At 47.2% G+C, this 60,948-nt stretch overlaps 1 long non-coding RNA gene across 1 annotated transcript; it reads right to left on the reverse strand.

Annotated features, from left to right (window-relative positions):
* Positions 1 to 8,301: 8,301 nt before the first annotated feature.
* Positions 8,302 to 57,107, reverse strand: LOC117068339. The gene is made up of 9 exons (XR_004431072.1): positions 56,373 to 57,107; positions 55,439 to 55,657; positions 52,066 to 52,271; positions 49,377 to 49,520; positions 48,200 to 48,415; positions 23,013 to 23,291; positions 9,785 to 11,342; positions 9,357 to 9,614; positions 8,302 to 8,496 (listed from the first exon to the last, which is right to left on the reverse strand). It is a non-coding gene; the product is annotated as an uncharacterized LOC117068339 (long non-coding RNA).
* Between the last annotated feature and the right edge of the window lie 3,841 nt (positions 57,108 to 60,948).

The following is a 60,948-nucleotide window of genomic DNA, read 5'->3' on the forward strand; positions in this document are numbered from 1 at the left end:
CCAACCTCCTGACACTGCCTACCCCCACCCCACCCTTCTGACACTGTCTACCCCATACCCCAACCTCCTGACACTGTCTACCCAATACCCCACCCTCCTGACACTGCCTATCACTACCCCACCCTCCTGACACTGCCTACCCCTACCCCACCCTTCTGACACTGTCTACCTAACACCCCACCCTCCCAACACTGTCTGCCCCATACCCTACCCTCCTGACACTGCCTACCCCTACCCCACCCTTCTGACACTGTCTACCCCATACCCCAACCTCCTGACACTGTCTACCTAATACCCCACCCTTCTGACACTGTCTACCCCATACCCCACCCTCCTGACATTGTCTGTCCCATGCCCACACCCACCTGACACTGTCTGCCTCATACCCCACCCTCCTGACACTGTTTGCCCCATAACTCACCCTCCTGATGCTGCCTGCCCCATACCCCAGGCTGGGGTGCTCAAACCATCCCCTTCCTAGAACCCCCAGCGCGCAAGGCTAGGGAGGTGGGTGGGGCTCTCTGCCTTTTGCCCCCAGGCTGATTTCTCAAGAAGGCTCATTAGAGGGTGGTCAGGAGGGACACTTAAGCCAGAGCTATTTGGGAGGGGTCCATGCCCTCTTAGGTGCCCACCTCCCCACCCAGCAGCTCCCATGCCACCCCACTCTCTTGCCTGGGTCACAGTGACCTTTGTTTGGAGCAGAGATCAAGCCTCCACCCTCCGCCACCGGGCAGAGCATCAGGGATGAGTGCGCCCCAGCCAGCCCGGATCTCAGCTTTCCCAGGGAAGGACAGCTCTCAGCGAAGCTTCGTCCACTCCCCTCCCTGCTGCGATGAGTTTTGTTTTACAAAGTTTATAAACAAGTAACTCCTGTATTTGTTTGGTAGACTTAGGTTTCTGTGTTTGGATTTTGCTTAAAGTGAGACATGCCTATCATTCAGCATATCCAAACCACATAGTTGTAAGACAAGATTTACATTTGTTCCTTAAGTAATCAGCTCCTGTCGGTGGATGAGGCATGAAAATGTGACAAGTCATGGACTTCAACAGTCAGAAACATCTCTAAACTGTGTGTCCAGATATCGTTGTAATATGTGGCCTGTCTACATCAGAACTACTGGCTTACTTACTAAAAATGCAAATTCTAGGCTTGCCGGTGGACTCAAAAGGTGTGTAACAGAATCCAAGAATCTCCTTTTAGAGGGGCAAGGGACTAGGGGGCCAGGGGTGTCTGACCAAGAATGAGAAACCATGATGAAGGCAGTAATGTTCATAGGAGTTGTGTGTGTGTGCGTGTGTGTGTGCATGTGTGTGTGTGAGAGAGAGAGAGAGAGACAGAGATAGAGACAGAGGTGAGGTGGGTCCCTGAATATCTGATTTCAAAGAGGTAGTGGGTGCTGCTGTTCTGGTGCCACACACTACACTTTTATCTCTTTGATCCATAACAACAAAGCAGAAATGAAAACTTCCTTCTCTTCTTTGTTAAAATAAGCTTTCTTCTTAGCCCAACAGAAGAGACCCCAGCCATACCAGGGCTAGGCAGCCTTCCAGAGGAGCCTGTCCCCTACTGTCCTGGGGACCCCAGCACCAGCTGAAGCCTCCAGAGCGGCTCATGGCTCTCTGTCCATCACTGCAGCTGTGGAGGAGTAACCTCGGCACCCATGCCCTTCTATGGGACACCCGCAAATACTTTTCGATAAGTTTGAGTCCATTTCATCACCCACACAAACACAAACAGAAAGACCCTCCACGAGGTCTGTCACCAGCTTGACATAAATTTGTTTTTCATATTCCTCATGGAAAATAGAGCTACGCTCGATCAGAAAGGTGAAAATGGAATGGGTGAGGGTATTTTAATTCTCTCTTCTCTCTCTTCCCTCCTTGCTATGTGTACTTGGAATATGTGCACACACTCAGCTGTAAGAGCTGTTTGGGACTTGGGAACCAGCTTGCCTGGACATCAGAGGCCACAGGGTCCGTCCCTGTCTCTTTGCAGTCTGTGCAGTTGTCCCGGTTGGTGGAGCCATGGTGGCTGTGCCCTGTGGGCTGGGAATGATTGCAGGGGGACTGCGGGTCAATACATGCTGCATAAACCAAAGAGCAATATGTTTCCCACTGATAAATGGGGCCGTTTTTCAAAAAGATGTGGATGGTGTGGTGGTCAGTAATTCACACTCAGGCTGAAGGGCACCTGCATCCCTGGGAGCTTCAGGTCACTGTTTCCCAGAAACTCAAGACACTCATGTTGTATTTGTGACTCTCTCTTAACGTTTAAAATCAATCCTCCAGAGGTAACATGACAACGACTGAGAACAAACCAGGGTTTGCTGGTGAAAACCAGGGAAGGGCTGACAGCAAGAGGCATAGAGTTTAGACGTTCAGCCCTGGGAGGGAGGAAGAAGAGGCTTGGGGGTTCGAGCCTAGGGCCTGCCTCCTCCTCTCCTCCTAGTGGAGTCCAGGCTGGCTGCTGAGTACCTCACACACAGGAAGATTATTGCCTCTTTGTGTCCAGATTAACTGTCCCCAAAAGTGACCGGGTTCTCTGATTCACCCCTGCCACCTTCACCCTGGCAGAGGGGAGCCTGGGCCCCTTGGCCGTGTGCACTGAGACCAGCTGACACCCTGCTCGACTCAGCCCCAGTTCAAGCTCCTCAGCCCCAGTTCAGCCCACCCAAGACCCAGAGTCCTGCCTGTCTCTGCCAAGTGATGGCTTAACTCCTATCTAGACCATACCAGGTTCCCAAAACGCTTCTCAGTGAGAAGGATACAAGTAGCCTTCTTTGGGCCTCCACGTGCTCCCAGCTGATGCCTCGTGCTGCTCTCTCCGGGGTCCTCCTCTCCTTCTCCTTCCTCCACTCGGCAGGTGGTTCTCCTGGTGCCTCCAGGAGGGAGCGCATGGCAGGGCGGAGAGCCAGCGTCACCATGGTCACCTCTTGGCTCTTGTTTCCCAAAATCCCAAACCAAGAGAAGAGGGAAGAGGCAGAAAGTTCAGCAGGTGCAGAACGTGGGGGCTTCCTGCGGACTAGATAGACCACCTGGTGGGCCTGAAGGAGCTGCGAGGCTGCAGACCTCAAAGCTGAGAGACCGCAGGCTCTCCTGGGTCACTTGTCCTGGGAAGTGATTCCATGAGATTCTTGGTATCCTCAAAGCACAGCACAAAGGGACATCAGGTGGCCCAACCCAGTGGGGACCACCTGCGGCCAGAGGGCTTTTCTGTGCCTCAGCCTTGCCTGAGTCTTTGAAATAACCCTGGTGAGGTGGGGAGGAAGTGGCTAGGAATCAGAACTCGCCTTACAAACCGCAAGTGGGATTTTCCACAGAGGGGAGGCCAGGTGTAAAACCGAAGGAGGGTGATTTATGAAAAGCAAGGAAATGCAAAGTCCCTGCAGACTGAGGTTCACAGCTTGCCCACGCTCTGCCTGCACCTCCGGCCATCCCGTGTTTCACACTGGCAGCCTCGCCCCCTGGGCCTGCTCAGCGGAGGCTCCTGTCTGAGGGAAGCCTACGTTCGGCCACCAGAGGAACCCAGCAAAGTGGGCAGGCACCTTCCCTTCTCCACCTGCCTCTGTTGTCAGGATGAATGGCCCAGACTCCCTGAGAAGCTCTCGTGCTCACCAGACACCTTTCCAGTTTCAAGATGTTTCCTCAGCCCCTGAAGTCCCACAGACCCCACAGAGCCCCTCCTGGCTCTTGCCTGGTCTCCTAGGAAGGTCACATGTTCTTTAGCGCAGTCATTACCCACATTCTCCCCAGGGTGGGGAGTCACTCAGTGCCTCCAAGGGAAAACAAGTTCCCTCCAACTTAAAGGGGCTAAAAGTGGCTGTGATTTCAATGCTCTCATTCCCTCTGCCCAGGGAGGGGGCTGAGGAGAAATGGATTGAGACTGACTGAAGGTCGTTGGAACCTGCGTGGCCCCATGCTGAGCGCCGTGTGGTCACCAACCTGTTCCACCCACATGTACGGCCTAGCGGCTTGGGAGGGACATGGAGACATGGAGCGGTAGGGAGGCCGGGTTGCCAGTACCCCAGCCATGCCTCCTGAAGAGCAGGAGCATGGACACGTCACCCCCCTGGGCCTCATCCCCTCGGTCCCCTCCTCCAGCAGGTGAACGTGACACTGTGGGCAGATGCAGGGGCATTGCAGGGGGGCACTGGAGAGAATCCACTGGAACTGAGCTGCATCCATGGTGGAGGCCTGGAAGCAGAGGCAGAATGTGGGTGGCCTGGAGCTTCTCCTAAGGGTGGCCAGAAGTAGGAAAACAATAATGGACATTTGGGCTCATTCCTCATCACACACAAAAAAGGTGCCAAGATGGAGCAGAGCACAGGACGTTGCAAGGACAGTGATCTCAGCCCAGGACCAGGGCAGGGTCATGTCAGACCATCCCTGACAGCCGAGGCATGGCAGGTTCCCAATGCCACACTGACCTGGTGGTTTTCAGAGCTCTTCCTTGCATCACCCACAACTGCCCACGGTGACCCAGCATTAAAGGAAACTGCCAGTCCTTGGATCTGCGATGCCCCTGTCTGGCCCCACACCATCCCACCATGTGCCCACACGTCCTCTGAGTCATGCAGTGGGTTCACTGCACATGGAAGCCAATATTATAGCTCTGACTTTTGAGAAAAGAAAAGGCTTTATTGCAAGGCCAACCAGCAAGGAGACAGGAGGCAGGGCTCAGATCTGAATCCCCAGTATTAGGTCGGGTGAGACTCTAATGGGCTGGGGAGGGCAGGTTGGTATGCAGATGCACTGGCGGGCGGATTTTCATGGGACAGCTTTAAACGTGGTTATTTACGGTAAGGTGCGGAATGGTGGACTTCAGCACTGGCTCTTTCTGGATAACAGACCGCTTATTTCTGAAAGGGTTCCAGTGTTCAGCTTCCAGTGATGCCCAGGCTTTTTGATTCCTCAGGGAGGAAACGTTGGTTCTAAGTGTTACTGAGGTGATGGTTTCCTGCTCTCCACATGCCCAGGTCATATGACTGCAGTTTCGGCTCTGCTACTTCTGCAAAACAGCTTGACATCCTGTGATCCACATGATAGGGACAGTTAGGACTGGTCCTGCAGTGACAGTCCTTCCCAAGTCTCCCAGGTGCTGACAGATAAAACAGTTTTAACTTGACCTAAAGTCTCAAACTAGGCTTGAGGACATTTAATACAAATGATTGGTAAAGTGGTGCCATCACATGCCATAATTAAACACATCCAAACAGCCTAATCTATGCATAGTTACATCTAAACAAAGTCACCCACTCACACCATGCTGGCATCTATTTTAGATAAATAATCCAATTTCTCGCCCACATACTCTTCCAGAAGGTCGTGCTGCCCTGAGCAGCCAGGTCTGTGACGAGGGTTTGAACTCCACACTGCTGCTCACTCCCCTCTCCAGAGCCCAGCACTGGCTTTCGCTGGACCACCCAGAGAACCCCACAGGTGCCCTGCTGGCTCCCCCCAGCCTCCGGCAGCTCCTGAGCCCCAGAGCCCAGGTTGCACCCCAGGTCCGTTCAGCCCCACCTCTGGGAGGGAGGGCCTGGCCTTGGAGTTTCCTGAAGCTCCCAGGTGACTCCAACCAGCAGCTAAGCCCAAGAGCCCCTAATTCAGGCAGTCAGCATGCGTGTAGGAGTCATATTTTGTCATGTAAACCCCACATTCTCCAAGTAAAAATTGAGGCCAGCACTGGGTACTTAATAAGATCATTAAAGTCCTATGATCATCCCTAACGTTCAACCGCAGAGGGCACGGAGGCACACCGACCACTGACGGCACAGTCAGGGAGGGCGGGGCCATAGAGACACAATGACGGGGAATCACGTGAACCCACCAGTGACCACCACGCCCTCACCCAGCAGACGGCCAAAAGCTCCCCAAGTGCAGAGGGGTAGATCTGCTGGCCCCGAGCTGCCTGCTCCCCCCGTTTCTCAAACCCAAGCACCTCCACTCCCCGCTGAGTGCTGGGACCCATGACTTCACACTCTGTGGCATCATTGCGCTCCGCTGGGAAACGCACAGTGCCCTCATGCAGTGCAGTGTGCATCGTGCAGAACCTACACCTGCCGTCACCCTGCACCCAGCCCCTCACTGGCTGTCCCCACCCACGTTCCCACATTGCTGTTCCCCCTTTAGAGGCCCTTGGGTTCAGAGGATGCCCTGAGCCGTGGGATTCCTGTGAGCATTTGAGTACTTGCCCAGAGCCAGGCTCCAACGTGGACACAAAACCAGAGAGCTAGGCATGACCACACTAAGTGGAGCATGCCGTTACCAAACTAAACATAACATGTTTCTGCTTAAAATAAAATAAATCCAAGAATTTCCAGGTCCCTGGAATTTATTCAGAACCCCTGTAAACTGCTAGATGGTTGCCCTCAAGTCGTGGAAGCACAGAGGAAAACCAATAACGTCCAACGCTGTGCTTTCGCAAAACACACAATCCTGTCCTCTCCCCATTTCGGTCCCAAGAAAATCACACCAGTGGAGCAGCAAGAATGGGGACTTGCTGTGGACCATCACAGCCCCACAACCGAGGGACGGAGGCGGAGGTGACCCGGGAATAAACCACAAAGTGCCTGGGCTCCAGGTGGCTCCATCGAGGGCCATGAGTCCCACTGGGGAGAGGTGACGCGCTTCTCTGCTTCTTAGTATTCAGAGCCCCCCGCCCTCCAGAAAATATTTTCACTCAAAATTAAGTTGTCGTTGAGATACCATTTTATTTTTATTACGAATAGATTTCACCTAAACTGAAAGCTGAATGGATGTCTTTGAGATTTTTTAAGTGTATAAAAAGGAAGTAACTCCCACCCTGGTACATGACCCTACTATTCCCAGCACCGTGTTTCTGAAATCTTCCTGAAGTCCATCTTTTTACCCCTCCCTTCCTCCGCTCCCTTCATTTTTGGCCCAGACCCTCTTGTAGGCACTGAATAGCAGGGAAGGAGACAGGCCCAGATCTGGCTCTGGTGGGGTTCATATCCTGGTCTAACAGAAACAGACAGGGGATGGAACATTTTCATTAGAGCTAGTGTCCTGAACAAAAGGAAACAAGGTGAGTGGGGGTCACCACAGCTCCTAGCAGGGGACAGGCAGAGACGGCTGCTCTGAGAAGGTGAATTTGTGAGACTTACAGAACAGGAGACAGACCCAGCGCAGACTCCCCAAGCAGAGGGAACGCGGTACTCGCCAAGTCCTGCAGGAAATGCCAGGCAGAGATGACCAAGACAGAGCTTCCCTGAAGGAATCCGCACTTTAGTCTGGGAAAGAAAGGTCAAGGCCGTTGATGGAGGACTCGCCTCGCACCAGGCTCGGCTCTGAAGTGCTTGCCATGAACATAGGGCAGCAGCCGAGGTTCCTACTGCACACAGCAGTATATTTCAGTCTGCGCCCGAGACCACACTCCTAACCATAACACTCCAGGACAGGTACACAGGAGGTTGTCACCAAGGGCAAAAACAGTAAGGGACCTTGAGGACCAGAGAAAGGTCTGGCAGAAAGGAAGTCAGGACCTCGCCAGGTATAGATGATTCAGTGTGGCAGAGACTGGGCCAGAAAAGGCTCTGTGGAATCCACCCTGTTGGCGGGAACCCTCGTGCTGGGAGCCCTGAGCAAGGCCCCGTGGCAGGCGGCTCAGGATGCCACGCTGCAAGGAAGCCCAGCCACACAGAAGCCACGTGCGCCACAGACATGGGAGTGAGCAAACCTACTGTTAACTCGAATCCTCCCACCTGACGCACCACACCCTGGGCTCCTTCCAAATTCCTTACCCACAGAATCCGCCAACACAGCAAAATGGCTGTTGCTGTACTAAGTTTGGGGTGGCTTGCTGTGTACCCATAATAACTGAAAACCAAGGATGTGCAAAAGCAAGCAAGAGTGCTGATGTCTCTGAAGCACTACAGTGACCTCAACGAGAGGACCTGTGCTCTAGCCCCAGTCCGAGTCTGAGAAGTCAAAATGGGAACATTAGAAACTGACTCACCATCCTTTGAAAGGAAAGGCTCAGGGACGTGGCTATCTCAAAGGCAGGTGTCCAGGGGGTCTGAACTGCAATGTGGACCTCCTCATCCCCTTCTCACCCTGGGGATGCTTTCTGCTGTGCCATCGCCCCCATGTAAAAGCCCTATGAACAGAAAGCCAGTGCACTGTAAACACAGATGCCACATGGAGAAATCCTCTCAAAAAGGGGTGCACAGACCTAAGAGCTTCTGCACCACTGAGTAATACATTTAACCTGTCTCATTAATATGTTAACGACGGTAAGCAGAAAACATTTAATTAGCCAGAGCTTTGCTTGTTTTCTTTGAATTTTAAAGGATTTCCAGGACATGCACTGGGATCTCTAAAATCTTGAGGGAAGGGTGAGCCAGCACCTTCTTGACCTGAGGTGGATCCCGTTAGCAGGCAGAGGTGCACGGAGCCCAAGCTGCAGCCTGGCCTCTACAAGGCGGTCTTCCCTGCTTTCCTCTTTCTTCTCCTCCTTTCCAACATCTTCAGAGGGGGCTGAAAGTAAATGAACAAACACACTTACATAGACAGATTGAGCACTTCTAATCTGAAAATCTGAAATCTGAAATGCTCCAAAATCCAAAATTTCGTAAATGTCAACACGACACTGAAAATTCCACACCTGACCTCATGTGATAGATTGCAGTCAAAATTTTGTTTCATGCACAAAATTATTTAAAACATTATATAAAATTACCTTCAGGGTGTGTTTTAAGGTATATCTGAAACATAAGTGAGTTTTGTGTTTAGGCGTGAGTGGGTCTCATCCCCTAAGACAGCTCATTATCTGTATGTGCATATTACAAAATCCGAAAACATTGGAAATCCAGACACCTCCTGATCCCAAGCACTTCAGATAAGGAACACTCAATCTGTGTGTACATACACATGCGCATATGAATGTACTTGTGTGTGTGTGTGTATTTAGAGAGAGATTTGCAAAGGTTATTTGGTTGCTCCCTGATCATAGCACCATCTTGATTCTAGGATCTCTTGAAGCTCTGTTAAAGGAACCAACAAATGAGCAGGGAAGTGTGTTGAGAAATAAAAGTAACCGTGCATGAGACTCTGCTGGATAAGACAAGCAAAAAATTGGGGTCAAAGGCCTTGAACTGCTAAAATAAGCAAGAGTGCAAGCTCCATGGCTCTCCGGAACTGCAGACACCCCACAGGGAGGTGGGGATGCCATCAGAGGCTCTATGCTGCCTCTTAAAAAGCTGACAAATTCCATTATATATACATTTTATGCACCTAAACTCAACAGTTTAGCAAGTCATGTTGGTCAACATTTTAAAGAGAAATGCCCAGAAAAAATAGCCATGAAAAAGGGCAGCCAGTGGTACCCAAAAACCCACCTAGTGGGCTCATGTGCCCAGAGAGCTGGAGACACACACTCTGCGGTTCTCTGGGTCGCGCCCAGCGGCCCCGCGCTTTCCATGGACGTCGAGAGGAGGTTTTGCTGAGCCGTATCACTCATGTTTGCAGATTGGCAACCCATGGGCACCATGGCACTGGCATCATGCAGGGTGTGACACGGGGAACAAAGCAGGGAGCCTTGAACAGCAAGCCGTCGTGAGTGACTGGGGGCGTCTGCGTGGGCTTCAGCCTCCACCCTGTAAGCCAACGGGAGGTCCCAGTTGTAATCCGGACCAACTCTGCTCTGCACGAGAGCAATGCGCTTCCTCAGCATCGTTCACACAGCTGCTTGCTAAGATCCCAGTGCCCCACTTGCTGTCTCTTCGTAGCCCTGGTTGCCCTTCTCAGGGAGACAGCTCACACTGACCTGGGGGCAGTGGTCCAGAGATGATGTATCCACAGCTTGGGTGGGGCAGGGGATCACCATCTTCCTCCAATCGCCACTCTTCCAACAATGCAGCTCACAATCACCTCAGCCCTAACAATCTTACTGAAAGCAAATGTCATCCATGCAAAAGATCAGATGTATACAGTATAAGGTGGCACAAAGCCGTGATTACTAAAACAGAGCATTATCAGGAAACGGGCCTGGCATCTTAATTCCTAAGGCGCTAATAGAGTTGATCTCATACTTCAAATACTTCTGGTCTCAAAGCTTTGGTAAATCTGAGAACAGAGTTGGGTCTTCGGGAAATAGAGACAGTAGCAGGAAAATCCAGAAATAGCATCAGAGGATCCTTCGAAAAACATAGTAGAGAGAGAGACAGACCCTACCTGTACATGGAAGGCAGTTCAACCAAGACAAGACTCAGGGAGATTCCAGGCCGTGGAAGGTGCATATTGCAGTATCATGCCCCTTCAAGACCCTTTAAGTAATCCATTGTATTTAGCAGAAAACACCAGTCTCATCTGAGGAAAACAAATCCCAGGATAGCCAATCAGTGAATTACAGTCTTAGCAGGTACTCACCAGAGGAGGCCGGGTCCAGTGAAACCCGAGAATCAGCCCACACCAAAATTCTGCAGGGAGTCAAAGAAAAACGTACACAAATGCTCTCATCAGTGTTAGTCATAATGCCCAGAAAGCAGTCACTGGTGGGCGTATGGAGAAGCCAAATGTGGTCCATCCATAAGGTAATGTGGTCCATCCATACGGCAGAACACTGTGGAACCCTGAAAGGGAAGGAAGCTGTGATCCCTCCTGCTGCCACACAACAGGCCTGAAAACACTGTGCTCGGTGAAAGAAGCCAGACACAAAAGACACACACTATTCGATATAGTTCTGTGAAATGCCCAGAACAGGCTAATCTGCAGAGACAGAAAGCAGATTCCTGATTGCCTGGTGGCAGGGGAGGCGGGACTGGGATGTCACCGCTAGTGGGGTGGGGATTCTTTCTGAAGTTAGACAGTGATGGTCACATAGCATTGTGGATGTACTAAAAGTCACTGTTTCCTACACTTCAAATTTGTTTAAATAGTGTTAAGTTATGTGAATTCTACCTCAACTTTATAAACTCTATTTGGTTAATCCATTTTTAAAAATTCTGCAATGGCAGCATCTGGCCAGGGCTCCTTTGTCAGCATGCCTTGGGTGAGGTGAGGAAAGCGGCCCCACAACCTGCTTACCGGGGGAGGATAAATGGCCCACGAGGTGTCAGGAAGCCAGTGGGATCCAGCCAGAATTTACGGATAAACCATAACCTGGTTTTTTAAATATTTCACACAAAGGATCTTAAATCCCAAGAAATAGAAACATGCTGCCAGTTTCTTTCATGGATCCCACCAGAAAGAGGGCATGGAGAGGACCTGAGATGGGCGAGGGCCTCTCTTGCTCTGTTTTCAGTCAACCTCAACCACGGTTGATGAGTCCTGTGGGGCTCCACACCACGGAATGGCCTTTCTGATGGCCTTTGTTCTTGAGGCTCCTGTAGGAGAAAAAAAAAGAAAAGGAAAATCCCGTTCAATCACCATAACCTGTCCCTGCAAGAGCATAAAAATAAGTGATTGCTTATTTGAAACACCTGAACTATCACTGCTGCAGCAACTCAGGAAATCTGATAAGGTAATAATGAAAACTGTGTCATGCATGAATATCCATTTTAAAAACACACTTATGTCAGTCTTTACGTAAAGGTCGAAATTAATGTTATGTTGAAAACATTTTTCAAACCACAATTATCTTGACTCATGAAGCGAACCGAATTCCTATTAGGTTTACAGTCTTGGGTTTAAGCCTCACACATTTCAACAGAAGGGCTTCACCAATCAAAGCAAAAGCTAAATTGAAGAGAGATCACAAGGACTTTCTATCCCTGGAGCTGGCTGCCTTTGTTCAGCCTTCTGGGTCACATCTTGCCCTCCAGGGAGAAGTGGCTGATGAGTCAGAAGGCGCTTGTGAAGCCGTCCTTCTCCCAGTGCATCCCACGGACCCCCAGATGCTCTTTCACATAGGCATGTCTCTTCCCACTGGGTGGCATGTGCGACCTGGAGTCCCTGGCCCAAGAGCCACCAGTCAGTGCATCACTGGAGCAGCAAGGGACACCCATTGTATTCCCTGCCCACAGGCAAGGAGCAGCCACCAATAGGCTCCAGAGGCTGATGGGGAGCCACTGTGTGGTGCATCCCCCCTGCCCAGCAGCCGTTTTGGTGTTTTGGTGGTGCCCGGAAGGGATACAGTATCATGTGGAAGTGGCTCGATGTATCAGCCATCTGTAGCTGCATAACGCCACACACTTAACAGCTTTAAACAATACCCATTTGCCACCGTGCAGCACGGCAGCTCAGAAGTCCTGACAGGCTTGGCTGGGCTCTCTGCCTTTGTTCTCACAAGCTGGAACCAGCGTCAGCTCTGCTGTACTGTAGGTGGAGGCTCCAGGGAAGATCAGCTTATGGTCTCATCCAGGTTGTGGCAAAATTCAGTTCCTTGTGGTTCCAGGACTGAAGTCCCCGTTTTCTCATGTCTATCAGCCAAGGACTAGTCTCAGCCCCTGAAGGCTGCTCTCAGGTCCTGACCCATGAGCCCCTCCACATCACCATCAGGAAAGGAGCAGCTCCCTGGACAGAGCAGCTCTGTCACCCCTGGGTCCCTCTGACTTCCCCTTCCATCACCAGTTCAAGAATATCCTCTGCTGTAAAGGGTGTGTGGTGAAGCTCAGCCCAGCTGGGTAATCTGCTATTTTAAAGTCAAAGGATTAGGAACTTTCTCCGTCCACCTGTGCTGCTGCAACACAATACCTGAGACTGGGGATTCATAAAGAAGAGAAATTCCTTTCTCACAGTTCTAGAGGCTGGGAAGTCCAAGTCAAGGTACTAGCAGGTTTGGCATCTGAGGAGGGCCTAGTGTCTGCTTCCAAGATGACACCTGTTGCTGTGTCGTCCAGGGGGAATGAATGCTGTGTCCTCACACGGCAGGAGACAAAGGGGTAAGAGCTTACGGTGCTCCCCTCAGCCTCTTTTATAAGGACGGGAATCCTATTCATGGGGGTTCTATACTCATGACTTCATTTCCCCACCTCTTAATACTCTCACTTGGGTGATTAAGTTTCGACATATGAATTTTGGTGGACACACTCAGACCATAGCAGTAACCCTAATTACACCTGCATCAGTGAATCCAGTCTTCAAAGTCTTGGAGATTAGAGTAGGAAATCTTGAAGGCCATATTAGAATTTTGCCTCCCACACCTGGTGAGTAAGAAATAGTTACCATAAGCTCAAAAGTCAAGCTCTGTTCAAGTATTCCCCACCCTCCATTTGCACACAATTTCCAGGCCTTCTGATTTTACTACTACTACTAATAATAGTGGTGGCTAGCCCTTGATGCCAGCCTCTCTGTTCCACACCTAAAAACTGGTCTGATTTAAAACACACAATCCTCTATGAAGCTAACTCTATTACTAGTTCCATTTTGCAGAGAAGAAGACTGAATCTCAAAGAGGTGAGGTGATGTGCCCAGGTGACTCAACCAGTGTGTGTGTGGAGCTGTGAAAAGGCAGGACCCAAAGTGACAGCAGGGGCTCCTACCCCAGACCCGAGCAGTCACCGCTGGTTTCAGCCTCTGTGTGCACTGAGTGCCTGGGTGCGGGTACCCAGCTCTTGAGTCCACACTATGACCCACCATCTCTCCAGCTGTGGGCCCCAAGCCTCACCTCTGTGTCTTCTTCCCTGCCCTCCACTGGCCTATAAGCAACCATCAAAGAGTTTTTAAATGTTCATCATTTGCTGTTGACTTGTTCCCCTGAGGGCTTGATAGAGCTGACTAGCACACATATGAAAAAGTGTTAATAAAAGATTAAAATGCAAGATCATGGAAGATCCAGATCAGCATAGAAAATCCAGTCTAAGGGTAAGGCTGAAGGCCACACTTTCATGTCTCACCCAGTTCCTAAAGCTGAAACATAAATTTTACTCTGAGCTCCCTAGCAGAAAAAGCAAAAACAAAAATACAGAAAATTAATTGTGCAGAGGTGGAGGTTGCAGTGAGCTGAGATTGCAACACTGCACTCCAGCCTGGGCAACAAAGTAACACTCTGTCTCAAAAAAATTTTAAATAAATAAAAAAGAAAAGAAAATTAACTGTGCAAAAGTAGAATAATCCACCTCCTTTAAAAAAGCAAATTTTTTTCCTAACTCACAGAGCAAGAAAGCAGTTTGCCTTGTTAACTTCACATAAGGGGCACTGATTATCATGGTAGAAAACCCTTGGCAGCATTTCTAAAGCAAATGCAGGCCTGGGCGGTCTCACGGAATTTCCCTTACGGACCTTACGAGCAATCAGGACCCGTCATGAGCACCAAGCACAATTTAGAGAGCATAGATTCACAGGTGTCTGGGAAGTGAGACAGATTCCAAATTCCAGAGACTCAGCCCAACACACCCCAAAGAAAGGAGGTTCTGCATGCCATCCAAAGACCCTGCACAAATGCCCTTCTTCTCAACGAGGGCAAACAACTGATTATTCAGGGTTCTCATCTCAGATCAGAACCTGGTGGGCAGATATTCCCTCTCTATTGTCAAAAATTAAATAATCTAATCAAACGAGCAAGGTTGAGTGGACAGACTTTTCATGAAAATTTATAAGACTAACCAAGGCCCTTAATAAGACGATCCAACACTGAAGAGAAGTTGGATGGAAGAACTTACATATGAGACAAAGTTTATGCTCACACGCCTACACACAGACACAAACATATAATGCATGCATATATATGCACATATATATGCAAATGTACACACATACACACAAGCCCATATATGCACACACATACACATCAACATATACATACACATATGCACACATGCAATCATATATATGAACACACAAATACATACATGCATACACATATACATAGGCATATACGCATAGGCACAAATAAACACTCATATATGCACATATATACACACCTAATAAACACACACTCACCCACACATGACAATTCTGATTTCAGCAAACACTCATGTTTATAATTCCTCCACTTTCTAACATAGCCAAAAAATTTTTAGTCTGGAAACTTTCCAAAGCAAATTGAACCATCACTAATCATGGTCATAGAAAACTCTCAGTGATGAAGCAACACCGATATGTGGTTTAGAGCAACATAGTTTCAGTGACACTATCAGAATAAACCGCTGAAAAAAATCTGATGCTCTCCAGGGGCCGGGTGAAGTGGCTTGCACCTGTAATCCCAGCTACTCAGGAGGCTGAGGCAGGAGGATCTGGACATCAGGAGTTTGAGGCCTGCCTAGACAGCATAGTGAGACCTGCATCTCAAAATAAAATAGAATAAAATAAAACATTTTTTAAAAAAAATTCAAGGATCCCAAAGAATTCTGGAGTCCAAGTGCACGGAAGAGGAAAGAGCAAGTGGTTCACCTGGGAGAGCTGGAGGGTGCAGGACGACCTCAGCGCCACCTCGAAGGCCTTGGCTTTGTCTTTCTTTTCCTGTACCTCCACATTTGCTTCCCCTCTGTGGAGCCAGAGGAGCACCTTCATCATCTTCCCTCAAAGTGCCTTTGAGTGACCAAGCACCACGTCCCTCCACCTGCACCCTGGTAGCCAATGAGCTTTGCATCACACCTGCCTCGGGCCAGCCACACCTTGGATGATTTCGCTGACACTGTTGACTCTCTACTGATTCACCTAAACATTCCCCAATGCTAAAGACATTTAATTTGCTTTCACAGTAAATAATCCACACTATTCCATACATGTATAACACTTTTCAGCTGTAACTCTAAACTGAGTAATTAAACTGAAGCGACCTTTTCTGTAGACATGTGGTTTTATTTGGTTTTACTCACTTGACAAGTGCTTCTGTGTTCTAAGCATGTGCCTGCATTCACTCTGTTTAACCCTTTAACAACCTTATGAGGTAGACACAGTGAAGTGATCATGCATATTTTACCAGTGGGGAAACTGAGCCACAGAGCAGTTAAATAGCTTGTTTGCCCACACGGTCACAAAGCTAGAACATTTTCTCTACAGGGGACCAACAAAATATTTTGAGGAACTGGTAAAATGTAGACTTAGATATACTATGGAAAGAATTGTGAAACCCAGATTCCACAGAAATGTTCTAAGAGAATTCAAAGAATGCTAAAGGTCATCCTTTAAAACACTCCTCATGCCCAGAAAGCCACCTCTGAACTCCACAGCCTTTCTGGTTCTCACCGCTCTCTGCACCCCTACCCTGGCCAGCACAGAAAACATGCTCTTCTCTCTCCACAGCCATTTCCCTCTGGCCTTCACAGCCAGGTTTCAAATTGTGTGGAGGGAAAGAGCCCAGCACTGGGAACTGAAATGGGATGAATTAGAGGACACAGACTGGCCAAGTGGGCAGAACTCTAATGTAACCCCCGACCCAGTGAGCTTCCCCTGGAGACATGAGATGCAGCACCTGTGACCCTGTTAGGTTATATGACAAATGAGAGAGTATCCCGCTGCACTTGACCTAGCCACAGGAACCCTTGACAAGCAGAGAATTTTCTCCAACTGGTGGAAGAAATGAAGTCAGCCAGATCGCACACCTTACGGAGCCAACATGGCCTCACCGGCTTTAAAGACAGCCTGGCTGAGAGCAGCCCCTGGCTAACACGGGGCCCCGAGTCACCAAGAACTGAGTCCTGCCCAGCACTTAAGTGTGCCTGGGAGGAGAGTCTTCCCCAGGACCCAACAAGAGCCCAGCCCAACTGACACCTTGACTTTCACCTTGTGAGATCAGAGAAGCCCACTGAAGCCACAACTTCTGTCCTACAGAGCTATGGGACAGTGAGCAGGTGCTGCTCCAAGCCGCTGTGTGTGTAGCCATTTGTCACGCAGCACAGATGACAGATGAATGCCTGAGGAGTGGGCTTGGGGCCCAGGCGACTCGGGGCCCCAGAGGGAGGAGCAGGGCAGCAGTCTGGCACAGCGAACCTACCTCTGGCAGACTGAGGGGCACGTGCTGTGGGGGTGGCTGGGAGGAGGGGCTGGAGCGTGCGGTTGAGCACCGACAGTTAAAACAGACCACGCTGCACCCGCTGAGTCCTGGCTTCACCCCTTGGAACCTGTGTAACCTTCGGGAGCTGACCTCCCTGAACCTCAGCTCCATTATCAGCGACCTTCAACCTCGAGGTTGAAGTGTGCCCACCGCGCGGGGTTGCCGTAAGGATTAAATCGAAGGCCCCACAGGGAGCCCTGGCCCAGTGCTGACACACGGGCAGCGTCTGCACACACTGAACATGGAAAGGGATACAGCCTGCCAGTTGGTAGTGACAAAACAGTGGCCCCCAAATATATCCACGTCCTAATCCCCAGAACCTGTGAGTATGTTGCCTTACATGGCAAAAAAGGCCTTGCAGATACTGTTAGGTTCAGGATTCTGAGATGGGGACGTGATTCAGGTGGGCTCAAGGTCACCACAATGGTCTTCACGAAAGGCAGAGACAGAGGTGGCAGCCTGACCACAGAGGATGCAGAGGGTGCAGACCACACTGCCGCGGCAAAGACGGAGGAAGGGGCCAGGAGCTCAGGCATGCAGGAGCCACAGGGGCTGGGACAGGCCAGGACACAGCTTCTCCCCAGAGCCTCCAGAAGGACCAGCCCTGCCAGCACCTTCAGCCCACTGAGGCTGATTTTGAACTGCCTTCCAGAATCGTACAAAAATAAATGTGTTATTTTAAGCCACTAAATTTGTGGTAATTTGTTACAGCAGCCCCAGGGAAGTAACATACCCTTCCTGAAACCACACCAGACTTAACCTGTGTGTAGGCCCAGGGCAGGGGCAGGGGACACTCGGAGGAACAAAACCTCCCAGCCAGCCTCCATCCGGCTTACTTGCAGGAGGTCACCCAGGGAACTATATTCCCTGCAGCTCCCATGAGGCACAGATTTATGCAAAAAATAAAATTATTAGAAGTAAAAGGAGTTCAGTTCTTGGGAATTCCACTTTGAGCATTGCACACAGGAGACTGCCAAGCTTCAAGACCAAAAACCAGTGCCAGACACATAAGTGGATATCACGGGTCAAAGACAGCACAGAACCAGAAAGGGGAGAAGAGAGGGAAGGGCCTAGACCACACAAAAACCTTAACCCTGCCCATCAGGATGATGGATGGAATCCTGACAAGCACTGCAAGACCCCCAGATGGTTACACTGTGGCGTGCTGTGTACAATGTGTGTAGGTGCCTGCATGCACACAGGCACACAGCACAGATGTGCTTAACTGCCAATAAACCATGTAGAGCCTATGGAAGTCATACAGGAGTGCTTGTTCCAGATAAGGCTTTTCGTTACAAGGTAACAGCTCAGAGAAGACTCTCCTGGTGTCCTGACTTCCAGCCTGTGAAGGGTTATGAGAGCCAGACTTCTTGTTTCCCTGAGGAAAGGAGAGGGGACAACACCAGCTTGGCTTGTAAGGTCTCAGGAAACTTCATAAGCCTGTGAAAGACTGTGGAAGTAGATATTACGGTTTAACAAATCCTCATTTGGCACTTACTATTTATTCCAAGGTAGGGATTTTTTTATCATGTCCATTTTACAGATAGGAAAACTGAGGCCTAGGGAGATCAAGGAACTTGTCTAAGACCCCACTGTCTGCAAGGGGCAGAGGCAGGCTTGAACTCAAGCAGTCTAGACCCAGAGGATGTAGAAAATGCATCTGCATCTGCATCAGCATCATGACTGCTATGAACAGAATGGAATGTTTGTGTCCCCCCAGAATTCATATGCTGAAGTCCTAGCCCCTAATGTGATGGTACTGTAGACGGGGCCTTGAGAGGTAATAAGGGTTAGACGAGGTTACGAGGGTGGGGCCCTCATGGTGGGATTAGTGCCCTCATAAGGAGAGACACCAGAGAGCTAACTCTCTCTCTCTCTCCCCTCTACCCCCATCAAGTTCATGTGCAGGTCATGTGAGCAAACTACAAACCAAAGGAAAATGCAGCAGGGACCCCTCTTAGGGACCTGCCAGGCCTCCCGAGCATTGAAATAAAGGAAAATCTTGAGTTCCTTCAAGGAAAATTCCAGGCACCCAGCTAGCCCTGAGAAGTAAATGAGCAACCTGATAAATAAGAAGGTAACAGTGGCTTAAAACAGTGGCTAGGGAAGTCAGGAGATGTTCAGTTCCCCAGAGAAGCTAAAGGTAGTATCTTAACAAATGTCTCTCAGCTGTCTTTCAGAAACCCAGACCCCCACCAAGTGGATCTGCTGGTGCTTAGACCTCAGACAAGGGGGATTTTGGACTGAACCTTGACCTCTGTTCTTTGTTCTAAATTTCTTCCTGAGCAACCTGGGCCCATGGGTCAGACTCCACATTCTTTTCTTCTAATCCCAAATTTCTAGACAAAGCTTTGCCTCTTTAACCAATTGCAAATCGGAAATTTTTTTAATCCACCTATGACCTGTGGGCCCACTCTTGGAGATGTCCTGCCTCTTTGGGTCAAACCAAAGTACAGCCTCCATGCTTTGATATATAACTTCAGCCATCACCTCTGCGTCCCCTCCTTTCAAAACCCTTACCTTAGGGTAAGCCATGAGAGAAGTCAGGTCTTAAGCATGAGCTGCCTGATTCTCCTTGCTTGGTGCCCTGCAATAAATGCCTCACTTTCTCGTGCTGCAATAATGATGTCAGTGTTTGGCCACACCCCCTGTTCAGTTTGATAATAAGAGAAGAGCCCTCAGCACAAAACCTACCTTGCTGGCACCTTGATCTTGGACTTCTCAGTGTCTAAAACTATGAGAAATAAACTTCTGTTGTTTAAGCCACAGTATTCTGTATTCTGTTATGGTGGCTTGAACTGACTAACAGAGATTTGGGGTTGCTGAAAACAGGGACCTGTTTTATAGAAGCGAATCTCCACACCGTGGTGCATTGTGACTTTCCAGCACACCCCTCTCTGTTCAAAATCGCCACCTGCAACGAGCAGGGAGGTTTCCAATGAGCTCTTACTGGGTCCTCCCACCTTCGCCACGGCAGGCTGGAGCCCTGGAGCCATGGCATCTGGTTCCTGCACATCAGCACCTGGGAAGCCGAGATGTTCCCGAAAGCTAGACACTGACCACCAGGATCTCCCCTTTTCCTCTCCTGCCCAGCATTCGGGGACAGTGCACCAGAGACAACCTGAACACGGATTGCAAGTAGAGCCTGTAAAATCCTCATCTTTGTTTAGATGAAGACAAAAGAGGTGAGGAATAAGGACTTGCAGCACAGAGGACATCTGTCATCGTCCACTCGCAATTCCCCATCATTCACACCCACTTCCTATTTGTACAGGTGTCAATGTTGCCCTCCGACATGGAATCTCAAGTCCTACACTTCCCAATCTCCCTTGTTTATGAAGAGTAGACAGGCTGCTGTGGGCTCGGTCACCGGTATGTACCCCTGTGGGACTGTGGCTTGGGACTGCCATGTGGGAAGAGGTTGTCATGGTAACCAGGCACCGTCCCAATGCCTTGGGGACCACAGAAGAGGAGGAGTCTGGTCCAAGGCCTGAGGCTCAGGGAGGTGTCCAGGGATGACCTCTCTCCCCTGAACATGAGGCTAACATTGTGATGGCTCCAAGGATGGCCTTGAAAACAGGGTGCCCACTTGTCCTTCGCATCCTCAGGGTGTGCTGGAAACTCTCCTTCAAATCAGTGAGAATGGTGTTGGAACAGGCTCTCCTAAAAGCACATGGCCCAGTCTCAAAAGACAAGTGTAATTTGGTCAAATGAGCCAAAGAACAATGAGAAAGCTACCCAGCACCTAAGATCTGGGAGCTGAAGATGCAAATCCCAGCTCTGTCTCTGATGCCATGATGCTTACGTGCGGGCACTGAACATTTCTGAGTCTCAGCTTCTCCTCCTTATCTGGGGATCCGCCTACTTGCTGGGTGGTTTAGAGGTTTCAATGAAATCATTCAATTCACTTCAGCAAACACCTCTTGAGTACACTGGAGCTCACTGTGTGGACATGAGAAGAAAGCAGAAGAATTGTGGCCGAACGCTGTGGTCAGCACCACCAGCAGGCAGAGACGGGGTGCTCTGAGGGGCCCAGAGGGAGTGCTGGCCTCAGCTGGAGGAGGGTGGAGCATGAATTCATTGCCAAGCAGGAGAGACAGTGGGAGGACATTCTCAAACTATTGCCGAATAAGTCTGATTCTAAGTTAAGGAAGCAGCAATGAAAAACAGAATAAACCCACCTAAGTGAATCAGGGAGAACTGGGAGACTGAAGAGCTCCTATGATCTTGGAGGCTGCTACACTGATGGCCCCAGGGAGACAAGATTCACCTGGAGATGCCCCAAACCTCATGGGAGACACACACGTGGCCCGGTTCACTGTGGCCTACTGTCAGGGACATTTCTTCACCATCCACTCAAGGAAAATGCCCTGCTCTGCAAAGAACCCAGTTACCTTTCAGCAAAAAGATAAGTGAGCTCAGGAAGAATGAGCCAAGGTTGTTCCTAATGGTGACGGGTGACTTAACAGTGGGGCGGCAAGGCAAAGCACGCAATAACATGTGACTGGGTCAGAGCCTGGCCTTCAATCAGATCAACGTGCAGGAAGCAGACAACGGTTCAAAATCCCGGTCTTCTGGCAGGCCTACCACATTTCTTCTGAATGCAGTGATCTAAGCTGTAAAAACGCAGAGTGTCTGCTACTTCTGTTCTGTGGATGTGTCTATTTGAGAATGTGAAAAGGGAAACATAGGCTGATTGCTCCTGTCACCCTCAGCCCGTGGCCCTGGACTCCAATCTTCCTAACGCAACAAAGGCACGTGGCAGCTGCCCTCTCAGATTCTAAAGTCACCATTGCAGACAGTAACATGGTTCAGTTTCACCTGGTCCTTGATGGATGGGAAAGGCGCTCTCAGTCCACATGAAGACCCCGCGTGGGCGCTGAACTGTGTCACAGTGCATTGGGTCTGCAATGGTGGAGATGGTTAAGAAAAAAAAAAAATCTGTTTTACCCTGCTAATTTCCAAAATTCAAGTAAAATACAAGAGTAGTGGTCCAAAAAACATTTTGGATGGTGAGATTCTCATCCTGAGAGAAGAGCAGCCAGACATAAATTAGGGAGGTGGAAGTGTAAGAGTCCAAATGTGCAGGCCTGGGGACCTTACAACAGAAGGCAAGTGGATTAGAAAAGATGATGCCCAGCACCCTTGGGAGCACTGAGCAATCCAGTCCCAGCTACTCCCCTCACAAGCTGTGTGTCCTTGGATGAGTCACTTAACCTCTCTGTGTGCCAGTTTCCCCATCATGGGGCTGTTGATAAGATTAGATGAGAACACTCAGGTAAATATTCAGTATAATACAAACCACTTAAATGTTAGTGATGACTGTTCAACAAAGCCCCACAGAGAGGCAGGGTTCTCACTTTTGAAGCAACGTTGTGTACATCAATGTATTCAATAAATATTCCTGAAATGGTGAATACCTGCGATATAGGAAACTATCACGTTTTACTTCAGCTGTTTAATTAAGGTGATTGCGATGAGTCTCTTTTTGAAATCATGAGGTGGCCTTTTGGTATGTGTTTGAAATATAAAATGCATATTTGTACCAGCATTTTATATATACAAAAATGCACCAGATGCATTTGTGTGTCCTTCAGCATTTTTCCAGCTAACACACCTGTTCTGTAGTGAATGTATGGAATTTTCTTCTTTTTGCGATTTCACTAAGATTTACAGGCAGTTCCCCATCCTGTGTCCAAGTGTTCTCATTGTTTAATTCCCACCTACGAGTGAGAACATGCGGTGTTTGGTTTTCTGTCCTTGTGATAGTTCACTCCTAATGTAAATGACGAGTTGATGGTTGCAGCACACCAACATGGCACATGTATACATATGTAACAAACCTGCACGTTGTGCACATGTACCATAGACCTTAAAGTATAGTAATAAATAAAAATAAAAATAAAATAAAATAAAAAATGTACAGGCAGTTACATTCTCATCTAGATGAAAATGTTAGCCTAGGAGACTTCTCATGGTAGCTCTAGTTTTAGATGCGTTTCCAGGAGACTCTTTTAAGGTAGCTTTTCACTCAGTTTGTGTTTTGGTAGCACCTTCAGAAATCTATGACCAGTGAAGCTTGTCCTTAAGGAAAGAAGAAGATGGAAAATTCATTTACCCTTCTGTTCTTGTTTGCCAGTCAGGATCAGATGCACCTGATCAGTATCAGAAATCTCACCAGTTCATTTGAGCAGAAAGGGTTTGATACAGGGAATTCAGCAATGGCCAAGTTTCTGGAAGGGCTGGAGGGGCTGACATAAGCTGGTCACTCCTCCCTCCAGGAACAGCCCAGGAAGATGCACAGAGCTGGCCCGGTGTGAACATCTGCCTCCGCCATGGCCAAGGAGTTGAGGAATCCAGAGGCCACTGTCCAAACTGCTGGCTCGGGGACCTGCTCCTTCATCACAATCCAGTGAGACAAGAGAGAGGTTGGGAGGGTTGAACAGAGGTAGGAAAAGGGGCAGGGAGGGCAGGAGATGGGGTTAGGAAGCCCTTTTTTGGAAGCAGTATTCCTCCTGGCTGGATTCATTGTAACACAAAACATTTTGAAATATTTAGCATTCATTTCCATTGGAGTTGTTCCTCTCTCCCCACTTCTTCACTAAATGTTAAGTTGAACCACGTAAAACTGCCACTTTTGTAAGTCTAAGATGGGATGGGACAATATTGGTGATTTTGCGTGGCTCACCTGAAACTATGATCACCTCTAGGCTGGGCAGGGAGGCAGGTAATCATGGCCACACCCAGGCCTCTCCACCTGGGACCTCTGCCTGCTCCCTGAGCGAGATCATGACGTCTCCTGGCTCAGCGGACACATGTTCTCCAGCATTATTCTCCAGAAACGTCCACTGAGCTCCCCTCCAATTAATCTATTCTAAGTTGTCTTAAGATATGGACAAAATGTCCCCTGAGCAATTTTCCAGGATGATAAATGATTGCATTAACTTTTCCCTGACAGGTGGCTTTCTCTGTGATTGGCCCTTTGTTTTTGTCCAGCTGGGCTCAAATGGCCAAGGGGTTAGAACAGGGGCATGTCTTGTCCAGCATAGTGCATGCCACGTGCCTATATGCCAGGTGTCTACCCTCTACACCTACATACCACATACCTACTCACCATGTGCCTACACACCGTGTGTCTAACCTCCACACGCCTACCCTCCGCATACCCACCCTCCATGTGTCCACCCTCCGGATACCCACCCTCCACGTGGCTACCCACCGCATACCCACCCTCCACGTGCCTAACCACCGCATACCCACCTGTCACATGACTACCCATCGCATACCCACCCTCCATGTGTCCACCCTCCGCATACCCACCCTCCACGTGCCTACCCACCCCATATCCACCCTCCACGTGCCTCACCACCGCATACCCACCTGTCACGTGACTACCCACCGCATACCCACCCTCCACGTGCCTACCCTCCACACACCCACCCTCCACGTGCCTACCCTCCACACACCAACCCTCCACGTGCCTACCCACCACACAACCACCCTCCACGTGCCTACCATCCACACACCCACCCTCCACGTCCTACCCACCACATATCCACCTATCACGTCCCTACCCACCACATACCCACCTATCACGTGACTACCCACCACACACCCACCCGCCACGTGCCTACCCGACACACACACACCCTTCACGTGCCTATCCTCCACACACCCACCCTCCACGTGCCTATCCTCCACACACCCACCCTCCACGTGCCTACCCTCCACACACCCACCCTCCACGTGCCTACTCTGCACACACCCACCCTCCACGTGTATACCCACCACACAACCACCCTCCACGTGCCTACCCACCACATACCCACCCGCTACATGCCTACCCGCCACACACTCACCCTCCACGTGCCTACCCTCCACGTGCCTACCCTCCACGTGGCTACCCGCCACACACCCACCCTCTACGTCCCTACCCACCACACACACCCACCCTCCATGTGCCTACCATCCACACACCCACCCTGCACGTCCCTACCCACCACATACCCACCCTCCACGTGCCTACCCTCCACATATCCACCTATCACGTCCCTACCCACCACATACCCACCTATCACGTGACTACCCACCACACACCCACCCGCCACGTGCCTACCCGCCACACACCCACCCTTCACGTGCCTACCCTCCACACACCCACCCTCCATGTGCCTACCCTCCACACACCCACCCTCCACGTGCCTATTGTCCACATACCCACCCTCCACGTGCCTACCCGCCACACACCCAACCTTCACGTGCCTACCCGCCACACACCCACCCTCCACGTGCCTACCCGCCACACACCCACCCTCCACGTGCCTACCCTCCACACACCCACCCTCCACGTGTCTACCCTCCACAAACCCACCCTCCACGTGCCTACCCACCACATACCCACCCGCTACGTGCCTACCCGCCACATACCCACCCTCCACGTGCCTACCCGCCACACACCCACCCTCCACGTGCCTACCCTCCACACACCCACCCTCCACGTGTCTACCCTCCACATACCCACCCTCCACGTGCCTACCCACCACATACCCACCAGCTACGTGCCTACCCTCCACACACCCACCCTCCATGTGCCTACCCTCCACATACCCACCCTCCACGTGCCTACCCTCCACACACCCACCCTCCACGTGCCTACCCACCACACACCCACCCTCCACGTCCCTACCCTCCAAATACCCACCCTCCACGTGCCTACCCTCCACATACCCACCCTCCACGTGCCTACCCTCCACACACCCACCCTCCACATGCCTACCCTCCACATATCCACCCTCCACGTGCCTACCCTCCACATACCCACCCTCCACGTGCCTACCTTCTACATACCCACCCAACATGTGACTGTTATGCCCAGACCGTTTGTTCCCCGAAGAAGACCACCAGAGTCCAGAGTCAAAGCCAAGCGGCAAGGATCTTTAATGCAAGTTCGAACTTGGTCCCTCCGTTCTACAACATACAAGAGGGCCTGGAACAATGAGTGCGCTTGCTTTTTATAGCTCGAGGTAAACAGGACTTGTCAGGTTACAGAGGAACAAGGCATTTCTCTAGGCTACAGCATTACAATTGGTTTACATGTTAATGTTAAGTTATGCTTTTAGCAGCCTTCTTATCGGTTCCTGCGCTTTTACAAACGGTTGTAACCTTATTGGAGCTTCCCCAGGTGTTGTTTTTCTTAATGTGTTTGTGTCGGGCAGGCATATGGGGCTCAGGAAGTTGGGACAAAATAGAGGATTGTTTGTACTGGGCCCAGGACTAAGATATGTGGCAGACACTGGTAATTAGAGCAGGACAGAGACTTTCACAACGTTTGTCCTTACAATGTCTGGAGTCTATAGATAACCTTAATCGGTTAGGTCCGGGGTCGATCTTTAACTAGGCTCAGGGCACCGCCCGGGCTGTCAGGGCACCGCCCGGGCTGTTTGCCTGTGGACTTCATTTCTGCCTCTTAGTCTCTTCATTTGATCTCTTTCAGTGACTACCCACCACATACCCAAACCCCACATGCCTACCAGCCACATACCTACCCACCACGTACCTACCCACCATGTGTCTACCCTCCATGTGCCTAAAACCACCTGTCTAAAACCAGGTGCCTACACACCAGGAACCTATACACCACCCACCCAGACACCACATGCCAACTTCAGTACTGTAAACTGCAACAAGCACAGGGTACTCAGAATCCCTTAGCTCTGCAAATGACCTTGGAAAGTCCATGCAGCAAAGGAAGCTTCTTCCTTGTTAACAGAGCCATGATTTTATTTGGGTCCCCACTTCATCCTCAGCTGCAGAGGTAACTTCTGATGGACCACATAGACCTTGTGATCCCATTCCCCTCGATTTAGCCTGTTTCTAACTAATGAGACAGAAGAGAAAGTCTGCTGAGAGTCTGGGAATGGTCTCTTGCTCCTAAAATGTTAACACTGGTGTATTAATCCATCCTCACATTGCTATAAAGAAATACCTGAGAGTGGGTAATTTATAAAGATTTAATTGGCTCACATTTCTGCAGGCTGTACAGGGGGCTTCTGGGAGGGCTCAGGAAACTTTCAATCATGTCACAAGGCAAAGGAGAAGCAAGCATGTCTTACATGACCAGAGCAGAAGGTGGGGAGTGGCGGGGTGCCACACACTTTAAACAACCAGATCTCACGAGCCCTCACTCACCATCACGAGAAGCAGCACAGAGAGGGAAATTTGCCCACGTGCTCCAGTCACCTCCCACCAGACCCACCTCCAACACTGGGGATTACAATATGACAGGAGATTTGTGTGGGGACATAGATGCAAGCCCTATCAACTGGGAATGAGCATTCCTTCTCTTTCTCTGGTGGTTGCCATGCACGGACATTGACATCTGCAGCCCAGGAAGGGTCTGCCTGGAGCCAAGAGCCCATCACTCAAGTGCAGGTCAGAGAGACTCGGGTCCTTGGCAGCACAGTCAAGCCTCAGGGCAAGGAGAGGTTAATGTAATCACTTCCCTTCCAGACAAAAGACAGAGTGGCTTTTCTTTTGTTTTAACTTAAGAAAAATTAAGATAGTTTTAATTAGGACTAACTGGGAAAAGCAAGAGGAAAGTCAACAGTTTAATGACAATTTCTGGAATCTGGACTACTGGCTTCTTTCCATGTGAGACAATAAATTATTTTCACATTTAAGCCAACTTGAATTAACATTTTTAGTTAATTTGCACCCAAGTCACTCTGATTGAGGGTCAACTAATCTACCTCCTATTGTTAGGCAGAAGTTCCTCATCTCATCCCAGACAATGGGGACCTGCCTTCCCTTTAGAAGTCACTTTAAAATAGAACTACACAGTCGCTTTTTAAAAGTGATTTAAAACTGATTCCAGTATTTAGTAAAACAACAGAAAGGAACTCCTCTTCACATGTAGCCCATCTGCTGTTTAAAGCTCCCTTATTTCCTAATGTTAAGGTTCCCAGAGACAAGCGTGCGTTCCCTCTTCTGGCAGATTCTCCTACAGTTCGGAAACCCATTTGGCTCAGCCATAAAACCCACCCTTGCTGCCAAGAGGATGAGACTTTCCTTTGCTTATCCATCAGGTTTGTGAAATTAAATAATTAAAACCTAAAGTTGTTGGAACTTTAGATTATTCTGATCCCTGACAGGAATGTGGCTTTGTGGCCTGAGTCACGCAGCACGCAGCTGTGACTCTGGCTTTTTCCTGTAAGTGATTTGGAAAGACCTTGTAGTGCCAGAGCTAAGACTCCCTCAGATGGTCAACCCTGCTCATGGAATGTTAAAGCAATATTCCTTAGAATGTAGCAAGCTGCCACTGATCAAATCACTACAACACATGCACAAGCCTTGCATGGAAGATGCTGGAATCCCCTAAACTTCTCTGTCTCTGTCTATGTAAGTGAAGCCCTAACTCCCAACTTGTGAAGCATTGACCCTGTTGCTTTGGAGTCTCTGTTTCCCAGGTGGCTAACCTTAAGCTTCCTGCTCAAATGAACTCAGCACTTAATCATGATTTCTGAATCTCATGATCTAAGGTTGACAGGTTGGTGCATTCTACCATTACGCGCTGTCATTGTTTTCAAGGAAATCTGCCTCTGCAACTATCACGCTTCATTGAATTTAAGGCACCGTTGATATAAGACCACTGCTTTATATACTGCAAACAACAGAAATCTTCTGGCAGGAGAGCTGTGACATGCCATGAATTCTGCAATGTACTCCAATCTTGGAGAAGTTAAGATGTGTTTTTCTAAATGTGTATGTCTTAGAATCATTGAAAAAATGGTATTTTATTTTTGCACAGCAGTCGCAAAAATATCACAAAGGAAGAACATCAATGTTGGCAGCCTTTCCAATGGGCAAGGAAGCATCTCTCTGTGCAGCATCCCAGGAAACACATAAACATAGCTGAGGGAGATATCTCTGTGCTTGGAACCTCCTAGAATGTCTCCTGTCCTGGATTCCAGAAGGAGGTAGAGGGTGATTCATACCACATGGACTCTGGTTGTCTTCCTGAAGTAGCCTGGCTCTGCACAAGGGCATTGCCTTGGGTAATGCCCCATCTTTTCATCTACAGCCACTGCCCCATTGCCAACCATCTGCCTGAGGCCTGGTCAGGTGAATGGGCCCTACCAGGGACCTTTGGCTACTGAAGGTTTTAGAATGCCTCTTTGACATATTCTTCTCTGTGATTCTGTGTGTGAGGACATCCAGGAGCCAAGGTGGAGAACGCTGGATGACCTTACAAGATGGCTATCTAGTTGTATGTTCCCCGCACTGGCCTCCCCTGAAACCTTCCCTGTACCACCAACTTGCCCCTCCATCCATGGTGTGTGCATGTGTGCACAGGACCATGGTGGGCCAACAGCCCTGCCCCAGGCATTGTCGGGTTCTTTGGGAGACCGAAGCCACAAGAGGTAACACGTGCAGCACTCAGTGGACAGGTTTCCTGCCACATGGAGAAAACTGGCTTCGGTGAGGCTGAAGAACAGAGCCAACATTAAAATAGAATGAGAAGACACACACAGAGAAAGGGAGCCAATGGCATTTCCGTTTCAGTTTCCAGTTTTGATTCATTTAGTTGAAAGCCTAGCCACATTCCCACACTTGGATTCTGTAATACATTCCAGGATTCTTATAATAAAGCCTGTGTTTTATTTCACTGGCTTCAATTAGGATGCCATCTCCCACAGCAAAAACATCTAACAAGTATATGGACCATATTCCTGACCTGAGCAATGTACAGAGCACACTGATGATAATGATGCCAGCTTTAGGACCACGTGGAAAAAGCAGAGCAGGTATTTCAAGGGTTGGGGATAAATAAAGGCAAAAAGTTCAAAAAGAGAGATATAAAGCAGAATTTGATTTAGGGGAAGTTTAGGAAAAAGACAAAACTCTAGTCAGGAAGAGTCTTGAGAGACACAGCCCTGGGCCACGTAACATGGCTAAGCCCCAGGGCCCAGGAGCACCAGACTCAACGCCCACTCAGACCACTCTTGCCGGTCATCCTGCAGCAGGTACAGGGGTCTGACCTCCCACTTCAAGGGAACTGACCATGTTTCAATCAAATAATTGGTTTAGTAGAGAAAAGCCAGGACTAGTGTTGATGAGGCCCAGGTTATCGGCTCCCTGGAGAACCCACAGTGATCTGGCTGGGCCTCTTTTTGCCCCTGTTCCTGAGCTGTTAAGTGAGAAGATTCAATGAGCTCTAAGGTACTTAACAGAAAACTGTTTTCAGTCCAACCCAGCAAATACAAATGTCAACGTAGCTTATCTATTGTAATAGACCTAGAAATCATAAAACAGAAATATTTCCTATGTAAACTGCCTGCAGTGAATGCTCTAGTTGGGACATGCTTGGGGGCCAGTGCAAACTCTCCCCAGATCCACCCCAACCCATCACCCTTGGCCTCTCCTTTGGCACTTCCGTAAAGTATTAGGACCCAGGGAACATGTAGAAATGCCTGAGCCAGATGATCTTCCCAGCGGTTTATTTCTGCCACATAAACTCCAGGCATGTGGGACTCCATCCATGGCCTCCCCATCTATTATTCTATCCTCACCCCAGACACATTCCTCTTTTTCTTTGGAAATGTGTCTCTCACTGGCCTTGCTGGAATGAGATGACCTGAAACATGTGCAGAATCAAAAGTTAATAATAAAATCCTGCTTGTTAGGCACTCAGCCCTGGTTCCTGGGACCACAGAAACAATTGTTGATTTTTCTCTTTTGAAATCACACAGGAGGCCAAGGCGAGCCACTCGCGGACTCACAAGTGATCCCAATCACCTAATGCTGCCTGGCCCCAGAGCTTCCCGGAGTACATGGAGCTCTCTGCATTGTCATGATCTTGCATGAGTCTAGCAGGGAGAAGCAAAAATGAGGCTCTGCTGGAGAAATTGTCCTGCTGGTTTTGTTTACGAGTAAGTGTGTTTGTTAGTTGGGGTTGGCTTAGTGGGGGATGGAGGATCCCCGGTTTTATTAATATTAAAGTTCCATCTACCTACATTTTTGTGTCTATTGTTTATTTTCTCCAAGAATCAAAATACAAGAATTAATAAATTAAAATCACAGTGAGATACCATCTCACACCAGTGAGAATGGCTATTATTAACAAGTCAAAAAACAAAAGATGCTGGTGAGGTTGTGGAGAAAAGGGAGTGCCTATATGCTGTTGGTGGGAATGTAAATTAGTTCAGCCCCTGTGAAAAGCAAGTGGGGATTTCTTAAAGAACAGGAAACCCAACTACTGTTCGACTCAGCAATCCCATTACTGAGTATATATCTAAAAGAAAACAAATCATTCTACCAAAAAGACAGATGGATTCACATGTTCATCCCAGCACTATTCACAAAAGCAAAGACATGGAATCCACCCAGATGTCCATCAATAGTGAACTGAATAAATAAAATGTGATACATATACACCATAGAATACTACACAGTCATAAAAAAATGAACAAAATTTTGTCCTTGGCAGCAACAGGGATGCAGCTAGAGGCCATTATTCCAAGTGAATTAGTGCAAGAAGAGAAAACAAATACCACATGTTCTCACTTATAAATGGGAGCTAAACATTGGGTACCCATGGACATAAAGATGGCAACAATAAACACTGGGGACTGACGGAGGAGGGAGGGAATTAGGGGAGCAAGAATTGAAAAACTAGCTTTTGGATACTATGCTCAGTACCTGGGTGACGGAATCAATCACACCCCAAACCTCAGGATCATGCACCATTCCCAGTAACAAACCTGCACACATACCACCTGAATTTAAAAGTTAAAATTATGGTTTTTAAAATATATATATATATATTTATATATATAATATATAAATGCATATATATATATATATATATAAATCAACTTAGCCTTGGGAACCATTCTTGTGATTGGGCATTAACTTGTGTCAATTAACAAATGAGAAGGAAGGATGATCATTAGAAAAGAGATCATGGCAACCCCTCCTAGGAACCCTTCTCTTTATTCTCTTCCAAATAATCATAAACCTTTACTGTTAACTTATATGCTATGTTGTGACATATTTTACTTCCTCAACTTGATGCTGATGTACTTGACAAGTGACACATTTCTTTCAAATGTAAGTTTTCTACTATGCCGAAGGTAATACCTTGCATCCTGTAAATATTTTTAAATTTATAAATGAAAAGACTGTGTGTATATGTAACCGTATTCTGTAAATTAACAGAGTTATTACTGATATTGGCTAATTTTGAATAAATGAGTAGGGTTTATTTATTAAAAAAAGAAAGAAAAAAGATGCCCATCTGGGCATCTGATCTTGTGGCCCCCACCCAGGAACTGACTCAGCGCAAGACGACAGCTTCAGTTACCTGTGATTTCATGTCCTACCTAACCAATCAGCACTCCTGGCCCACTGGCTTCCTCACACCCACCAAGGTGTCCTTAAAAACTCTGATCCCCAAATGCTCAGGGGGACTGATCTGAGTAATAATAAAATTCCTGTCTCCCACGTAGCCAGCTCTGTGTGAATTACTCTTTCTCTATTGCAATTCCCCTGTCTTGATAAATCGGCTCTGTCTGGGCAGCAGACAAGGTGAACCCCCTGGGCAGTTACAGTGTAAAGTCAGGAGGGACAGAGCTGGGAATCCAGCCTCGCCTTCCCTGGTTGCCCGGTGCGTGACAGGGCCTCTGCTCCTCCTTCCCATGCAGGGAGGTGTCCCTCCTTATTTGAATCACAGGACTTCAATTTCTTCATCGTTTCTACATCTCCACAAGTTCACACATGACTCTGTGAAGCACAGAAATGTGAAAAGCCTGTTTCTGCTGAGCAGCGAAGAAGACACAGCAGGAGCAGACACTTCTGTGATAAGAAGAGGAGGTGGAAGGAGTCCCTGCACCATTCCCGGCAGGGCAGGGCCCTGGGACACTAAGCCATTAAACCTCGCCACAGAATGGAGACCTGTAACAGAGGCAGGGCCAGCTGACAGCCGCAGCACATTCTGAGAGATGCGCAGCGTCAGTGGCCCTCCGCAGGAGTAGGGGCGGAAACCCAGGAGAGCACAGCCTGAGAGATGCGCAGCGTCAGTGGCCCTCCGCAGGAGTAGGGGCGGAAACCCAGGTGAGCGCAGCCTGAGAGATACGCAGCGTCAGTGGCCCTCCGCAGGAGTAGGGGCGGAAACCCAGGTGAGCGCAGCCTGAGAGATACGCAGCGTCAGTGGCCCTCCGCAGGAGTAGGGGCGGAAACCCAGGTGAGGTGAGGCACAGGGAGGAAAACAGATTCATAGAGGGTGCTTCTCAGGTCATCCAGACAGTGTCACGTTTTCCTGCCACCACCCTCCCTGCAACTGGCACCTGAGGTGGGGGTGGCATTGTGAAAATGAGCCCTTAACCTGGGGGATCTGCCCTGACTCGGGTTGGTTTCAGAAGTGAGTAAAATTGGAGAATACCAGCTGGTACTGGAGAATTGGTCGAGAAAGCCCATACATCTGGTGTCAGAAGTGAAGAATCGAGAATAATAGTGGAGTACTGCAGAAAGTAGTGTGTTTTTCCTATTCGCTCCCTCATGAAAGAGTGGCAGAGACCACAGACACCATTTATGCTGAGTTTGCCAGACCTCATCACCACCAGCTAATAACAATGTAGCCAGTTCCTCTTTTTGGGACACTGCCCTTCTTTCACGTGTGCTATAAACAAGGCTGCAATGACAACTACAATAGCCGAGTCATTCTGCTCACCATTAGATATTTCCTGAAGGCACATTACTTGAAGTGGAAAACTTTCTCATGCAAGTTGCAAAATTGCCCCCAGGAGGGGTCTTCCAAGTTGTTACATCCAGGAGAGTAGGAAATGCTTCAAATCTGTATAACACTATGTGTGTCTGTGTGTGTGTGTGCATGTGTGTATATATGTGTGCCTGTATGTTTATGTGCATGTGTGTATATGTGTCTGTGTATGTGTGTATATATGTATTATGTGTGTGTCTGTGTATGTGCATGTGTGTATATATGTATGCCTGTATGTGTATGTGCATGTGGATATATGTGTCTGTGTATGTGTGTATATATGTGTGTATTATGTGTGTGTGTCTGTGTGCATGTATGTGCACGTGTATATGTTTGTGTATGTGTGTGTGTGTACTTGTTTATGGAGCTTTGCAATTGTTAATTTTAAAATATCACATTATTGTGGCCTCTACTTTTTTATCAACAATAAATATTTTTCGATATGAACTGACCCTTTGTTTGAATCTGTATGCATGCATTACCTGTGTGTGGCTTTATTGCATTTTCTATCCTGGTTCTCACCTGTTTTAGTTTCAACAGCCTCCTGCCACTCTATATACTACAGATATTAAGAAGATATTAACAATTTTTAGGATAATAGTGTAATTTATTGTCTAAATCAGGACATTTGAGAGTAGAAATGTTACAGTCAATAATTATGCACAAAAACAGGCATAAACCAGGACTCTCTGGAGCAAATCAGAATCACAAGACATCTAATCATCGCCCCCCATTGCAAATGTTTTTTCTGACTTGCCATTTGCCTTTCAATTTTTCTTAAGATTTGATGGGCAGAGATTTGAATGTTTGTAGAATCAAATCTTCTTTCTTAATAGCTTCTCCTTTTTATATTTTATATTTATTTATTTATTTATTTTACTTTAAGTTCCGGGATACATGTGCAGAACGTGCAGGTTTGTTACATAGGTATACATGTGTCATGGTGGTTTGCTGCACCTATCAACTGTCATCTAGGTTTTAAGCCCCGCATGCATTAGGTATTTGTCCTAATGCTGTCCCTTCCCTTGCCCGCCACCCCGACAAGCTCTGGTGTGTGTTCTTCCCCTCCCTGTGTCCATGTGTTCTCACTGTTCAACTCCCACTTATGAGTGAGAATATGTGGTATTTGGTTTTCTGTTCCTGTGTGTGTTTGCTGAGGACCATGGCTTCCAGCTTCATCCATGTCCCAGCAAAGGACATGATCTCATTTTTGTTTTGTTTTGTTTTAGTTTGTTTTTTGAGACAGAGTCTCACTCTGTCACCCAGGCTGGTGTGCAGTGACGTGATCTCCACTCACGCAAGCTTCACCTCCAGGGTTCACGCCATTCTCCTGCCTCAGCCTCCCAAGTAGCTGGGACTACAGGCGCCCCCCACCACACCAGGCTAATTTTTTGTATTTTTAGTAGAGAGAGGGTTTCACTGTGTTAGCCAGGATGGTCTTGATCTCCTGACCTCGCGAGCCGCCTGCCTTGGCCTCCCAAGATCTCATTCTTTTTTGTTGGCTAGATAGTATTCCATGATGTATATGTAACACATTTTCTTTATCCAGTCAGTCATTAATGGGCACTTGCATTGGTTCCATGTCTTTGCTATTGTGAATAGTGCTGCAATAAACATATGTGTGCATGTCTCTTTATAGTAGAATGATTTATATTGCTTTGGGTATAAACCCAGTAATGGGATTACTGTGAAAGAGATCAAATGAAGAGACTAAGAGGCAGAAATGAAGTCCACAGGCAAACAGCCCGGGCGGTGCCCTGACAGCCCGGGCTGTGCCCTGAGCCTAGTTAAAGATCGACCCCAGACCTAACTGATTAAGCTTATCTATAGACTCCAGACATTGTAAGGACAAACACATTAAGAAAAACAACACCTGGGGAAGCTCCAATAAGGTTACAACCGTTTGTAAAAGCGCAGGAACCGATAAGAAGGCTGCTAAAAGCGTAACTTAACATTAACGTGTAAACCAATTGTAATGCTGTAGCCTAGAGAAATGCCTTGTTCCTCTGTAACCTGACAAGTCCTGTTTACCTCGAGCTATAAAAAGCAAGCGCGGCCGGGCGCGGTGGCTCAAGCCTGTAATCCCAGCACTTTGGGAGGCCGAGACGGGCGGATCACGAGGTCATGAGATCGAGACCATCCTGGCTAATACGGTGAAACCCCGTCTCTACTACAAAATACAAAAAAAAACTAGCCGGGTGACGAGGCGGGCGCCTGTAGTCCCAGCTACTCGGGAGGCTGAGACAGGAGAATGGCGTGAACCCGGAGGCAGAGCTTGCAGTGAGCTGAGAGCCGCCACTGCACTCCAGCCTGGGCGGCAGAGCAAGACTCCGTCTCAAAAAAAAAAAAAAAAAAAAAAAAAAAAAAAAAAAAAAAAAAAAAAGCAAGCGCACGCATTGTTTGAGGCCCTCTTGTATGTTGTAGAAGGGAGGGACCAAGTTCGAACTTGCATTAAAGATCCTTGCCGCTTGGCTTTGACTCTGGACTCTGGTGGTCTTCTTCGGGGAATAAACGGTCTGGGCATAACAACTGAGTCAAATGTTATTTCTGGTTCTAGATCCCTGAGGAGTCGCCACACTGTTTTCCACAATGGTTGAACTAATTTACATTCCCACCAACAGTGTAAAAGCGTTCCTATTTCTCCATAACCTCACCAGCATGTATTGTTTCTTGACTTTTTCATAATCACCATTCTGACTGGTGTGAGATGATAGATATCTCATTGTGGTTTTGATTTGCATTTCTCTGATGATTAGTGACTGGAGATTTTTTTCATATGTTTTTTGGCTGCATAAAATGTCTTCTTTTGAGAGTGTCTGTTCATATCCATTGCCCATTTTTTGATGGAGTTGTTTGTTTTTTCTTGTAAATTTGTTTAAGCTCCTTGTAGATTCTGGATATTAGACCTTTGTCAGATGGGTAGATTGCAAAACTTTTCTCCCATTCTGTAGGCTGTCTGTTCATTTTGATGACAGTTTCTTTTGCTATGCAAAAGCTCTTTAGTTTATTTAGATCTCATTTGTCAATTTTGGCTTTTGTTGCAGTTGCTTTTGGCATTTTTGTCATGAAGTCTTTGTCCATGCCTATGTCCTGAATAGTATTGCCCAGGTTTTATTCTAGGGTTTTTATGGTTTTGGGTTTTACATTTAAGTCTTTAATCTATCTTGAGTTAATTTTTATATAAAGTATAAGGAAGGGGTCCAGTTTCAGTTTTCTGCATATAACTAGCCAGTTTTCCCAGCATCATTTATTAAATACGGAATCCTTTTCCCCATTGCTTGTTTTTGTCAAGTTTGTCAAAGATCAGATGGTTGTAGATGTGTGGTATTATTTCTGAGGTCTTCGTTCTGTTCCATTGGTATATATGTCTGTTTTGGTACCAGTAACACGCTGTTTTGGTTACCATAGCCTTGTAGTATAGCTTGAAGTCAGGTACTGTGATGCCTCCAGCTTTGTTATTTTTGCTTAGGATTGTCTTGGTTATATAAGCTCTTTTTTTGGTTCCATATGAAATTTAAAGTAGTTTTTATCTAATTCTGCAAAGAATGCCAGTGGAAGTTTGATGGATTAGCATTGAATCTATAAATTACTTTGGGCAATATGACCATTTTCACAATGTTGATTCTTCCTATTCATGAGGATGGAATGCTTTTCCATTTGTTTGTGTCTTCTCTTATTTCCTTGAGCAGTGGTTTGTAGTTCTTGAAGAGGTCCTTCATGTATCTTGTTAGCTGTATTCCCAGGCATTTTATTCTCTTCGTAGCAATTGTGAATGGAAGTTCATACATGATTTGGCTCTCTGCTTGTCAATTTTTGGTATATAGGAATGCTTGTGATTTTTGCTCGTTGATTTTGTATCCTGAGACTTTGCTGAAGTTGCTTATCAGCTTAAAGAGTTTTGGGGCAGAGATGATAGGGTTTTCTAAATATAGAATCACATCATCTGCAAACAGAGACCATTTGACTTCCTCTCTTCCTACTTTAATACCGTTTATTTCTTCTCTTGCTTGATTGCCCTGGCCAGAACTTCCAATACTATATTAAATAGGAGTGGTGAGAGAAGGCATCCTTGCCTTGCGCCAGCTTTCAAAGGGAATGCATACAGCTTTTGCCCATTCACTAAGATTATGGATTTGTCATAAATAGCTCTTATTATTTTGAAATATGTTCCATCAAAACCTAGTTTATTGAGAGTTTTTAGCATGAAAGGCTGTTGAATTTTGTCAAAGGCCTTTTCTGCATCTATTGAGGGATTCATGTGGTTTTTGTCAATAGTTCTGTTCATGTGATGGATTACGTTTATTGATTTGCATATATTGAACCAGCCTTGCATCCCAGGGATGAAGCCAACTTGATCATGATGCATAAGCTTTTTGATGTGCTGCTGGATTTGGTTTGCCAGTATTTTATTGAGGATTTTCACATTGATGTTTATCAGGGATATTGGCCCGAAGTTTTCTTTTTTTGTTCTGTCTCTATCAGGTTTTTGTTCTGTCTCTATCAGGTTTTGGTAATTCTTTTTTTGTTCTGTCTCTATCAGGTTTTTGTTCTGTCTCTATCAGGTTTTAATAACTCATAAAATGAGTTATGGAGGAGTCCCCTCCTTTTCAGTTGTTTAGAATCATTTCAGAAGAAATGGTACCAGCTCCTCTTTGTGCCTCTTTGTGTAGAATTTGACTGTGAATTCGTCTGGTCCTGGGCTTTTTGTGGTTAGTAGGCTATTAATTAGTCCCTCAATTTCAGAACTTGTTATTGGTCTATTCAGGGATTCAGCCTCTTCCTGTGTTAGTCTTGGGAGGGTGTTTGTGTCCAGGAATTCATCTGTTTCTTCTAGATTTTCTAGTTTATTTGTGTAGAGGTGTTTACAGTATTCTCTGGTGGTAGTTTGTATTTCTGTGGGGTCAGTGGAGACATCCCTTTTATCATTTTTTATTGTATCTATTTGATTCTTCTCTTTTTTCTTCTTTATTAGTTTAGCTAGTGGTCTATTTTGTTAATTTAAAAAAAAAAACTACTATATTCATTGATTTTTGAAGGGTTTTTCCTGTCTCTATCTCTTTCAGTTCTACTCTGATCTTAGTTATTTGTCTTCTGCTAGCTTTGGGGTTAAACTGTTTGCTCTTGTTTTTCTAGTTCTTTTAATTGTGATGTTAGGATGTCAATTTGAGATCTTTCCAGCTTTCTGATGTGGGCATTTAGTGCTATAAATTTTCCTCTTAATGCTGCTTTAGCTGTGTCCCAGAGATGTTGGTACGTTGCCTCTTTGTTCTCACTGGTTTCAAAGAACTTCTTGATTTCTGCCTTAATTTCATTATTTCCCCAGGAGTCTTTCAGGACAAGGTTGTTCAATTTCCATGTAGTTGTGTGGTTTTGAGTGCGTTTCTTAATTCTGAGTTCTAATTTGATTGCACTGTGGTCTGAGAGACTGTTATGATTTCAGTTCTTTTGCACTTGCTGAGGAATGTTTTACTTCCAATTATGTGGTCAATTTTAGAATAAGTGCCATATGGCATTGAGAAGAATGTATATTGTGTTGATTTGGGATGGAAAGTTCTGTAGATGTCTATTAGGTCCACTTGATCCAGAGCTGAGTTCAAATTCTGAATATCCTTGTTAATTTTCTGTCTCATTGATCTGTCTAATATTGACAGTGGGGTGTTAAAGCCTCCCACTATTATTGTGTAGGAGTCTAAGTCTCTTTGTAGGTCTCTAAGAACTTGTTTTATAAATCTGAGTGCTCCTATATTGGGTGCATATATGTTTAGGATAGTTAGTTCTTCTCAAATTGATCCCTTTAGCATTATGTAATGCCCTTCTTTGTCATTTTTTATCTTTGTTGGCTTAAAGTCTGTTTTATCAGAGACTAGGATTGCAACCCCTGCCTTTTTTTTTTTTTGCTTTTTATTTGCTTGGTAAATTTTCCTCTATTCCTTTCTTTTCAACCTACGTGTGTCTTTGCACTTGAGATGGGTCTCCTGAATACACACACCAATGGGTCTTGACTCTTTATCCAATTTGCTACTCTGTGTCTTTTAATTGGGGCATTTAGCCCATTTACATTTAAGGTTAATATTGTTATGTGTGTATTTCATCCTGTCATCATGATACTAGCTAGTTATTTTGCACATTAGTTGATGCAGTTTCTTCATATGTCATTGGTCTTTATATTTTCTTGTGTTTTTCCAGTGACTGGTACCAGTTTTTCCTTTACATATTTAGTGCTTCCTTCAGAAGCTCTTGCAAGGCAGGCCTGGTGCTGATGAAATCCCTTAGGATTTGCTTGTTTGAAAAGGATTTTATTTCTCCTTTGCTGATGAAGCTTAGTTTGACTGGATATGAAGTTCTGGATTGAAAATTCTTTTCTTTAAGAATGTTGAATATTGGCCCCCACTCTTTTCTGGCTTGTGGGGTTTCCGCTGAGAGATCTCATGTTAGTCTGATGGACTTGCCTTTGTAGGTGACCTGACCTTTCTGCTTGGCTGCCCTTAATATTTTTTCCTTTGTTTCAACCTTGAAGAATCTGACAATTATGTGTCTTGGGGTTGCTCTTCTCCAGGAGAATCTTAGTGGCGGTCTCCATATTTCCTGAAATTGAATGTTGACCTGTCTTGCTAGGTTGCGTAAATTCTCCTGGATAACATCCTGAAGTATGTTTTCCAACTTGGTTCCATTCTCCCCATCATTTTCATGTACTCCAATCAATTGTAGGTTCGGTCTTTTTACATATTCCCATATTTCTCAGAGGTTTTGTTCATTCCTTTTCATTCTTTTTGCTCTAATCTTGACTGCATGCCTTATTTCAGAGGCCTTCAAACTCTGATATCCTTTCTTCTGTTTGATCAATTTGGCTACTGATACTTGTGTATGCTTCACAAAGTTCTCATGCTGTGTTTTTCAACTCCATCAGGTCATTAATGTTTCTCTCTACACTGATTATTCTAGTTAGCAGCTCCTGTAACCTTTTATCAAGATTCTTAGCTTCTTTGTATTGGGTTAGAACATGCTCCTTTAACTCAATGGAGTTTGCTATTACCCACCTTCTGAAGCCTACTTCTGTCAATTCATCCATCTCATTCTACGTCCAATTCTGTGCCCTTGCTGGAGAGGTGTTGCAATCATTTGGAGGAGAAGAGGCATTCTGGCATTTGGAATTTTCTGCATTTTTGTGCTGGTTTTTCCTCATCTTTGTGGATTTATCTACTTTTGATCTTTGAGGCTGATGACCTTTTGATGGGGTTTTTTTCGGGGGGGGATGGTATTTTTGTTGATGTTGTTGTTGTTTTCTGTTTGTTAGCTTTTTTTTCTAATAGTCAGGCCCCTCTTCTGCAGGTCTGCTGCAGTTTGCTCCATGCATCAACCTGCTCCATGGGACATACCTGGATTATTTTCCCAGTACTGACACTGGCGCCCACAATACCACCTGCAAGTCAGCAGAGCAGAGCTCAGTAGGACAAACGTCAGCTCTCCTGCAGGACTGTCTACACCTGGAGTAGAAACCACAGCCATTGCCATGCTGGTCCATAGGTCTGGCCAACTGAGCTTGCAGTTGTGCCATTCGCTGACCAGGCTCAGTGCCCCAACGTGCTCTCCCACACAGGAAGCTCTAGATCCTCAGAAAAGGCTTGAAAAGAACTGAAAGGTGTTCCTCTGGGATGTCATTCAAGTCAAGTGCATCAGCAGCCCAGAAGGATCTCCTTCCTCACTACAGACCCCAAGCTAATTACACAAGGTTTTAACAAGATGAATTATTGATTTACTGTCCACTGCCTCAAACCAGTGTCTTGGAAATGAACACCAGAGGCTGAGAGCAAGAGGGCTCATTCTATGACTATGTGCAGGTGAAACTCTGCCTTGCAGCTCATGGAAACTCTAATCTCCCACCGATTTTATGGCAGGGAGAAGCACATGGAGCATCTCTTCCCCTTGGTTCAAATCCTGCAGAGACCACAGCTCTCCAGGGTCTTCCCCAGCACCAAGCCCATGGCCACACCAGGAACTGCTCCAAACAGAGCTTCTTGCCATGGGGCAGGGTACCACAGTCCTTCTCCCCCTAGGCTAGGGTACCCCTGGTTTCTGCTCAGGGAGTTGCAGGGGGAGTCAGGCTACAGATTCCCCACTCAAAAGCTTCTCATCTGCTTTACATTCATCTCTTCTAGTCAGTGATGTCTTCAGTGTGCTTAACATTCAGAGCAGAGCAGTTTTTAAAACCCACCTCTTCTATATGAAAAAATTATTTTCAGCAATAAGCAACTACAAATCTACAAAAATAAGAACAGTATAGTATTGGCACAGATCATCATATATATCAGTGGAACAAAATTTTCCAGAAAAAGACTACGCATATATGATTAATTTTTTTTTTTTTTTTTTTAAGATGGAGTTTCACTCTTGTTGCCCAGGCTAGAGTGCAATGGCATGATCTCGGCTCACCACAACCTCCGCCTCCCAGGTTCAAGCGATTCTCCTACCTCAGCCTCCTGAGTAACTGGGATTACAGGCATGCACCACCAAGCCCGGCTAATTATTTGTATTTTTAGTAGAGACAGGGTTTCTCCATGATGGTCAGGCTGGTCTCAAACTCCTGACCTCAGGTGGCCCCCCTGCCTCAGCCTCCCAAAGTGCTGGGATTACAAGCATGAGCCACCACACCCAGCGATTAATTGATTTTTACAAAGGTGCCAAGGTAATCCAGTAGGGAAAAGATAGTCTTTTCAAATGGTGCTGGAACAAGTGAACAATCATATGCATAAAATAACTTCAAACATTACCTTCCACCATACACAAAAATTAACTCAAAATGAATCATAAACTAAATGCAGAAGCTAAAACTACAAAACTTCCAGAAGAAACATGAGGAAAAAAATTTTGTGACCTTGGTTTGAAAAGTAAGTTGTTGCTAGAATACCAAAAATGACTCATAAAAGAAGAAAATGATTAACTGAACTTGATAAAAATGAAAACCTTTTGTTTTTCTAAGAGACATTACTATGAAAATCAAAACCCACACACTGAGAGAAAATATTTACTGATAAAGGCCTGCATACCTGATAAAGGAATTGTGTCTGAAGGTATATAAAGAACTCTCACAACTCAATAATAAGAAAACAAACAGTCTAACTTAAAAAGATGGGAAAAGATTTGAGGAGACACTCCACTGAGGAGAGCTATGGATGGTCAGAGGCTCCACATCGTTAGGCAAGAGGGAAATGCAAATGAGCCCTCGCCTCACACTAAAATGATTGAAATGAAGAGTACTGACAACAAGCTGGGGGCAGTGGCTCATGCCTGTAATCGCAGCACTTTGGGAGACTGAGGCAGGATGATTGCTTGAGCACAGAAGTTCAAGACCAGCCTAGGAAACATAGCAAGACTTCATCTCTAACAAAATTTTTAAAAATTAAAAAAATTAGCCAGGTATGGTAGTGCATAACTTTAGTCTCAGCTACTCAGGAGGCTGAAGTGGGAGGGTCACTTAAGCCTAAGAGGTTGAGGCTGCAGTGAGCTATATATATATAAAATTTAAACTCACGAATACTGACAATGACACGTGATGGTGAAGTATGAAGCGACTGGAACTTTCATACTTGGCTTGTGGGAATGTAAGTAGTACCACATTTTGAAGAAGAGTTTGGCAGTTTCTAATAAAGTTAAGTATATGTAATTGTCCAGTGGGTTCTTCCTGCCCATTAGACAGACAAAATCAATTTGCTGAGACCATGCCATTGCAGTAAATAAAGAGTTTAATTAACGCAAGGCCAGCCATGCAGGATAACTCAAGTTATCACTCAATCAATCTCCTAGAAGGGTCAGAAGTTATGGTTTTTTAAGCACTGTTTGGTGGGCCAGGGTCTAGGGAATGGGTGCTGCTGCCTGGCTGGGGATATAATCATACGGGTGTGGAAAACAGTTATTGTGCGCTGAGTCCAACTCTTTGGAGTTGGGGGCCTGGGACCAATTGAGTCACAAGCCTCAAGTCTAGGTAGCATCACCTAGTCATCAGAAATGCAGAAGTTTGGGGGGGGGAAAGTCTCAAAAGGCCAATCTTGGGTTCTACAAAAAGAATGCCATCTACAGGAGAAACTGGAGAAGTTGCCATCTTGTAATTTCTGGAAAAATGGCTAGTATTGATTAACTAGACCTGCATCTTAGCAGAATTCAGTCCCTCTCAAAATCCTAAGTTTATGGCCTTTCATTAGTTTTACCAAGGTGTCTTAAGTTTTGGGGAAGAACTATTATCTTTGCTTTAAGGTTAAACTGTAAACTAAATCTCTCCCAAAGTTACCTTGGCCTATGCCAAGGAATGACCAAAGAGAGCTTGGAGTTAGAAGCAAGATGGAGTCGACTCTGTCAGATTTCTCTCATTGTCATACTTTTGCAAAGGCAGTTTCACACGTATTTACCATACAACCCCATAGTCAGACTCATAGGTTGTAACCCAAGAGAAATCATCAAATTGTGCACCTAAAAAGGGTGAGTTTTAATCTGTGCAAATTACACTTCAATAAACTTTAAAAGTAAACAGTCAAGTGATAATCACTAATAATCATTATTTTCTTGGTTTGTTCTTTAGATTTAAAATGGTTAACAATTTTAATGGAAGCAGAAATTTCTGCTCATGTTATTAATCAAATTCAGCAAAGTATTTCCTGCGAGAAAACAAAAGAACTTTTGTCTGAGGAATGCAAGTCCTTTTAAATTGTCAGATCCAGAGAGAGATTAAATGAGACAGCAATCGCATCCTACCCCACTTTGAGCTATGTGAACATCTCCTGAAACTGCTTCCTAATGACACAAGTAGCTGTAAATTAACTGAATAATGCCACACCAGACACCATTACCCACACCCTAACAATGTACGGCCCATTACTATTCAATGTTATTTCTGTAAACCAGTGAGAATCCCTGACAAACAACTTTGTATCAGCCCCGGAATCCCTGACAAACAACTTTGTATCAGCCCCTTCCCTGTCCCCTGCTACTTTTTTTTTTGCCTTTAAAAACCTGCTTGTAACAAATGGAGCTCAGAGCCATGGTTACTTGAGTCTGAGTCTTTCAGGCAGCTCTCCTCACCTTGACTCAAGTAAATTCTTTAAATTATATTTTGTGTTTCAGTCTCCTCCTTTTAGCTTGACATAAGAACCAAAATTTGCTCTTACCAAAAAAAAAAAAAAAAAAGGAAAAGGAAAAGAAACCTCAAAAGTCATTCTGTATTTCACTGTTTTAAATTTTAATCAGAAATTAAAACTGAATGGTCACATAGAATGACAGAATTAATAACTCAAGTTCTCTTCATTGCCTTTACAGACACATTGCAATCATGTTTTATTTAATAGAATTGAAACCACCTCTGCAAAGACCATGACAGTGACAGAAATCTAGCATGGCCAACTCCATCTTGCTTCTAGCCTCACAGGCTGGCTGTCTTCACTCATTCCTGGGTATGGGCCAAGATAACCATGAGAGGAATTTGGTTTATGGTTTAACTTGGAGGCAAGGATAAAAGTCCCTCCCCAAAACTAACTCCATCCTGGCTCAGGGACTGAAACTAATAAAAGGCAGTGAGATGAGCATTACAGGAGAGGCTTGAATTCTGCTGAGATGTCAGCATAGTTCCTATAATCCCTTACTGCTCAGGAGTCATGTGGCCAGAGGTCACAAGATTTGTGATTTCCCCAATTGCTCCTATAGGTAACATTACTATTGTAAAGCCTAAGGTTGGCCTTTTGAGATGTTTTTCAGATATTTTCATTCTGGTCACTGACTGATCCCATCTGAACCCATGACTCGACTTGTCCTGTGGCCCCACCCAGAGGCAGACTCAGTGCATGAGGACCATTTTCCACATCCCTATTAATTAATCCCCAGCTAGTCAGCAGTACTCATTCCCTAGTCCCCTACCTACCAAGTTATCCATAAAAACCCTAGCCTCTGAGTTCTCAGGGAGTCTGATCGGAGTGATAACTCCAGTCCTCCCTCTCAGAGGCCTTGCATCAATTAAACTCTTTCTCTACTGCAATACCATGGCCTCAGTGAATTGGTTTTGTCTGTGCAGTGGCCAGGAAGAACCCATTGAGTGATTACAGAACCAACAGTGTAAACACAGGAATGTGGAGGACCATGGGGTTTGAAGCCATCAACTGCAAAGACACACCAGAGTCAAGCTCAGATAATCCTGCATTGCTGTGAGTGGACCCTCAAAACAAAATCAGATGGCTAAATCTAGGTGTGTCACGGGCTGCCTCTGTAGGTGAGAGTTCTCTAATTAATTGTTCTGTAGAAAATACTTTTTTAAAGGATAAATAATAAATGTCTGCTAATTTGAAGCTTATATATAATATACAAACTGACAACCAAAATGAGTGATTATGGCATAAGTCTCAAATCATCAAGGCTTTTGAGCCAGCTAGAGAATGTGCCCAGGAGAAAGTCAAGTCACAGAGGCATCTGTGGCTCTTTTATCCAAATAAGTTTTTAGGGGGGTTCTTATATATACATTTTCCTTAAAAAGGAAGGGAACAGCCTGAGAGAAATGATTACATATTTGTGAGATTTGAGTTAACGCCAAGTAAATCTACATTTTACATAAGATAAGGTGAACATTTGAAGAAAAAGGGAATGGAGGAAGCAGAGGTCTTGGGGAGGGGTGAAGGAATGATGAGCTTAATCTCATGCTTTGTCTTTGCTCTGCACCTAGGACGGTCAGCTAGCAGTCTTTTGAAAGGCCGAGTTTCTGTTTAACTCTTAGGGAAGAAAATCTAATGGCTGTTCACAACGGAGGGGTCAGTGAGGTCATATCTGATCTCCCGTCTCATCATGGCCATGAATTCAGCTTCCAAGGTTCCCCTGGGGTTCCACTGGCCAAGAGGGGATCCATTCAGTCAGTTGAGGGAGCTTGGACTTTCTTTATTGCTCAATACAATAAAGGAATTTTTTCAGGAAGCAATATTTTATTACTGACACTGTTTAGTATTGCCAGTGCATAGTCATAATTACAAGCAGAGAGATGTCAGACAGTTTTATTATTGTTGTAAAATTCTCTATAGGCAAGACCTTCACTGCCTGCACTGGAGATCCCTCCTTGGGGCACCTGTGTCAGTTTCACTGTGACCTACAGCATGGGCACTGACTTTCCCCCTGCCAAAACCTCAGCCCCCAGCTTAGGGAGTTAGATGCTCCCTGCTTCTGCCAAGAACCCTCCCCTCTTCCTAGCACTGATGCCCCCATCTCTCTTTGCACCACTTGTTGGGTGAATGTAGCAAGACCAAGTCACAGAGCCCTCAACATCCTTCTGTGGTAACCTGTCAATGACAGGTACAACACAGACATGTCTGTTGGTTACTCCAGTAACAGATCTCTCTGATGAAAGGATTTTAGAAGCCAACAGAGCTCCAGTGGGTGGTCTGCCTCACAGTTTTTCAGTGCCACAAGCACCCATATGTGCATCCACTCTGTAAAACTGATGTGGCAGCTTTCACTTATTAGCTAGGAAGGCCCAAGACAGGGAGTCAGAAAGCTGGCCTGGGCACTGTGCCCCTTGAATAAGACACGGATCCTTTGGACAAATCACATCCCATCTCTGGGAGAGATCACCCGTCGGGTGATTACAGTAATATATTAAAGAGGAGAGTCCAGCCTCTGAAGGAGGAGATGCTTGAGATTGTTATGCTAATGGATCAAAAATTAAGGAGAATGAGCTCCAGAACAGCCCTGAAGCACCATCCCTGGGCTCTCTGAGCCACCTAATCTATATCCGCTCCCTTCCCACACCTGGTCTTTAAACACCTGCAGGGCAAGTGCCACCCTCTGTGGCCTCCTGAGTTCTGTGAAGACCTCTCCAGAGTCCGTCCTTGCCTGCTACCCCGGGGCCAGACGTCCCTAAAGAGCCCACTGCCCAGCGCTCAGGGCTGTGAAGATGGTGACCGAGGAGGGGCCGTCCCACCCTGAGGAGTGGGAGTGAGTGGGTGTCATCTTCAGGCTTGTTGCGGATAGGGGGCTGCCATTATCACACCGTCACCTTCAGACGGAAGATAAAGGACGCGCCCCCAACACAAGGGGCGAGGGAGGCCCTGCAGCCCTGGGCGCTGAATCCTTCTCCATATTCCGGGTACAGAGCAGGATGAGATGAAGGATGCTGCAGAGGTGCGGAGGTCCCAGGGAAGAAGGCGGAGGAGCAGACGGGGGCGCCTCTGGCACTTCCTTCTGTCTGGGTGTGGCCTGAACTCCACATCTCACCTGCCCAGCGACTCGGAGCAGAGGATACATGGTTTGTGCCCATTTACAGCTTTTCAGCCTGCTAATCCTTCATCGGGAAATATCACTTGTCCACAAAAAGTTGCCTTGCCTCTCGCGAATGTGAAAGACAAGCCACGTCAGCTCTGGCACCATCATGCCACTGCAGGTCCCTGCACTGCTCTCCTCCGGAGCCCTCAGTCAGCTAGGCGCACGCGCGATGCCTGCTCTTCGCACCAGGCGGCGCCACCCTCCAACCCAGCCCCGCGCCCCACATGCAGTTCCTCTAAAGATTGACCTACCCGTTCTTGAAAATCTGATGTTTAAGAAATGTGAAATTAAAGATTTCTAACCAGGTACACAATTGTCCATTCTTTCACAAATAACGAAGAGATGACTTTGCGATTTGGGTTTCCACAGCGCCCCACATAGAGAGGGGGCTTTCCCGCCCCTCCACGCTCTTGTCCTGAAGGAAATGGGCGATGCACGTTCTTCCAACTTTCAAATCTGTCAAATGACTGGAAGAGGGACCAAAATCACGAGTTAGATCGGGTGCATGGAGGCTAGCTGGCAGTGCACCAACCGCAGGACCTCCGCCTGCGCACGTACTAGGGGCTGTTAGGACAAAAGGAAGCCCCTGCTACCAGCATCCTGGTGCCCAAGGGGGAGCGCTAGGAGGTCCCGAGATACCGAAAGGCGGGTTCACAGGGGTATAGACCACCTCCAAAGGAAACCCCCAACGCCTAGTCCCTGCACCCCTGAGGGAAACCGCCCCCAGGCCCTGTTCTAGTCAAAGTTGATCGGCAGCCTATAGGCTGACCCTCGCAGGACCCACCTCGCGGGACCCACCACGTGGGAGGGGCACAGGGCTGGGAGGCAAGGCGCATCTATTGACAGCAAATCAGAGAGGCCCTGGTAGGCTAGCATTGGGCCAAAAATCATCTGATGTGAGGTCCTGCATTTGACCTCAAACATCAATTATCCAGAAATGATATGCAAGAGATTCAAATTGTCAGCAGCTCCTGTGGAAATGCAGAACACTTCTAACTCCTCAGAAGCTTCCACATGAACCAGCACTAACTTGGCTATTAGAACTGTTAGTGCATGAACTGGGGTATCTGCAGAGGCTCCAAGGAATTCTGTGGCTCCCGCCAGTCACCTCCCTGCCTCCGCCTCCATCACCCTCACATCACTAGTATCCACTCTGTCTTCATCTTGCAGTGCATACCTGAGCTTCAAACATGTTTCAACTACCTGCAAGGCCTTTCTGCCTGAGCATCTCATAGACACCTAAAAGTGAACATGGCACCCACTGTCCACCTGCCACAATCACGCCATGACCGTTCCTGTCAAGCTAGCAGCCCAATTCCCATGGCTCCAGATGGCCCCAGCACCAGCACAGCTCCCGGCCTAGATGCCTGAGCGTTGTCTCAAATCTGTCCCCGTTCCTCTTCCTCACTCTCTGCCAACTCCACTTACCATATGGCATCCTCTGCTGACCAGTGACTGCCCGCCCTGGCTCTGGCCTCCAGCATCTCCTGTCATCAGCACCCCCTGCCTGGACCATAGCAACAGCCTCCCATTTGGTTTCTTTTCTTCATTTCACTTCCTCTGGTCCATTCACTGAAGAGCAAGCAGAATTATTTTTCAAAATGCAATTCCAATTGTTATCACACCCCTTCTCCACATTCCTCATCTCCTGCAGAGTCAACCCAAATCCTGCAGCAAGGCTTCTGCAGGCCCTCACGACCCAGCGCCTGCACTCTCTCCCAACCTGCCTGCCACTCCCAGTCCATGAATGCTGTACATTCGTCCCTACCACACGGTCAGTAGGCACTGTCAATAGGCACTACCATTTCAGCCCACCCCAGCCCCTTGGTAAGTCTCCACCCCTCCTAGCAAATGTCAATTATGTGAAGAGCTCCCCACTCCAAAAGCAATCTTCTCCCCTCCGCTTGAATGTTCCACAGTGATGGCACTCATCACACTATATATGAATTTCTGCTTACATGTCAGTCTCAGACACAAGATTGAGCAACTTGAGGGCAAGACCATGTCTTGTTTCTGTAACCCCAGCAACAGGCTCAGAATCTTAAAATGCTTACTAAAGAAAAGTTAGTTAGCTAGTAGTTAGTTAGCTAATGCCTAAATAAATGGCTGGATGGATGGAGGGAAGTTTGGGTAGATGGAGGTTTCAGTGGAGGGAGCTAGGGGAAGGAGTTTTGGGTGGAAGCAGGTTTGCAGGGGGGAAACTGGATGGGTGGGTGGATGGATGGATGGATGGATAGGTGGATGGATGGATGGGTGGGTGGATGGATGGATGGACGGACGAGTGAGTGGGGTCTACCCTCCATTCCTTTGTATACTACATTGCCCCCTCCTGCTGCACTAGCTATGTCTCCATCAGGCATCTTCTCCTGGTGGCTTTTATAGCAGCAGGTGCTGTCCTTCCAAAGCCAGCCCAGGGATCACCAGAGTGCAAACATGCATATGGCAGGCATCTCTAATAAGACCCCAAAGGCAGAGGGAGCTTTGGGGCACAGAAGAGTGCCGCCTCTTGAGCTGCTTATGGGAGCTGTGACCCCAGCTGCTGGAAGAAGAAGGGGGCCTTTCCAGATGGGTATGTGAGCCGCAGATGAGTCCCTAAAGGAAGTCCTCAGGACCAGAGGAAAGTCATCGTGTCACTGTCTCCAGTTGGAAATTATCCCTTGGGGGAAATGGGATAGAGGGAATGACACCCAGAAGAGGAGAGGCAAAGCAACTTCCCTGAACTTTTCATAGCCTGCAACTGCCAAGCAACCAGTGACACTGGAAGCCATGCTGAATAATGAGCAGGAAGCAGTGACTACATGCAGATCTATTATATTGAAAAATGGAAGGGAATTTTATTGACTACTAATTAAAATTTTATCCCCTTTCAGAGCATCTGGCAATACAGCATAAGCACTCATTACATGTACAGGACTCAAAATATATGGACAATCAGTGTATTTTTATCCTTTGAGAAATACTCAAAGGACATAACACCCAGGTCTTGGGAAGCTTCTAGTGATTGGAAGACATTCTAGTGGTGTTTAAATGCCAACATCCAGAACGCCTTCAAAAGTCTGCACTTTGGTAGGTTGTCATTTTGTGCAGTACTATTTACTTATCTCTCATGACTTAAAAGCAAGAGTTACTTGAATTCTGGTTGAAGCTTTATTACATCGGCTATCAAGAGACATTTTTGTGCTAAGGTCCTTCGTTTTGTTGTCTGTTACCTTGGCAAATCAGAGAGGCAATAAGATGCCAGCAGAATAGATCTAAAGGTGAAATATTTTCTAAGGAACCATTATGATATTGTAAGTCAAGTTCCATCTAATTTAATACATGGTTCTGGTTTCTATTGGCCTTGTTAATAGTCACTCAAAGTGAAGGAAAATGGATAGAAAGAACAGACAAAGAGAGAAGAAAGAAATAGCTGCCATTAGGGTACTAACATGTGGCCATTTTACAGACATAGAAACCAAGATTCGGAGACATTTTTAAAGGGTAGCCCAAGGTCACACAGCTATTGAGTTGTAAGGCCAGAATGCAAGCCTGGATTTATCGTATCTCCGAAGTGGGTGAGGAGGAGGATTTGCAGGGACAAAGCAATTGCAAAGCCCCCACAGGGTAGCATGGGCCCTGGGGTCTGGCTGAGGCAGAAGGGGTTGTGGGGGCAAGAAGCTTGTCTAAAACTACAACCTTCCAGAGAACAAGGCCAGAAGCTCTGCCGTACAGCAGGGAAAACTGACACAGCTCTGACACTGAAAGGAGATCTTGGAGCTCTGAAAGAGAAAGGCCTCCCTGCCAAGAAGACAACACCTCTGTGGTCTGGGGCCGGAAGTCCCATTGCCTCTGTGGTGGAAAAGTACAAACTGAAAATCCAGGTTAAGGTAGGCCTAGATCCGCAGTCTCCAGGCACCTGACAGACACAAACTTACATCCTGCCTGGAAGTATTTTCAACACAAACCACAAATAATCCCCACAGATAAACTTGAAACACTGGCATCCCAGGTGATGCTGGCACTGCTGGTCAAAGACCACACCAACAGGCACAGCTGACGTCACCTCCGAGAGCCTGCTGTGTGCCATACATCATGTGGATTAATTAACAAGTGGGCGTTCACTTAGCTGAGTCCTTACCAGAACTTCAAAGCAGATGATACTCTTCCCACCAGGAGATGCTGCCTTAGAGAAGGCAGTGTGGTTTGCCATAGCAGGACAAACACAGGCCCTGGAGCCAGAGACCCCAGGGGCGGGTACAGGCCACTCAGCAGGCAGAGAGTGCTACACGCCACTCTCTCTAGGCTCTCAAGTGGGCATCTGGCATGAAGGTCATCAGCAAATGTCTAGGGAATGAAATTAGCCAAATAATTAATGCAAGAATAACATATAACAGACACATATGTAACCTAAGGCTACAGAGACTTGAAACTAAAATGATAAGAAAAACCTATTGTGGCAATGCTAACATCAGACAAGAAGCAGTAATACAGATAAGGGACATTCTAGAATGACAGAAGGTGACAACCAAACAGAAATGCAATGTTCTAAACTTGTGGCATGAAATAACATGCATCCTAAGCAAAACCTGGCAGAACCAAAAGGAGCAGTAGACAAGTCCACGACCATAGTGGTAGATTCAAACCTCTCTCTATATATAACTGACAGAACAAGAAGGGAAAAAATCAGCAGATATCTAGGAGAAACAACACAATGACCCAACTTGACCTGAATCCCAACAACTGCAGAATATGCATTGCTTCCAAGAGCACTTGGAGCATTCCCAACACTCAACAAAGTTCAAAGGACCAAAGTCATACAGAGGACATACACCATGGAACTAAGCTAGAAATCATTTAAAAATAACTAGAAAATCCCCATATGTTTGGATATTATGCAATACACTTCTAAATAACATGAGTCAATACATCTTTTCAGCCAAATTTCTCTTGTGAGCATTTGTACTAACCTCAACTCTCATGTTTAAGAAATTCCATTTCCCCACATCCCTGTCACTGCTTGATATGGTTTGGCTCAGTGGCCCCACCAAAATGTCATCTCAAATCGTAATCCCTGCTTGTTGAGGGAGGGACCTGCTGTTCTGGTGATAGTGAGTAAGTTCTCACAAGATCTGATGGTTTAAAAGTGTGGGATTTTCTCTCTCTCTCTCGCCACCTTGTGAAGAAAGTGCCTGCTTCCCCTTTGCCTTCCACCATGACTGTAAGTTTTCTGAGGCTTCCCCAGCCATGCAGAACTTTGAGTCAATTAAACCTCTTTTCTTTATGAATTACCCAGTCTCAGGTATTCCTTATAGCAGTGTGAAAATGGTCTAATACAGGAAATTGGTACCAAAAGTGGGGCACTACTATAAAGATAACCTGAAAATGTGGAAGCAACTATAGAACTGGGTAATGGGCAGAGGTTGGAATAGTTTGGAGGGCTCAGAAGAAGACAGAATGATGTGGGAACATTTGGAACTTTCTAGAGACTTCTTTGGACCAAACTGTTGATAGTGACAGGGACAATGAGGTACAGGCTGAGGTGGTCGCAGGTGGAGATGAGAAACTTATTGGAAACTGGAGCAAAGGTCACTCTTTCTATGCTTTAGTAAAGAGACTGACAGCATTTTGCCCCTGCCCTAGAGATCTGTGGAACTTTGAACTTGAGAGAGAAGATTTAGGGTATACGGCAGAAAACATTTCTAAGCAGCAAAGCATTCAATAAGGGACTGGCTGATTCTGAAAGCGTTTAGTCATACACATTCACACAAAGATGGTTTGAAATTGGAACTTATGCTTAAAAGGGAAGCAGAGTATAAAAGTTTAGAAAATTTGCAGCCTGACCATGTGGTAGGAAAAAAAAACAAAACATTTTTTGGGAAGAAATTCAAGTTGGCTGCAGAAATTTGCATAAGTAACAAGGACCTGAATGTTAATAGCCAAGACAATGGGGAAAATGTCTCCAGGGCATTTCAAAGTTCTTCATAGCAGCTGCTCCCATCACAGGCCTGGAGGCCTAGAAGGAAAGAATGGTTTGTGGACAGGCCCCAGGCCCTGCTAATCTGTGCAGCCTTGGGACATGGCAACCCAAGTCCCAGCTGCTCCAGCTCTAGCTATGGCTAAAAGGGGCCAAGGTACACATGGGACCATGGTTTCAAAGGGTGCAAGCCCCAAGCCTTGGAAACTTCCACATGGTGTTGGACCTGCAGGTGCACAGAAGACAAGAATTCAGATTTGGAGCCTCCGCCTATGTTTCAGACGGTGTACGGAAATGCCTAGATGTCCAGACAGAAGTCTGCTACAGGGGTGGAGCCCACATGGAGAACCTCTGCTAGGGCAGTATGGAAGGGAAATGTGGGGTTGGAGCCCCCACAAGAAGTCCCCACTGGAGCACTGCCTAGTGGAGCTGTGAGAAGAGATCTGATGGTTTTATAAGGGGATCTCTCCTTTGTTCACTCACTCTTGGCTGCCACCATGTAAGATGTGCCTTTGTTTCTCCTTCAACTTCTGCCATGATTGTAAGTTTCCTGAGGCCTCCCCAGCCATTTGGAACTGTGAGTCAATTAAACCTCTTTTCTTTATAAATGATCTAGTCTTAAGTACACAGTTCTGGAGACTGGGAAGTCATGGCACTGGCATCTTGTGGGGATCTCCCTGCTACAGTTTCACATAGCAGAGGGCATTGTGTGGAGATAGTACAAGATTGTGCCAGATCAGGTCTTTCTTCCTCTTCTTACAAAGCCACTGGTCCCATCATGGGGGCCCCACCCAAATGACCTTTTATAACCACAATCACCTCCCAAACACCCTACCTCCAATAAACATATGGATTTGGGGACTAAGTTTCCAACACCCGAAGTTTGGGGAACATATTCAAACCATAGCAGTCCCATATCCTGAAAGGCTCCTTCTGGCCCAAGTCTCAGGTGTGTGAGCAGAGCCAGCCCTGCAGGTGTCATAATATGGGAAACCCAGGCACGGATGCATGTGTGGTGTCAGGTGAGCTCTACAGGGTCAGATGTAGGAGAGGGTTTTGCTGTGGTGTGTGAGGGCGTGTGACATCTCCACAGTGGGACAACCAGATATAGTCCACAGATGTTCATGTCCCTGGCCCAGCTCCTGCCCTCAGGAAACACAGAGTGGGAAGGGAGGCAGAAATCACACAGGAAAGGTGATAACAAGGTAGAAGACAGGTGTCCTTAAAGTGTAGGCCCAGAGAAGGGTCTAGGGTCATCCACAGGAGAGTTCCTCCCTCTGAAAGAATCAAGGACATCTGGTAGGGAAGCTGAGCCTCAAAAGGCATTGGTCGGGAACATGGGGATAGAAGGGAGCAGAAGGCATGGATGGAGGGAGCATGTGTGCATAGATGTACAGGTGGGCACACATTAGCATATGTGCTGGTTATCTCCTGCTACAAAATAGATTACCCCAAGCCTATTGGCTTAGCACTTCAAGCATGTACTATCTCACACAGCATCTGAGGGTGTGGCTTAGTTGGGTGTTGAGTTTCTGACTTGGGGTCTCTCACAGGTTGGTGGTCAAGGTGCAGCTGGGACTGTGGTCATGGAAGGCTTGACTGAGTAGGAGAACCCACATCCATGGCGACTCACTCACAGAGCTGTAGACAGATAATCTCAGCGCCTTGCCTCCTGGACCTCTCTGTACAGTGGTGGATCAGATGGGAATTGATCAGCACATGCTGCAAGGAAGCCTCCTGACATGGGAAGGAACGGCTGGAAAGGGCGACAGGGAGTTGTTGTCATTCCCACTCCGGGCCAGAAGTGATGTCAGCTCCCACCAGCCACACCGGGCACTGGGGAGAGTCCTTGAAGAATCTGGCCCCATTTGTGGAAACGTCAGCCCTCAACTAAAGGCCTCTCTTACTTGTTCCACTAACAATGCTTAAAAGCCAGACCCAAATGGATCCAACCATTTCCAAATAACTTCATTGCATCCCAGAACAAAGCTAAAAAATATTTTAGAAATACGTAAGTGCCCAGCACCCAACAAGGTAAAATTCACAATCTATGACTGCCAATCAAAAATTACCAAGCACATAAAGAAACAGGAAAATATGACCTATAACAAAAATCAAAAACTACAAAATACTTAGTGATAAATCTGGGGGAAAAAAGTTGGCGATGACCCATTGATTCTCCTCCCAGGTGTCCTGAGGAAACACACAGGGATGTTCTTCAGGTGTTGTGATAGCATTCAAGACAACCCGCATGCCACCATCTGAAGGAGCGAGTAACTGAATGTCAAAGGCACATAAAAAGACTAACAGCCGACTGGGAATAGTGGCTCATGCCTGTAATCCCAGCACTTTGGGAGGCTGAGGCAGGTGGATCGCCTGTGCTCAGGAGTTTGAGACCACCCAGGGCAACATGGTGAAACCCCATCTCTACTAAAACTACAAAAAGATTAACCAGATGTGGTGGCGCACACCTGTAGTCCAGCTACTTGGGAGGCTGAGGCACGAGATCACTTGAGCCCCGGAGGTAAAGGTTGCAGTGAGCCAAGAATGTGCCACTGCACTCCAGTGCAGTGGGCTACAGGAGAAAAAAAAAAAAAAAAAGACTAACAGCTACACAAAGCAATGCCAGAGGCCCAGGAAGGACCATGGTTAATCTGAAGAGCATCAGGCTCAGAGCAGAGGTAAGAAATAGGAGATGGTTAGTACACTTGCATTCATTGAAAACGCACAGACAGATCCTCACATCTCACAGAGTTTCAGAGTGGAAATGTGTGGGGTGGGCTGGGGATGGTGACATGGGAGGAGTGGAGCTGGGGGCAGACAGACTCCATGGAGCAACAACACAGAGGCACTGTCAGCTCTGCAATGCCCAGCAGGCTCCACACCCCCGGGGCCCCTCTCCACATGCACAAGGTCACTGCTGATCCATCTTGAGGGTCCTCTGACCCTCAAGGGATGAGAAGATGGCAAGAGATACTGACAGGTGAGTTTATAAATGTGTCTTGGTCTGAACAATGAGAACACTAGGACACAGGAAGGGGAACATCACAGGAAGGGCCTGGTGTGGGGTGAGGGAAGTGGAGAGGGATAGCATTAGGAGATATACCTAATGTAAATGACGAGTTAATGGGTGCTGCACACCAACATGGCACATGTATACATATGTAACAAACCGGCATGTTGTGCACATCTACCCTAGAACTTAAAGTATAATAAAATAAATAAATAAATAAATAAACAAATACATGTGTTTTGGTCACAATACCTAAATTTTAAATAACGCAGAATTATTGACACATAACGGACATCGGACTCTCTGTGCCTCCCAGGAGGAGACGAAGGTCAGTCTTTATCAGCTCTGTCCTGTGCATGCGCACACCACACCTGCCTGCAACAAAAGCATCTAGAAGAGGTTGAGGCTCTCCATCTCCCACACTTCTTCATGCCACAAGCATTGCCGGGCACTTCCTGTGTGCACGGCACCCCTTCCAGATCCATCCCTGGCCTCCCAATGCCTTTGGTCTGACTATAGAGAATGGCTCAGGGTCTGGTGAGGGCTATAAGGGATCCACCATGGAAACCCCAGGGGAAGGCTCCCCTCTCACACACTCCTCCATGTAGCTAGTTTGAGTCCACTTGTGTCAGACGCTGAGCTTGACGCCCACTCAGTGAGGAACAAGATAACCCAGACATGCTTTATGTCTGGCAGCCTGTGAAGGATACTTTGGACAACGCTGTAGATTGGGCCACAGTCTGCAAAAACCAGTCAGCTGAGCTCCAAGATGTCCCTTGGGCCATGGGCAGATTAGCACTGCCTGGGAGTACCTGCCCCAGACCCCTTGGGCACAGAGATACCACCCAACTCAGGCCATTTCTGCTGATACCCTATTTGCCAACCTGCCCATGCCAGTGTCACTCATGGAGTCTCTCCCTGTGGCATCAAGTCCTCCCAGTGCCGGAGCCAGGTCTGTCCAGAGCAGGAGGTGGATCAGCTACCTCTGCTCACCAGGCAGGAGCCAGAGGATAGACTTGGAGTGGGAGTTTCAGCTACCCCAAAACTCAGCCACTTAAATTAACGGTCACTTTACTTGCCAGGATTCTGCAAGCAGGGCTGGGCTCTGCTGGGGACATCTCCTGCTGGCCTGGCCAGCAGTCAGGCACATGCTACATGGAGCTGAAGGGTCAGTGGGGCCAGGCTCAGCTGGGAGGCTGGGGCAGCTGCACCTCACTCTCTCCACAAGTCTCGGGGTTCAGTGCACTATGTGGCAGCTCAGGCTCCCCCAGTGCAAAAGCAGAAGCTTAGGCCTCCTCGAGCTTAGGCCTGGAACTGGCACACTTCCCTGTCACTCCCTCCTGCTTCGTTGGTTACAGTGAGTCACAGGACAGGGCACCCCGAAGCAGAGATACCAGGAGGCTTGCTTGCTAGTGACCCCAAAGTGACCGACTCCAGCAGAACATGCCCCTAAACTTGGAGCATCCCTGCTCCCTCCTACCTGCCCCTGCTCCCCCACTGTGGCTGCATCCTGGTCCCCCAGCAGAATCCCACTCCCCTTTGGGCAGAACCTCTGCCCTAAACTTCAGGCCACTCCCTAATGGTCCACCAGGTCTTGCCAACCCTCTCCTCCCAGGGGATGGTGGCTGTGGCCAGACAGTCTCAGAGCGGCTTGGTTCCTACCGGCCTGAAAATGCCTGAGTCTCACTGCTGCTAAAGCCCTGTTCCCCGCCGTGCCCACACACCCTGCCCCCCACACACAGAGGAGGAAGTGCTGATGGGGTTGGCCAGGGTCAGGCATTCAGGAGGTCCATGTTACTAGTGGACAGGGCTCCCATGCCTTCAAACTCACCATCCTCTCATGACTCTAAGGTTCCACTTTTGCTTCTCGGTCATCGCGTCTTCTTCCCGCCCACCCACCAAGCTGAGCAAACCTGTCCTGAGATTCACATTGGGTTTGAGGTAGATGCCTGCTTGGGCCTCCAGTGTCAGCTACGTTTCCAACTCATCCTCCTCCAGTGGCCCTGCGTGACAAAACAGCGGGGGTGTCTGCAACCCTTTGTTACCACCGTACCCTGAAGAACCTCTCCCGAAGAAAGGCGCTTGACATTGAATACTCAGAGTTCACAGAAAGGACATATCTCTCAGCTGATTTTTTAAATGCAATTATGCACTGCATGACGACCTTTTGGTCAACAACAGACCACATATAGGATGGTGGTCCCATAGATTATAATATGGTATTTCTACTGTACCTTTTCTATGTTCAGATATGTCTAGATACACAAATACTGACCATTATGTTACAGTTACCCACAAGAGTCAGTACAGGGACATGCTGTACAGATTTGCAGCGTGGGAGCAATAGGTCATACCATACAGCCTAGGTGTGAGGTAGGCTCTGCCATCCAGGTTTGTGTAAGTACACTTCAATGTTCATACAATAACAAAATCACCTAAGGACACATTTCTCAGAACATATCTGTCATTGAGTGATTTATGTCTGTACTTTTTTTCTGAAACAATTTTTATTAAGACATAATTCACATACTGTGGAATTCACCCTTTCAAAGTATAAAATTCAGTGGGTCTTAGTATATTTACAAGGTTGTACAACCATCTAATTCTAGAACATTTTCATCAAAGAAATCCCATCCTCATTAGCAGTCACTCCTCCGTCTCCAGCCCTGGTGACCAGCAATCCACTGTCTGTATCTATGGATTTGCATATCAGAGGAATTCCACAATAAGTAAACCTTTTGCATCAGGCTTACTTATCTTAGCATCAAGAATTATTCATGCTGGTGCATAAGTCAGTACTTTGTTCCATTTTATGGCTGCGTATTTCCTCCTATGGCTATTCCACATGCTGTTGATCCATTCACCAGATGAACACCTGAGTCGGAGCTGTCCCCACCTCTTGGTTACTATGAACAACGCTGCTATGAACGTTCATGTACAAGGTTTTGTGTGAATGCACATTTTCCATTCTCTCAGATGTATACGTAGGAGTGGACTTGCTAGATGGGCTTAACTTCTTGGGGAACCGCCAAACTCTTTTCCAAAGTGGCTGCACCACTCTCATTCCCAGCAGCAGTGTCCAAGGGCCCTGATTGTCCTACATCCTCAGCAACGCTTGTTACCGTCCATCTTTCATATCATAGCTCTCCTAGCAGGCCTCACGGAATTACAGGGAACATTTTATTTTTACATCCCAAAAATTCAGTACACACGTTTTAACAAAATTATGGGCAAAAAAAGTCTCAAGCCACTTTCCAAGTACAATTAGTAGAATATGTGAATCACATGTGATGTTTACAACGACATGACTTCTCTACCCCGCAAGCTGTTCTCCAACGCGGCCCTGCCACTGCTCCACTGAGAGGGCCTTCCTCCCTGGACCTACCGACCAGTGGACAGAGGTGACATGATGTGACTTTGAGACACATCCTAAGGCGAGGCAGCTCCACCTGTTCTCTGCAGCCCTCACTCCTGGAGCCCTGGCCATGTCGGAAGTCCCGCTGTGATGAGCTGCCACACACAGAGCTTCCGAGAGGGTGCTGGGGGGTGATGTGGCCCCCTGCTACCAGACTTGGGCTCTCCCAGCTGAGGCCCCAACACTGTGGAGCAAAGTCCAGCCAGCCGTGTGCCCTCCCCAGCCCAGACTCACAGAAGCTGTGAGCACAACAAAATGGCCATCCTGGGCCCCTCGGTGTGGAGTCAGCCTTCACACAGTAACACTACTGCAGCCGCAGTGGTGACTGCCCTGCACCGGGCTGCTCCAAGGGCAGAGCAGTCACCCCTTGTGGCCCTTGCACAGCTGTGCTGAAGTCATGTGCTGGTGACCATGCAGGACGTGCCAAACATGGGACATCACAGCCCCACAGATTCTCCCTCACCGGGAGGCACAATCTCACATTTCAGTTACGTTTGGGGGACTTGTTCAGGGATCTTAATTACAAATAAACACTTTATCGTGTTTTCGTTACATTTTGGGGACTTGCATGGAGGGTTTGGGGCAACAAGCAATGCTTTATCATGTTTCCCATTTAAAG

Source organism: Trachypithecus francoisi, unplaced genomic scaffold (assembly GCF_009764315.1).
Source record: "Trachypithecus francoisi isolate TF-2019V2 unplaced genomic scaffold, Tfra_2.0 Lachesis_group21, whole genome shotgun sequence".
Taxonomy (NCBI): Eukaryota; Metazoa; Chordata; class Mammalia; order Primates; family Cercopithecidae; genus Trachypithecus; species Trachypithecus francoisi.